Source organism: Benincasa hispida, chromosome 3 (assembly GCF_009727055.1).
Source record: "Benincasa hispida cultivar B227 chromosome 3, ASM972705v1, whole genome shotgun sequence".
Classification (NCBI taxonomy): Eukaryota; Viridiplantae; Streptophyta; class Magnoliopsida; order Cucurbitales; family Cucurbitaceae; genus Benincasa; species Benincasa hispida.
The window spans coordinates 67,929,513-67,995,052 of record NC_052351.1 but is presented as its reverse complement, the minus strand read 5'-3'; the positions used below and the strand labels follow the sequence as shown (position 1 = coordinate 67,995,052).

General features: G+C 34.3%; 3 protein-coding genes across 3 annotated transcripts; 2 read left to right on the top strand and 1 right to left on the bottom strand.

Annotated features, from left to right (window-relative positions):
• The first annotated feature begins 5,798 nt into the window (after positions 1–5,798).
• LOC120074464 (fatty acyl-CoA reductase 2, chloroplastic-like) lies at positions 5,799–14,202 on the top strand. The gene is made up of 9 exons (XM_039027593.1): positions 5,799–6,138; positions 7,297–7,400; positions 8,703–8,902; positions 9,260–9,360; positions 9,473–9,629; positions 9,744–9,905; positions 11,213–11,294; positions 12,407–12,795; positions 13,916–14,202. The coding sequence occupies exons 1-9, from the start codon at positions 5,799–5,801 to the stop codon at positions 14,079–14,081; spliced, it is 1,701 nt and encodes a 566-aa protein (XP_038883521.1). The 3' UTR covers positions 14,082–14,202.
• Positions 14,203–31,422: 17,220 nt separating this feature from the next.
• Positions 31,423–33,983, top strand: LOC120074355 (protein WHAT'S THIS FACTOR 9, mitochondrial). The gene is made up of 2 exons (XM_039027449.1): positions 31,423–31,609; positions 31,691–33,983. Exon 2 carries the CDS (start codon positions 31,760–31,762, stop codon positions 33,029–33,031), a length of 1,272 nt encoding a protein of 423 aa, XP_038883377.1. The 5' UTR covers positions 31,423–31,609; positions 31,691–31,759; the 3' UTR covers positions 33,032–33,983.
• Positions 33,984–37,167: 3,184 nt separating this feature from the next.
• LOC120073170 lies at positions 37,168–40,693 on the bottom strand. Its single transcript, XM_039025833.1, has one exon. It carries the CDS (start codon positions 40,596–40,598, stop codon positions 38,604–38,606), a length of 1,995 nt encoding a protein of 664 aa, XP_038881761.1. The 5' UTR covers positions 40,599–40,693; the 3' UTR covers positions 37,168–38,603.
• Between the last annotated feature and the right edge of the window lie 24,847 nt (positions 40,694–65,540).

The window sequence follows — 65,540 nt, the reverse complement described above, 5'->3', positions numbered from 1 at the left end:
TTTGTTCTTATTATTTCTAAAATTTGAAGAATTAAATTATCAACATTTTGTCATCTTATTTGTTGCATAACATTGAATTTTTCTTATAATTTATAAAAAAAAAAAAGTGTATTAATTAGTTTAATTGGGTTAGATTTGAAAAAAGTTTATAATTAACCCTATCCATCGCCCTCTAGGGTTTCCATATAGATCCAACAATTGGGTATCGCTCTTCTTGAAATATTTATTTCTTGAATAAACTTAATTGTTTTTTGAGCTATGGGTAACTTTAGGTTTTATCCATTTTACCGATAGTCAATCTTTACAAAATCTCTTTCTTTAAGGTACTAATATATGTTATTGAAAAAATAGAATGAGATTTTTTTTTGCCTTTCTATTGATTATGATTTATGGGATATTGTTGAGGAAGGTTTTAAAATTCAAACAAAAGATGTTGTTGATGTTAGCACTATAAACCTAAGGAAGAATGGTCAATAAATGAAAGAGAAGTATGCTCTTTAAATGCCAAAGTCTATTAATTGCTTATTTTGTGTTTTGAATGAAGTTGAGTATAATAAGTGTCTATTTGGCAAACCGCTAAAGAGATATGGGATAAATTAGAAATTACTCATGAAGGAACTAGTCAAGTAAAAGAAACAAAGATTGTCAATGTTAAGTTCATCAATATGAAATGTTTAAATTGATGAAAATGAAGCTATTTCCGATATGTTTATTAGATTTACTAACATTGTCAATGCTTTAGAAGGACTTGGGAAAGTACTCAAATCTTAAGAGATAAAGAAGCTATTGGTGGTTTTTGCCTAAACAATGGGAGCCTAAATCACCGCCATTCAAGAGGCAAAGGATCTCAAATCTCTCTCCATGATGAACTCATGGGCTCGTTGTTGACGCATGAGATAAGATCAAGAAAAAACATGGAGGATGAGAAGAAAAAGAAAGAAAAAAGTATAGCTTTAAAGACCATCTCTTTTAGGAATTGACTCCCAAGATGAAGATGACCTTGATGAAGATGATATTGCCTATCTTTCACGTAAGTATAAGAACTTCATCAAGAGAAAGAAGCAATTCAAGAAGCATCTCTCCAACCAAAAAGAGTCAAAAGGTGAAAAGAGCAAAAGGATGAGGTAATATGCTATGAATGCAAGAGCCCGGGTCATATTAGAACCGATTGTCCTTTTCTCAAATCATCCAAGAAATCTAAGAAGAAAGCAATGAAAGCTACTGTAGGATGATAGCGATGAAAGCGAAAGTGGGAGTGATAATGAAGAAGTGACCATTTTTTGCTTCATGACTCACAGTGACAAAAGGATGAACAATGAATGAGAGGTAACTCTAGAACCTCTTTCTTATAATGAATTGTTTTGATCTTTTGAAAATATGCAAAATGATTTAGAAAAACTTAGTTCTAAGTATGTTGTGCTTAAAGAAATTACAATGTTTATCTAGTAAAAATAAGTCTTTACTTGAAGAAATTGCTTGCTTAAAAAAGAATGAGCATGATGCTATGCATTTTGATGAAATGAATATCTCTGTAACAAGCATGCTTTTGATTGTGATGAAGAAATGCCTTGCTTGACAAAGTTTAATTTCTTGAGCATGATAGTTTGTAAAAAAGATAATTATTGATTTAATTACTCAAAGAAAGAAATTTAAGTGCTTTGCAGAACTTGGTAAGGCTAAGATCTATTTTAAAAAGTTGACAATAGTTGCTCAAAGATTAGACAGATAATGAAGTAACAGCCTGCTTTTGGTGATAAAAGAGAGTTTAGGGCTATATTGATGAATGTTTTCTACTCCTTCAAGTCTAACTAATATTGTTAAAGCATCTCAATAATATGGCCTAAGCTTAATATGCTAAGGTTGTGTCTAAGCATGTTAAATCATAACTTTGTGCCTATATGTCATTATTGTGGTGTTGAAGGCCATATTAGACTAAGTGTTTTTAAAATTGAAATATGCTCATATTAATTCTCCAAGAAGAAATTTTTCTCAAAGGGCAAAGTTTCACATGCTCAAGGAATAATTTCTCCAAGAAAAGTAGAATGCATAAATTTGTTGTAAGAGATAAATCTTGCATAATGTTGTTTGTTTCTCATGTGGCAAGTTGGACATACAACTTATTCTTGTTACTTATCTAAATCCAATGCCTTAAATGTCTATGCAAAAATGAAATGGATTCCCAAGTTTGTCAATGCTAACCATCCAGGACCAACAAGTGTAGGTACCAAAGAATCAACTTGAACATTTGTGTTTGTAGGTTTGTTGAAAGCCTCATAAGAAAACAGTGGTACTTGGATAGGGTTGCTCGAGGCACATGACGGGAGACCCATCCAAGTTTGTCTCTCTCTCCAAAAAAGGATGGAGATCTTGTAACTTTGGTGACAATAAGAAAGGTAAAATAATTGGTAAGGTAGTATAGGTAATAATCTTCTATTTTAATTGAAATGTACTTTTGTTGATGGTTTGAAAGCATGATATTAAGTATTAGTCAATCGTGTGATAAAGGCATTAGAGTTGTGTTTGATAAAAAGAATTGCATCATTGAAAATGCTAGTGATAGAAAGTTATATTTGTTGGAAATAGAGATGAAAATGTTTATACTATTGATTTGAATGATTGTCCTATTAATGATAAATGTTTATCAGCTTTGCATAATGATTCTTGGTTATGGCATAGAAGACTAGGACATGCTAGCATGCACTTAATTTTCAATATTTCAAAGAATTCTTTGGTTAGAGGTCTTTCCCAAATTTAAATTTGAAAAAGATAGTTTGTGATGCTTGTCAAAAGGATAAGCAAACTAAGTCCTCTTTCAAATCTAAAAATGTTAATCCTACAACTAGACCGTTTCAACTATTATACATGGACTTATTTGGCCCTTTAGAATTGCTAGTTTGGAGGAATATTATGCCCTTTGTGATAGTTGATGATTTTTTCAAGATTTACTTGGGTTTTTGATGCTAAAACATAAGGATGAATGCTTAGAAAAGCTTTTCTCAAATTAATTAATCAATATTTTGATGATAACAAACTCAATTTTTAATTACTAAAAATCTTAGTGTTTTAATATGTCCATAGCGTAGAGCTCGGAATAACGATTCCAACACCTCTTGAATCACTCAAATCGGAGCTAAAACGAAGACGATATGACCGAAACAAATCTATAAAGAAAATACTGTGGTAGATGACGTGGCATAACCAGACCATTTGCATGTAGACATGTGGAAGCATATTGGTTGAATGATGGATCATAAGATGCATAGCTAGCCTAATAAACGAACATTGAGCATAATTTGTTCATCACATGAGTCAGCCTCCCTGCCTTCTTTAAACTTCCATGGTCGATCTTATAGATTGGTCTTCATGGTTTATTGATGTATTGATCTATCTTGTGTGTTGATCTTTAGTCATTAGGATGGAGTCTATGGGCGAGGGCTGACCTATATACTTAACTAAATAATTCACTTCTCTCAAAACGATGCATTGATTCATTCTTAGGGAGAAAAGGGGAATTTTTTTGTGCTATATATAGAAAATAAAATAAAGAAAATGGGAATTTTAGAGACTAGGTGAGAAAGATAGTAATGCAAATGTTATCCACTCTCTTATTTTATTTTTAAATAATATTTTATGATTTTAAACTAAAAGTAAATTTTACAGAAATTGTAAAAACTATTGAGAATTCTAACATTCTAAATATCTTTGATAATTAAAGTAATAATAATTAAAAGCATAATTATTATATAAAAAATATATATCATTTTATACATATTATTACTTTTAAAATGCTATTTTCTGATTTTAAATTAAATAGGTAAATTATGTAATTATTAAGATTTGATAAAGTGATAAAATAGTCTAAAAATGATCTCGCTTAGCTACTCTTTAAGAGGGTAAGACTATTAAATTATAAATTAAGGTAATTGGTAAAATTATTAAAAATATTTTCAAATATAGTAAAATGTCATTGTCTATAATGATAGGCAGTGATAGACATTTATTACTGACACTAATATATGTTGACAGACCGCAATAGATATTTATCACGGTCTATCGCTAAAAAATAGAGACATTTTGTTATATTTGTAAATTAGTTTGTTCGTTTTCTTTATTTGAAAATAGCCTTATAAATTATTGTTGTCATTATTATTCTAATTATTTGAGTTTTGGAGGTATATATATTTGTCTAAATCACATGTATTATGTTTTAGCTAGGTTTTTTTAGTACATAAATATTAGCCAGTTGAGTCACGGTTATATTAGCCGTAATTTTAATTTTAGAACTATACAACATTTTTTATTATTATTATATCAACCTAAATACTTGAGTTTCATTTAATTATATATAAACTATAAACTCAATCTAAGTTAAAACAAATTTTTAACCCAGCACAATTTGTAGGTTTAAATTGGATTGATTAGATGATCTCTTTGGCAGGCAATATAGATTTTGTTTTATACTGTGAGATTAGTGAATATGTGTTTGCTAAGATCTCTTATTTGGTAACGTTTGATTTTAAAAAAATAAGTCTAAAAACATTCTTTCCGCTCTTAAGTTTCTTGATTTGATATCTATTTGTTACCAATATTTTAAAAAATTAGGTCCGATTTTGAGAACTAAAAAAGTAGTTTTTAAATACTTGTTTTATTTTGTTTCGTGAAATTTGACTAATAATTCAACTTTTGTATTTAAAAAAAAAAAATGCAAATCATTGCAAGAAATTGATGGAAAATAGACTTAATTTTCAAAAACCAAAAATAAAAAACAAAACGATTACCAAATTGAACCTAAGCAATTTAGATTCTAACTTCTAAAATTCTTTTCAAATTTTGTAATGTAGATAGCACAAATTCTAAAATCAATACTTTTTAAGTTAAAAAAATATTAAAGTAAATTAATAAATATAGCATTTCATATTATAAACTCAATTATTTTTTTGTTAAAATGAAAATATATATAGTATGAGGCATTATAACCTTTATAATATAATATGCAAAATAATAATCACAAAATTTTCAACATAAAATTTATGTTCATAAATTAATTAATTATAGGATATACTCCACGTGATATATCTAGTAGTAACTTACAAGTTACCACTACATTTATAGTTTATAAACATATTATCAAATACATTTTGAACCGTTGTTTATACTAAAATTTTATTTTCAAATTGTCTATATACCAAACTCACTTTAAATTTTTGGATGTAAAATCGATTCCTATATGATTTTGAGAAAGTTAGAATTTGGTCTTCATATATAGTTTAATAAAACTCTCGTAAATAATCCCTCGGTCTATATATGGCGTTTTATCGGATGATATAGACTAAATTCTAATTTTTTAAAATAATGATAAGACAAAAACTGAGCTAACCAAGCTCCAAAAGGAAGAGTTTCACACTCTTTAGGTTGGTGCATTTGGGTATAAAGTACATGACATGAAAAGGAAACTGTGTTGAGCAATAACCAAAAGAAAATTGACCACAATTTCAGCTGTTTTGTTAGCATGAATGTGTAGGCCAAAAGAGAGCCATTTTGAAATGAAACAAACAAAATGCTGAAATATATCACACCTATAAAGAAACAAGCTTAAGCACACACTCTTTTCAAAATCTTACCTAAACTCCATCTTCCTTAGCTTTCTCCTTTAAAACCTCCCACACACTTTTTCACCTCTCTTTTAACAAAATCAAACCCATTTCTCATCCAAAGCCCTTTGTTTGTTCACTAGCATTTTCCTTTTCTCTCTCTCTCTTTTTTTTTTTTCCTTCTTTTTCCTTTTTTTGTCCCGAGTTATGGAAACTTTGAATCTCAAACCTTTCTCCATCATGCCAACTCGTACGTACTCTCAACGGTTTTTGTGGACATCGAAAAGTACGCGTGTGGCTGCATGCAATGGTGCATTGAAACCCTCAATCTCGAACGAGCGGGTGTCGTCATCGTCGGTGGTGGTACGGGCAGCGGAGAGCGGGGTTTTGGCCCCGCCCAACGGTAAAAGCGACGAGATTGATGTGAAGAGTTTGGTTCCTTATGGGGGATTGGTAGATATGGATGAGGATGGAGGAATTGGCATTGTCAAATTCCTTAGAGGAAAAGTGTTTTTCATTACTGGTGCCACTGGATTTCTAGCAAAAGGTACCCTTTTTTCCTCCTTCCTTGAGCATCTTTTATAGTTGTTACCATTTCTTTTTCCTTTTCTTTTTATTTTTTTAAGCTAAGGATTGGGTTTAGCAAATGTTGCTATGAGCTGTTTTGGTTTTTGCTTTAGTAATTCTAACATAAAATCTCATTAAATAAAATATTAGAAGTTGAGATAGTTATTATTTTCCTGGACAAATTACAATAAATATATTTGTAATAGTTGCGCCCTTAAACTTTTAAGTGTAAAATTGAACCATCAAACTTCTAAAAGTGTTAAAATTTGACCATCAAACTTACAATAATGGTAAGAATTTGATCCACAAATGATAAAAAATTTAAACTTATATAATTTATATAGTTATGTTAGTTTAGGATCTAATTTTAATATTTGTATAAGTTTGAGGACTCAATTTTAAAAATTGAAAGTTTAAGGGATATAATTATAACTATTATCATACTTTCAGGGTGAGTTCTACAATTTACTTTATTTTCTTCGACTTCTATATTTTTGTGGCTAAATATAAGATTTTTCATAAATGAGTTCATGTATTCTTTTTTTAAAATTTGATCTTGAATGTTTAAGCCTGTTTGATAACATTCTTTTTTTTAAATTAAGCCTATGGACACTATTTTCACATCCAAATTTCTTTCTTTATTATTTACTTTTAACTAATGGTTCAAAAAATCAAGCCAAATTTTGAGAACTAAACAAAAAAAAAAAAAAAATAGATTTTATGTTTTTGTTTTTGGAATTTGACTAAGAATTCAACTACTGTACTTAAAAATGATGTAAATCATTGTAAGAAATGTGGATGAAATAAAACTTAATTTTCAAAAATAAAAACAAAAAAATTAAATAGTTACAAAACGGGTCTTGAATTTCATGTAACTTACTAATTAGTTCATGAATAAGTTTTTTAAAGTTTAATTTTGAAAAGATATCTACGTATTCGAATTGAGAGTTGAATTGAATGAAATTGAGTTCCAAGTGAATAAATTTTAAATATCCAAGAGAAAATATGAAATTAAACAAGCCTTCAAGTTTTGAAAAAAAAAAATGTAAAATAGATCAAAATTAAGGACATTAAAATCTGTGTAGAATTTTCCTTTAAAAAAAAAAGTGAATCCTGAGAATTCATTGAAATATTTCAGTTCTTATAGAGAAGATGTTGAGGACAGCACCAGATGTGGGTAAAATATTTGTTTTGATTAAGGCCAAAGATGAAGAAGCTGCAGCAGAGAGGTTGAAAAATGATGTATGTATTTCTTTATTTATATCTTTTCATTATACAAATAAATTAATCCATATATTTCTCATTTATTTTGTTATTAATAATAAATATTTTGGTTCTTTTTTTTATATATTTAGAAAGAGTCTTATATTTTAATACTTTTTCTCGTACATGTTATATTAAATAATGAATTGAATAAACGTGGATAATTACAAATTTGATCTTTTTATTTGAAAAAAATTAGAATTTAGTCCATCTTTATATAAATACTCTTGGAAAAATTAAAATTTTAAAGTGTGTTGTATAGTTTCTTGAATAATTTAGATAATCAAAAAGGTTTTTTTTTTTCCAAAAAAAAATGTCAATAATAGAAAACACTCCTAGACTCCATTTGTTTCACGGATTTCCTTTGGGAGTTTAGATATATAGGCATTTAATCTTTATTTGTTTCATAGAATTTCACTTTTCAAAATCTAAAATATTATTATTCAATAAACTTTAAGACTCATCTAACATGAGTTTTTTAATACCCTACAAAATGATGAGATTTGTACAGTGGGAGATGAACAATTTAAATATAGCCTAATTAATTAATTAATATCAATTATTTATTACTATTAAGTTTAGTTAATCATTAAATATAAATATATTATTTAGACTCAATATATTTGAACTAATACTTTTATAATTAATAATCTAAGATATTTTAACTATTTAGTATAAATTATTATTATTAATTACCAATATACTAATTAATTTACATTAATTTAAATAATTTAATTATGTTTAACAAATGTGTAATATAAAAGCATTCGTTTATTTTTATTTAAATTGATTAAATAATTAATTATTTTAATAATAAATTAAATCATGCTAAATTCTCTTGCATTTGATTAAATAATTATTTAATTTTTATTTTTATATACAAAATTAGTAAATTGAATGCAAATATTTAACTTTCACACAATAATTATCTTGCATATCTAAATATGTTTATTAATTGTTAAAATCTATACATTCAAATTTTAGATATTTTATGTTTATAGTTATGAAATAATATTTGCAACCCAAACAACCTTTAGAATTTTAGATTTATTTGGAAGTTGTTTTTGATAATCTATCTCAAAATAGTTTTTTTTTTTTAAAAAAAAAAAAAAAGAACTTTTACATTAATCCTAGTTTTCTTTTTTTTTAAAAAAAATGTTATTTATTTATTAATAAATTTTTAATCAAAAAATAATTTTGATTAACTTAAATCAACCAACAAATTATCCTTCGTGGTCTGATTAATAGTGGGAATTAATAAAAATTTTGAATTTTGATCAGATTATAAATGCAGAACTTTTCAAATGTCTAAGACAAAGTCATGGGAAATACTACATGTCGTTTATGATGAGCAAGTTGATTCCTGTGGCGGGGAATGTGTGTGAATCAGATGTGGGACTACATGTCGACTTTGCTCATTTGATTGCAAATGAAGTCGATGTTATTGTCAACTCTGCTGCCAATACAACTTTTGATGAAAGGTCTCCTTTAATAATTCTATGCTTTATAATACAATTTTCTCTTCTTTTTTTTAAAAAACAAATTAAAATAAATTTTATTATCATTTTAGTCCCTATACACTTTTTATTCAACTATGTAATTTCAAATATCTAAATAAAGTTTCTTGAATAATTTTTCATGATCAAAACTAATTTATTAAAAAATCTAAACAATTAAAAAAAAACAATCTGAAATTTAGATTAATTTAAAGCCATGTCTTTTAAACTAATCCAATTTTTTAAGGTACTTTTTATTTTATTATCTTTTTCCTTACTACAAATTGCATTTTTTACCATTAAAATTTGAGTATATGTTGAAATTAGCTTATGAACTTGTAGATATGATGTTGCCATTGACATTAACACAAAGGGACCATCCAACCTCATGGGATTTGCTAAAAAATGCTCAAAACTAAAGCTCTTCTTGCAAGTTTCAACAGGTAATTATTTACTTAAATATTAAAAAAATTTACTGACCATCATTCATAATGAAAAGTTGTAATATAATATTTGGAAGCTAATATTAAGAAGAATTGGATGTGTAAAATGTAGCATATGTGAATGGACAAAGGCAAGGGAGAATAATGGAAAGGCCATTTTGCAACGAGGCTTTGGATGTTGAGAGTGAAATCAAGTTGGCTTTTGATACCAAACAGGCTTTTCAAGATAATGCCATCACCCAAAACATGAAAGAATTGGGCCTTCAAAGGTAAGCCCAACCCCATTTTCTCATATATATTTCGTTAACAAAAAAAAAAAAATTCTACCCATAAATATTAATTTTTTTTTTTTTGGGGGATATTTTAATTTGATATTGAATCAGAGCCAAAAGATTTGGATGGCAAGACACATATGTATTTACGAAGGCAATGGGAGAAATGGTAATTGACCAAATGAGAGGAGAGGTACCTGTTGCTATAATCAGACCAAGTGTCATTGAAAGTACTTTCAAAGACCCATTCCCTGGTTGGATGGAAGGAAATAGGTTTAATTCTTTACTTATTTCTCCTTTCCTCTCTTTATTATTCCATTCATTTTTCATATGGATTGTGAAATTTGTGAAATATTTCTTAATAAATGGGACTTTTCAATCACTCTTCTAAAATTATGATCTTTGTTAATGATGAGATAATAATTTTGGAAACATCCAACCTGTGATTTTTCATTAATCACTTCAAAAATCTCCCTCGATGAAATTTTGATTTCGATAGATATTTCTGGAAAGATTATAAAAAGAAAATTCTCTACTAAATTCGTAGGTAAATATTTAATAATTTTTTAAACAAGTTAACCTATCTATTATTTATATTAATGATATTTTATTGCCTAATTTTTATATTTCGTGAATTTTTCTATGATATAGTGGAGATATTTATTCAACCCTCATATCGATATCAAACTCATGGAAACGTGAAAATATCAATGAAAATATAGACATGTTCAAATTTAATATTATGCTCCAAGTGATTTTTGTTAAGTAATTATGAATGACCCTCTTTTTAAAAATACTATTATTTCATATTAAACAACTCTCCTCATATTTCAATTTATTTTATCTTAAAATTTTAATTTGATATTTCCTTTTTTAAAAAACGTGTCCATTTTTAATTTTATTTCTATCTAATTTTTACCCTCTTGCTAATTTTCTCTATCCAAAGTTTTGATAACGTTGATCTTTCATTTTATTATTTTTTTTAAAAAAAAAATAAATAAATTTTCTCGCTTTTTTCTTCTCTCCAACAGTTTTTAGCTTATCTTTGATTTTTCTCTCTCTAATTTTTTTTTTTTTTAAAATTTTTTGAGTCTTAAGTTTTTTTTTTTTCCTCTTAAGTTAGTCTCCATAAATTTTTTTCTTTCAAAACCAAAAGAAAATCATACCTTTGTAACGTTATTTCTCTATCATTGAATTTTTGCCTTCCCTATTAAATTTCTCTCTAAATTTCTACTTTTATCTTCTTTAGATCTCTATTTTTCGTTCTTGAATTTTGATTTGTCTCTATATATTATTTGTCGCCATCCTCTAATTTCTTTCATCTCAAATGTATTGTTGTTTAGTCATTCGATGATTCTAAAATTATATTAAAAAACAAACATTAATTATTTAAAAATATTTTTCATTAGATTAAATCACTTATATAACTATGGAACTATATATTAAACACTTTTACAAAACTAATTATAATTAAATAATTTAGCACAAATCATTTATTCTAAAAGTCATTTATAAAGCATATATGGTTGTTGAATTAAACAATATAGTGTTTGAGTTTGTGAGATGCAATGGTCATGCAGGATGATGGATCCTATAGTTTTGTACTATGGAAAAGGGCAACTCACTGGTTTTTTTGTGGATCCTAATGGGGTCATTGATGTTGTAAGTTTTCATTTTCTTTCCTCTTTCTTCCATTTTTTTTATAAGCTTTCTAAACTTTCAATTAAGCTTCATTAAAGAAATTAATTTTCTTCTCAAAATATAAAGTAAAGAAAATAACTTTTGTACCAATTTTCTTCCTGTTTTTTTTTTTTAAAAAAAAAAATTATCTGGACTTATCTAATAATTACCAAAATGAGCATAACTCAACTAACTTATCCATATAGGGCATCCTAGATTTTCGTGAGGTGGACATCTGGATCACCGTGTTTATTTTTGCAATATTGTAAGATGTTTGGCATCTCAAGATTCTCGCACATCCTAGATCCCCTTTGTTTTTGTTTTGGATACCATCCTAGAACATATGTTTTTTAGATTCTCGAGTTGAAACATCTCTATTTTACTTTTTTGTCATTCCTTTTCTGTTTTTATATATTTCACTCTTCATTTGCATTATATAATTAAAATAAATATTGTCAACCATATATATCATCTATTTTTTGTCATATCATAGTTGTGTTTTTTTAAGCAAGATATTCAAATTTAAATTCAAATTAATATTTTTTTATTAAAAATATTAAATTAAGATATATTATTATGTTGAGAAAAATAACATGTAAAAATTAATATAAATTGTATTAATTTAAAAATAAATTCAAAATGATAAAAAATAAATATGTTATAAAAGTTCTAATTATATTAAATTAATAGTAAATTAATAAATATTCGAAAGACACTTTTGAAAGATTATGTAAATTTAAGACATTCATGAACAAAAATTTTACAAAAAGAGTTATCAAAACATTTTTAGATATCTACAAAAATATTCATAAAAATGACAAAGAAAAAAACAAATATCTTATTTGACAACAACAATTTTGTTTATGCGATTGCTTTCTCAAAGTAAAATTTATTATGTACAACATTTTTCAGTTAAAAAATTGTATAGACGATGATCAAACTATCGATCATTAAAATAATAATTGTTTTCTTATTCATTCCACTTAAATAATATATATATATATATATATGCATTAAGGGAAAAAATGGTAATTAATTTTGAATTGAGATTGAAGGATTTAAAAAGAAAAAGTATGGTTTCTATTGAATTTTAGGTGCCAGCAGACATGGTAGTAAATGCGACATTAGCGGCAATGGCAAGGCATGGAAGAGCTCCACGGCCAAGCATGAACATCTACCATGTTGCTTCCTCCGTTGTTAATCCATTAGTCTTTCATCATCTCGCCACCCTCCTCCACCAGCACTACGATTCTTCGCCTTGTCTCGACGTCGACGGTACCCCCATCCGTGTCCCCTCCATGAAGCTCTTCAACTCCGTTGACGACTTCTCCGACCACCTCTGGCGGGACGCTGCCCGACGTTGTGCCTTGACGACGCCCGACGGGAAACTCTCTAAGAAGCTTGAAGCTATTTGCAGAAAGACTGTTGAGCAACTTAAGTACTTGGCTCATATTTACCAGCCCTATACCTTCTTCAATGGAAGGTATGTGTCTTTCTTTTAAAACCTAAACCTACTTATAATTATTTGTTACATATTTTGATTAATTTAAAACATTTAAAACATTTTATTATGGGTTTCTACTGATCGTACTAAAATTCATTTTTAATATTAAAAAAACACACCTACACACTTAATTTACACAGCTTTCCTCACGAAAAATACTTCACTATATCATAAATCACTAACCCATATTTCACATTTGCTTTTTGTGCTTGTTTTATTTTGATGATTAAAGTTAGGAGTGTATACGGGTTTGGTTGGATTGAGTTGGGAGATTTTTTTGGACTAACCCAAAAATTCGGGCTAGTCGGGTTGGCTACCTGAATGATCCGAGTAAGGTCTCCAACCTACCCTTAAAACTGGAATTTTCGAGTTATTTATTTATTTTCCTTTTTTTATTAACTTAAAATACTTAAATTTGTGTATAACACATACTAATAATTAAAATTTAATCAAACTCAAATATAAAATATCAAAATCCAAGTTATCTATTACAAACTTCATACAAACATCATAAAAATATATATGAATTATAATATTTGTCGGATCACTTCAACACCTCTAATTAAACTTTTATTTTAAGGTGAATTTAGAGACAATAATTTATGAAACTTTTCTTAAATATACATATTAGCCCCTTGTAAAAAAGAAAAAAAATTAAATCTTAAATACATATTTGCCATAGTATGTATGTCTTTTAGGATTTTTTTTTTTTTTTAAGAATTTAAATAGGTAACTTTGTAGTTGAAATTTTGTAGATGTTTATTTAAAAAAGAAAAACTGGAAGTAATTGATTTAAAAATATTATTCAATATAATAGTCAGAATATACTTTCTTGATTAATTTAGATATTGAGTACCTGTAATCATAAAATCACTAATTAAATTACATATTGATTACAGATAATATATAAAATGAATTACTGACATTATATATTATTTACTTTCTCTATAATATTTTGTTCTAACGTATTATGATAACCAACTTAATTGTAGTCTTACTTGTATTGAATTTGTAGATTTAAAACTATTATATTTGTAATTAATTTAAAGTAAATTTAAAACCTTGGTTGTGACTAAAAATAGTAAATAAATTTGTGCAGGTTTGACAACAGCAATGCTCAAGGGTTGATGGAAATTATGAGCGAAGAAGAGAAAAGGGAGTTTGGGTTTGACGTGGAGAGCATTGATTGGACGGATTACATTACTAATGTCCATATTCCTGGATTAAGGAGGCATGTTATGAAGGGCAAAAGAGGAATTAATTAATGTCTACCTAAACTAAATATTCCCCCAAATTGGCTAAGAAAAATTAATAACCTGTAATAAGAATAATGTCTATTTGGGTTCTCTTTTTTTCTTTTTTCATTAACTAATTCCAAAAAGTTGTGGTCATAACAAGTTTGACCCTTTCTTGTAATTAATGAATGTTTTTATGGAAAATTTCTTGTTTTGATTGTTCAATAATTAACCTACTTAGATATTATTGATCTAAACCTATTTTAATTTATTCATATATCGTAATTTAATTCATTCATATATCGTAATTTCAAATAAAATGTCAGAAGTTTAAATCTCTATCTTCACACGTTCTCAACTAACATAGAAAAAAAGTATATTAAAATTATTCAACATACTATAAAGAAATCAAAAGGTCTCTATCTAATGTCTCACTCTACATTTCAAAATTAAAAATTTTCTTGTTACAATATATAATCTCGTGTTTTAGTCCAATTTCCTATCTTCTCTTGATTACTATTATTTTAATCTTACTCTTAACATTTGGCTCTCTCAAGTTTGATGACTCTTGGTCTAAAATGATCTTGTTCGCACGAGGTTTGTAGAGAAACTTGTTTCATGGAGTTGAACTTGTGTTTGTGTTAATTTGATACAATGACTTCTTCTTCTTCAGGCATTTCATTTTTTACTATTCGATGACGGAAATGTGGTGACATGAAGCTTTACATTCCTTTTATTTTAAGCTTTCATTTTCAGAATTAGTAAAGATGACATCACTCCTTTTTACCTTTAGCGACCTTCGTTGTGTTGAGAGAAACGAAGATCTTTCTTTTCATTCACGAAGGTACAACACTATGAGTTTCTTCGTCGTCTCTTGTTTCACAAAATGACTTCTCAGCTGATTGACTTTCGGTGTCCTTATGCTTAAGACAGTGCCAAACTGACGTGTGAGATACTGATTTCTTATTTTTTATAGCTACATTAGGACATTGCTGTGAATCTCTCCTTAACTTTTTATCTCATTAGACCATTTTTTCTAGAGCAACTCTCAACACCTTCACACTTGAGACGATCGAAAATTGACACACGTGATGCTCCCCCATTTTTCTTTGTAGTCGTATTTCGAAGACTGATGGTCATGTTCCCTCTAGCATTTGACAAATGACCTCACCTACTTTTGAAGGCATGGTCAACCTTCGAAAGGCCGAGCATCAACCAAGGCTAAGCGTTAGGCGTTGAATTTTTTTCTCCTCTATCGTCATGCTTAATTTTTCAAAGACTAAAAGCATGTGCGACAAACAGTCTAATGCGGTCGAAGGCTGAGGTTCTTCGATTATTACTCTTTTTTTTTTTTTTTTTGGCATCATCAACCTCTTCTGTAGTTATATTGTTGTTGTCGACCACCTTTCCCTTCAATCTTCTGGTTATACGAATTGACTTTGATGACTTGTACCCAAGTCCTTTTCTCAATGCAGGTATAACATGCCTATTTTGCAAAAGCTTCTTCTGGGTTGGAGAAAGCTCAGGCACGCTCATAGATCTTCAAGCTTTTAAACTCAGTATGACTTGCAAAATCATAACCTGCTTTCACCAGCAGCTTGTAAGCCTTAGGGTTGATAGGCTTGTAAAGAGCTATCTTATTAGTACTGATTCCCTCAATTATTCTTCAATTATTTGCTTAAAATGTCTATTTTGATAGTAAATTCCAATTCCGACTCAAACAAAGTTATTTTGAAAGATTTGTAGCTAATTCGAGCCAAACGACACCAAAGAATCACTTAACAAAAAAATCTAGGACAAATTACCACTATGCCCCTCAAGAGGAACAATTCAACACACTTCAACAGTGCTTGCAGCGTCACAGCGCTCCTCACAACACTGAGCCAGACGCTAGCCCGACGCTTGAAGATAGAATGCATCTATTTGCTGTAAAAACAGGGAGCGTCACAACACTTCACCCAGGGGCGCAATGCTTCGAAGATTGACGGAATCGTCTCCCGCGCCTTGAGCAACCAAGCGTCAGCGCAACGTCAAGATGCTAGCCCAATGCTTCTTGGCTATTTTACGATTTAGCATTGCAACACTAGCCTTGGTATTGTGACGCTACACCTGTAAATTTAAATTCATTTGTTTCATTTTCAACAAAGATGGGGAGAAAAATTCATGTTTTAGTTGATAGAGAGCTGAACAAAATTAGAGAGAAAATTACCCAACCTTGTGTTTGTATGAGAGATTTCTTGTAACTTTTACAATTCCCTAGTGAATTGATTGATGGAATTCATCATACTTTCAAGATATTCTTCAAGACTTCTTATCTCTATGGCTAGGTAATTCTTTTTCTTAGGAATTCTTAATTTTAGGTTTAATTCTTGAGTTCTTTTTTATATTTTCTTGAATTGTCTTCATCCTTGAATGTTCTTGGGCTAAATTTGAATAGAAATTAATGGAGAATAATTGACTCTTTGATTCCATTGAATTCTTGTATGTAATTCTTGCTTGGCACTATTGCATAATGGTGAGATAGGTTACAAAATTAAGTTTTCTTGTATTAATTAGGACTTTTCTCGTATGTAACTCTTGAAATTCTTGATTAGAACATTCATTCAATGGGCTTGTATAAGATCGGACCACGAAATAAGTCACTCTTACTTTCTAAAGTTGTTAATGTTTAAGACTGACTATTTCAAAGCGATGACCCAGGTAACTTAACCTTAATCCTAAGCTAACTATGGTTTGGGATTATCCTTAGATTTGCATAGGTGAGGGTTGGCTCAACAACGCTAGCTCAATAAACCTCCATTTCAGGGGTAAGATCGAGTAGATAGCTGAGGACATAGGGTGCAAGATGGAATTCACTCCTACCTACTAGGGATAGTAGAGAGGTTGTTCCCTTAAGTGTTGACTCCGGATTTTGAACAAGGGACCCCACTCTCTCATTGGCCCGAGAGGAACTCAATTTGTTGATCGGATCGCAAACTAATTGTTCATTAGAGGATTAGTAGGACTTAAGGAACAAGAGGTAATCTCGGGGATAAAACAACCATTTGACCCAGCCGTTATTACGAACAACCTGTGAAGGGTTAACTTATTAATCATAGATATATCGAGTGGATATAATTTATCTACAGTGAGGGAAGTGCAACTTTAGGCTTTAGTGAAGTGACCCAGTAGTTAACGAATGAGGGTTAATTTGGTGTAAAGAGTTCAACCAATTAATCTCGGATCGTTGGAGCCCATGATATGTAGGTCCACGAGGTCCCTCTATTAGCTCATAAATGGATTGGCCTTAGAGTAGCATGATAAATTAATTTGAAACGTTTAAATTAGAATTAGTAATTATCTGTGATATAATTACACGTTTAATTTTGGAATTAAACGAAATTGGTGAATCAATTAATATTTAAATATGATTTAAATATTAAATTCATGAATAGGGATTCATGATGGTAGAATTAGTGTTAAATTAATTAGAATTAATTAAATTGTTTAATTGATTATTTATTATTAATTTTATTAGAAAATTAATTATTGAATTAATTTTTTAAAATTAATAAAGATTTCAATTTTGAAAATAAAATTGATTTTGGAAATCAATTTAGAAAAACAAATTTGAAGAAAAGTTTGAAAATGGAAAATCCCAAAAATGGGATATCTCCACTTTCAAAACCAAGATGCTCACACATATTTCTACCATTGTTTTGATTCAATCTTTCAAGCATGAGGTGCAACTCATGCAGCCATCTTCTTTGCATGATAGTCTTGCAATAAATAGAGAAGATTTGGCTAAGAATCGAACATGCAACTAATGCAACATATGAGTTTTTGCTGAAAAACTTGAGGTTGAAGAAGGTCCTCTTCCATAGTGCAGTAGTGACTTCTTCTCCAAATTCCTTTTATTCAAGCTTATTTTGAGTCCCACAACTCAATCTAAGGCACCAAAAGAATAGTAAGGAAGGCCTTGAGGTGGTTCACAAGTTGATTTGGAGAAAATTTGCAACTGAATTTAAGATTCAAGTGGTTTTACGAAGGTATGTTATGAAACCCTCTTATTAGTTTATGAGCATGCTTAACTTAAAGCCAAAATTAATGAATTAGAATACTTATTGATCCGTTAACTTCCACTGTGTATTCTCTGACTCTAACATGTACAATTTCTTAGTAGAAGATGTTTTGTTACGAGTTGGAGAATTAATATTTCCCATTGATTTTTACATTTTAAAAATGGATGAACCATACTCTACTTCTTCCTCTAATATTTTACTTGGTAGACCCTTTATGAAAACTGCAAAAACTAGAATTGACGTAGATAAAGGGTCCTTATCAGTAGAATTTGATGGAGAGGTAAAATCCTTCAACATTTATGATGCCATGAAATTCCCTGAGGAATATTTGTCTCTTTGTTCCATAGATACATACAACGTGTTTGATGAATTATTGTTTTCTATTGATGAAAATTTGGATTTTGGCCCCTCCATTGATCTTGACGATGAAGACTCTTCGATTGACTCTTTCTTTACTTCAATTGATTTTGATTTGAATGATAATTCTTCTAATGATGATGTTGTAGAATCTCAGGTACAAGGGATCGAGCTTAAGGCTCTCCCTCTCACTTCACGTATGTTTTCTTAGGAGAAGAAAAAGCCTTTCCTGTAATCATATCTAAAGAACTCACATCTTCTCAGGAATGTTCACTAGTGGAAACATTGAAGGATCACAAGAAAGTAATTGGTTGGACTTTAGATGATATCAAACGGATAAGCCCTTCCCTTTGCATGCACAAAATTATTCTAGAGGATGGAGCTAAGGCAAATGTTCAACCTCAAAGAAGACTAAATTCAACCATGAAAGAAATTGTTCATAAGGAAATCCTCAAGCTACTTGAAGCGGAATAATATACTCAGTCCCAGATAGCCAATGGGTAAGTCCGATACACGTGGTACCGAAGAAAACCAGGATGACCATTGTGAAAGATGAAAAATGTGAGATGATCCCAATGAGAGTGCAAAATGGTTGGAGAATGTGTATCGACTTCAGAAAACTTAACGAGGTAATAAAAATACATCATTTTCCTATACCTTTTATTGACCAAATGGTTGAACGATTAGCCGGAAAACCATATTTTTTTTTTCTTAATGGTTTTTTTGGATTTTATCAAATACCAATAGCACAGGAAGATCAAGAAAAGACTATACAGAAGATTTTTCTTATACAGAAGAAGAATCGGCTAGTTCCGGGCGTAGTAGAAGTACCTCGTCGGTCAATCAACCGGAACAAGCTGGGCCTTCCAATGTCGTACCCGCCCCCCAACCCACCGCTGCCCCAGCAGCTCAACAACGGAATCACCTGGATCAACCAAATGGTGAAGGTGGGAATCCATTGGATGCTGAATGGGCTGTCTCTTATACACATCTAGATGTGTATAAGAGACAGACCTGGATCAACCAAATGGTGAAGGTGGGAATCCATTGGATGCTGAAAGGGAGGCTAGGGCACAAGAAGAGGACGCCTGCATCTATGCCGCGATTGAGGCTTTCACGAACGCCTGCGAGAATGAGGATACTTTTACTTGCACTTATGATACATATGCATTTAGAAGAATTCCATTTGGGCTATGTAACACCCCAGGTACGTTTCAACGATGCATGATGAGCATTTTCTCTAACTATGTAGAAAAGTGCATAGAGATTTTCATGGATGACTTTACTGTGTATGGTAATTCTTTCTAAATTTGTTTGCACAATTTCAGTTTTATTTTGAAAAGATGCATACAAACAAATTTGGTTTTGAATTATGAAAAATGTCACTTCATGGCTTCTCATGGAATAGTTTCAGGACACCTTGTATCTTCTAAGGGCATAGAAGTTGACAAAGCAAAAATAAATGTCATAGCTAACCTTCCATATCCTAAAAACATCAGGGAAATGTGCTATTTTCTTGGTAGTGCAGGGTTCTACAGGAGGTTTATTAAGGACTTTTCAAAAATTGCACTCCCTTTGTCAATCCTACTTAAAAAAGATGTCGTATCTGATTTTAATAAAGAGTGCAAGGAAGCCTTTAATACAATCAAGGAGAAGTAGACATCAACTCCAATCCTTCAACCACCCCGATGGGACTTGCCATTTGAGATCATGTGTGATGCTAGCAATCTAGCAGTAGGGGTAATATTAGAACAAAGAGTTGACAAGAAGTGCTATGTGATCTGTTTCGGATCTAGAACGCTCAATTTATCTCAAATCAATTATTTGACAACAGAAAAAGAATTTCTTTCTATAATTTTTGCTTTCAATAAATTTAGATCTTATATTCTCGGTTTTCCAATAATTTTTTACACTGACCACGCTGCTCTTAGGTACCTTATGACGAATGTTAGCTCTAAAAAAGAGTTATTATTCCTAGCTTAATTCTGGCTCGTTATCGGATTTTACATGTTTATTTCCTTATTTTGTAGGTGTCAAGCAATCATAAGGTAGAATTCGCGATTTAGAGCCGAACGAGTCTAATTTGAAGCAATTAGTAGTTGATTTAAGCATCTGGGTTTCAAAGGAGTTGAGATTGACAAATTGCCATTGAGTATGGTCAGCTATTGAGTACCATCGAGTCAAATTCTACCAAGTAAACAAGCATTGAGCATCGAGAAAACAAGCAGCGAGTATCAAGTAAGAAAGCAGCGAGTAATGAGTTTCTGGTAGAACACTCAGTGTCGCAACGCTCTTCACAAGCCTTAGTCCAACTCTCATTCGACACGGGAAGGCAGTAGCATCAAGTGTAGTGTAGCGTTGCAACGCTGCCCCAAGCATCATGATGCTCCGAAATTGAATTAGCGCCAGTGTTGCAACGCTTCACAACGCTCGAGCTTCAATGCTGTAAGACAGAACACTCAGTGTTGCAATGCCCCTTCCAAGCGTTGCAACACTGCAACGGTTGACGAAAAATTGTTGAACACACGACGCAAGCAAGCATGGTAGACCAGTGGGTTCCAAAGATAAAAATCCTTGAAAACGAAAAATAATTAATAGTGAAAAAGACTTGGTTGAGGATGTAAATACTGAAAGATCTCTTGACGAAGAGCATCCATGAGCGCGTTCGGATCTTTCCGATTTCACCGTGACCGAAATATAACATATACATTCTCACATACAATTATGCAAACAAACAGTAATTAACGGCATGCTTTGAACACTAAAGAATATGGGAAAGAGTTCTCATACCAGTTGAAGACCCTCTTCAAGCTTTAGAACTCAGATGCAGCAGAAGAACCTCCACCCGTACTCTATCGCCCATCAAATATGTCGTCTGCAGCAACACGATCAACCATGAATAAGTGAATGCAGTGGGGATGACACCACCAAAATGGAGCCCTTGGAATTCTCGGAGTGAGAACCCAAAGTGTGGTCTTTGGTGAGTTTGGTAGAGGTTGGAGAATGAACTAATCGTGTAGACGATAAGCAATTGGGAGAGAAAAAGAAGCTATCGTATAGCTAAATGCTTATCGTTTAGAAGAAGCTAAACGATCGTGTAGGTTTTACTAAGCGATCGTTTAGAAGAAGGTAGACGATCCTTTAGAAAACACGGCACACTATGCGATCGTTTAAGGACTAGCATGCAATCGTTTAGGCGCGAGGTGTGTGATCATTTAGGCGTTGAGCGACTATCGTATAGGCACTCGACTTATGCGATTATTTACATTTCCACACCGATGCCAATTTTTTCGAACCTTTGTAAAATGAAACTAATTTTCATTTTATTCTTCGATTACCATAACCGAAGGGGCTGCTTCCACTAACGCACGTCCGAGAGGAATTTTAGGTCAATTATTATATAATTAATCAATTAAATAATTAATAAATATATGCATATTATATTCTTACCTTATAGTTTGATATCACATATCTACTATAGTAATTTATCCTCTACTTGATATAAATAATATTTATATCTAATTTCCTCCAAAATAATGTATCTCATACATTTAGTTAATTATATCATATATAATCAACCAGTTCAATTATATCATATATAATCGAACTCTTTCTTGTCAATTTGAACATTTCAAACTGACCCAAACACTGATTCTCGACTTTATCCAAGCTACCTAGGGGATCTAATGAAGGATCTCATAACGCAGAGTTTCATGAGCGCATTCAGATCGCTCTGATCTCGCCATGACTAAAATATAACATTATACATTTAACACATACAGTTATGCAATCAAAACTTATTTAATGGCATGCTACGAACAAAGATAAATAACAAGGAGACAGAGTTCCATGCCAGTTGAAGACTATCTTCAATCTCCGGAACTCCAACGCAGCGGACCCTCTAAATGTTCTACCAACGCTCAACGAAAAACGTTGATTGCAGCAGCACGATCAATGCTAACTCATGACCGCAACGGGGACGACACCACCACTAATGAGCCCCGAGTATTCTCGGAGTAAAAACCCAAAGGGTAGGCTTTGGTGAATTTGGTAGAGGACGGAGGAAAAACGAGTCATGTAGGCAATAAGCAAGTGGGAGAGAAAACAACGCTATTGCATAGCAGAAATGCTTATCGCATAGAGGAGCTACATGATCGTGTAGGATTTGTTGAACGATCGTTTAGGAAAAGGTATACGATCGTTTAGCTAAATCGGCACACTATACGATCATTTAGAGAAGTTATCCGATCGTGTAAGTGGAAGTGTGCGATCGTTTAGCGCGAGGTGGACGATCGTTTAGGAGAAGAAGCAACTATCATATAGGCTCTCGAGCGATCGTTTTCTTTCACCAGCGCGCTTTCACGAAATCTTTTGGGCGATTGAATGATTATGGATTGCATGATCCAAAAATGAAAACTTTTTTCATTTTTAACTCCTCGGTTACCATAACCGATTCTGTCCACTAACCCACGTCCGAACGTGGAAAAATGATTAATTATCATATAATTAATCAGTTAATTAATAAATAAATATAACCATATTATATTTATATCCTATTTAATCGTATGTTGTATCACATATCTACTATAGTATTTTCTCCTCTACTTGATATAAATCATATTTATATCTAATTTCCTCCAAAATAATATATCTCATACATTTAGCCAATATATCATATATAATTAACCAGTCTAATATATATCATATATAATCGAACTTTCTCTTATCAATTTGAACATATTAAATTAACTCAAATACTGGTTCTCGACTTTATCCAAGCTGCCCAGGGGACCTAATGGACCTGCGGCTCGAAGCTCCAACGGTACGTGAATAGCTGACTAAACTCTTTAGCCACGAGATCCACATCCGTTAACTGTCAGGCATTCCACTAAATACTAACAGCTAAACTCTTCTTACCACAGATATACTTCGTGTCCATCGGATATAACCAATCATGAGTATGATGACCCTTCACAGATGCTCGTAAGTATAGCTGGCCAATTTACCATTTTGCCCCTGTTAGTTACATCCCCTCCTTACGGTACCACTGATTCCTCTAATAAACAATACAACATAGCCCAACTATGTGTGAACATCTCTCGGCCAAAAGAAGGTGTGTGCGCCACATCGTTTAAGCCCCGGAATCAGCCCTTAAAGGAGTTATCTATCTACTTACCCCTACCTCGGGGAAGGAGTGAATTCCATCTTGTGCAGCTGAGTTCCCAACTCCCAAATCAGACGAATCTCCAAAATGGTAGGTTTGAATCAGCAACCTGGCCACTCGCACCCATACAAATCAAAGGACCACCCTCAATGGCACGATTCCCAACTCACTCAGGATTGAGGTCATGTTACCTATGGTCATCCTAGTGAAGTGAAGTTTCTGTCATGAATAGTGTTATATAACTAGACATTAACACTTCGTGGTCAGGACTTATACAAACTCTTTGTATAGGACGCCCCCGCTCGCATGTCCCCAACACGAATGATCAGGATCAGACCATCTGTGATAAGTCACAACACTTATGACCATTTCACAAAGCGGGTCGCATCCGTAGCGTTACCAGGATAAGGTTTCCCTCCTATATCCATATACTACAGACCATTTTGGTTATCACTCAAGACATGATCCACTTGTATGTCACCACATACATGCTTGAGTCACATACAGATAACCAGGAATTTTATGTTTATTAGTTTGTGGTAAAGCAAATAAAACAATTAACTAAGCAAAATACAAGATGTGAAGTAAATATTATATATTAACAACACAAGTGTTCGTACATGCTATTTACAAACTACAGGACACGAGACTTTAGGGCATCAACCCCAACACCTAATGGACTTGTGGCTCGAAGCTCCAACGGTAAGTGAATAGCTGACTAAAATCTTTAGTCACGAGATCCATCATCCGTTAACTGTCAGGAATTCTACTAAAGATAAACAGCTGAACTCTTCTTACCACAAATATATTTATGTGTCCATCAGATGTAACCAATCATGAGTACGATGACCCTTCATAGATGCTCGTAAGTAAAGCTGGGCCAATTTACCGTTTTGCCCCTGTAATTACATCTCATTTCTTAAGTACCACTGATTCCTCTAATGAACAATACAACATAGTCCAACTATGTGTGAACACCTCTCGGGCTTAGAGAAAGTGTGTGGCACCACATCATTCAAGCCCTAGATTCAGCTCTTAAGGGAGCTATCTATCTACTTGCCCCTACCTTGGGGAAGGAGTGAATTCTATCTTGTGTGGCTGAGTTTTCAACTCCCAAATCAGATGAATCCCCAAAATGGTAAGTTTGAATCGACGACCTGGCCACTCGCACCCATACAAATTAAAGGACCGCCCTCAATGGCAGAAGTTCCCAACTCACTCAAGATTGAGGTCATGTTAACTATGGTCATCCTAGTGAAGTGAAGTCTCTGTCATGAACGGTGTTATATAACGAGACGTTAATACTTCGTGGTCAGGTCTTATACAAACTCTTTGTATAGGACACCCCCGCTCGCATGTCTCCAACACGAATGATCAGGATCAGACCATATGTGACAAGTCACAACACTTGTGATCATTCCACAAAACGGGCCGCATTCGTAGCGTTACCAGGATAAGATTTCCCTCCTATATTCATATACCACAGACCATTTTGATTATTACTCAAGACATGATCCACTTGTATGTCACCACATACATGCTTAAGTTACATACAGATAACCAGGGATTTTATGTTTATTGGTTTGTGGTAAAGAAAATAAAACATGCAATTGAGTAAAAAACAAGATGTGAAGTAAATATCATATATTATACAACACAAGCGTTCGTACAAACTGTTTACAAACTACAGGATACGAGACTTTAGGGCATCAACCCTAACAAATACCCATAAAGAAATCCTCAACATGACTAGTGAGGAAGGTGAAATACCTAAAGATAATAATGAAATTTCAATAAACTACGTCATGATAGGAAAAAGATAAAAACGAACTAATGTAACTATTGACAATATTTTTACATATAATGTTGCTCTTGATATTATATCTGAAAATAAGGATCATGAAGCAAAATCTGTTGAAGAATGTTGACATAAAAAAGATTGACTTTAGTAGAAAGAAGCAATCGAGGCAGAATTAAACTCACTTTCAAAACGTCAGGTTTTTAGACTAGTAGTCCGAACATCAGAAGATGTTAAACTTGTGGGATACAAATGGGTATTTGTGAAGAAAATAAATGAAAATAATGAGGTCACAAGATATAAAGAAAGACTAGTTGCACAAGATTTTTCACAAAGTCCTGGTATTGATTTTGAGGAGACGTATTCTCTGGTGGTGAATACAACTACATTAAGATATTTAATTGGCTTGACTGTGTATAAAAGTCTGAATATGCATCTTATAGATGTAGTCACAACATATTTATATGGATCTCTTGATAATGATATTTATATGAGAATTCCAGAAAGATTTAAGGTACCTGAAACATATACATCAAATTCTCGGGAATGGTATTCAATAAAGTTAAATAGATTACCATGGATTGAAACAATCAGGATGGATGTGGTACAATCGCCTGAGTAGATATTTATTGAAAGAAAGATATCAAAATAATCCAATATGTCTGTGTGTTTTTATAAAGAAATCACAATCAGGATTTGCTATTATAACTGTATATATATGACTTGAATATAATTGGAACTCCTGAAGAGTTTTCAAAGGCAATAGAATATCTTAAGAAATAATTTGAGATGAAAGATCTCGGGAAAACAAAATTTTGCCTTGATTTGCAAATTGAGCATTTAGCAGATAGAATATTTATTCATCAGGCAACTTATACAGGAAAATTTTTGAAAAGATTTTATATGGACAAAACACATTCATTAAATATTCCAATGGAAGTCCGTTCATTGTGAAGGAAATCAGATTCGAGATTTCCATGAGCAGCGGAAATAGATTATTCCAAATCACAATCATGAATGAACAATACATTTACAGTCGACTTCAAACAAGCGGTTATACAATTCATACAGAAATTACAGCATGAAAAACTCAAATGAACAAAGAGAGAAACTCTACGAACATTTGAAGATGCGTCTCCACGTTCCGTTGCACACGATCGCTCGAACACCAGCAACTTCAAACGCTCGATCTACATGACCGCAACACCGCACGAACTCTTTGCACTCGTCCTCAACGATCGCCGCAGTAGCGCGAACGGCCTCTAGAAAACCTCGTCGGTGTCAAGTTGATCTAACACCACCAACAAGACGACCTTGGTATTCTCGGTGTGAGAATCCAGAGGGTGGGCTCTGTTCGGACTTGGTATGAGGCAGACGGAGGAGGAAATACCGGTCGTGTACTTTGGGCAAGCGATCGTCTAGCAAAAGTATGCGATCGTTTAGTAAATACTGCACGTTTAGCTTGCCACTGTATGATTGTTTAGCTCGTCAGCCATCGATAAATCCACATTTACTTGACGACTATTGTGAGATCCCTTTTACGTCAAGAGAGAATCTCAAAACTTTTATGAAAAACCTTTTGTAAATCTTCTTTTCAAAATAAGAAAACCACTTTCCTTTTAAACTCACGGTTACCATGAATTCGATAACCACTCATTCACTTGGTTATTAAAGAAAAAGAATAATTATCCAATAATTAATATTATTATAAATATAAATGATAACAAACTTATCACACTATATTTATAACCTATAGTTTTAATATTTCATCTCATGAAACATATAAACCATAGTTCTTTTTCTATTCCATGGTACTTAATGTAAATCTCATTTACATCAATCCTCCACTAGATGTATCTCATACATCATACCGATTATATCATATATAATCAAAATACCCCTTGTCAATTTGAACATTTCAAATCAACACCAAGAATTGATCCTCAACTGAATCCATTGAGCAACCAAGGGGACCTTATGGACCTGTAGCTCGAAGCTCCAACGGTACGTGAATAACCGATAAACTCTTTAGTCACGAGATCCACCATCCGTTAACTGCCAAGCACTCCACTAAAGACCGACAACTGAACTCTCCTTACCACAGATATATTATGTGTCCATCTTAACCAATCGGTTGTGCGACAACCCTTCACAGATCACTCGTAAGTACAACTAGGTCAATAACCGTTATGCCCCTGTAGTTACATCTGTCTCCTTAAGTACCACTGATCCCTCTAATAAACATAAATCATAGTCCTACTATGACCGAGTCTTCTCTTCCAAAGAGAAGTTATGGCCACTATGTTCAAGCCCCAGAATCAGCCCTTAAGGGAGCAATCTCTCTACTTATCCCTGCTTCGAGAAAGGAGTGAATTCCATCTTGTGGAATGAGTTCCCAAAAAGGTTGACATGTTGAGTTGGCAATCTGGCCATTCTCACCCATACTAATCAAAGGACCGCCCCTAAAGGCAGGAGTTCTCAAAACACTCAGGATTGAGGTCGTGTCACCTATGGTCGTTTCGGTGAGATTTAAGTCTCTTGTATCAATGGCGTTATATACAGAGTCTAGTCATCTCGTGGTCCAGGTATTATACAAACTCTTTGTATAGGACACCCCCGCTCGCACGTCTCGACATGAATGGTCAAGATCTACCATCTGTAGTAGTTCACAACACTTGCAAACCTTTACAAAGCAGACCGTATCCATGGTGTCACCAGGATCAGGTATCCCACCTTAATCCTTATACTACAGACCTATTTAGGTTATCACTTAAGGCATGATCCAATTGTATATCACATATACATGCTTAAGTTCACATAAGATAACCAAGGAACTTTATTTATTGGATACGAGTAAATTCCAGAATTAAATAACATTTATGTTGCGAAATCAACAATTAAAGAACACAAAAAGGGAACGTAGAGTAGGGAAGATCGACACAAAGATATACGTGGTTCACTAATAGTGTGTTAGCTACATCCACGGGCAGAGGGAGAACAATATTATTTGAGAGAATGTTTTTCAAAATTACATAAAAAAAATCGCGCTTCTAGGTTAGAGAGTTGATATATCGCACTGCTTTAAACCCTAGGGTCAAAATCATAAATAACTACAAAAAAATAAATATGTTGAATACAAGGCATTTCAATAACTTATTTTATTCATTAAAAATGTGTATCTTTACAAAACAACGAGACTCTGGGAGAATTAGGACACCAATCCCAACACATTGGATATAAAGAAAGATATATTTCAACCTTAAGAAGATAATGAAGAACTTATTGGTCCTGAAGTACCATATCTTAGTGCAATTGGTGCATTTATGTATCTTGCTAATAATACAAGACTAGATATTGCATTTTCAGTAAATTTATTAGCTAAATATATCCTACAAAAAGACATTGGAACGAAATTAAGCATATACTTCGTTATCTCCGAGGAACAATCGATATGAGTTTGTTTTATTCAAATAAATCAAATTTTGATCTAGTTGGTTATGCAGATTCTAGATATTTATCTGATCCACACAAAGCTAGATCTCAAATAGGTAATCTGTTCACAAGTGGAGGAACTGCTATATCATGATGATCGGTGACACAAATTATAACGACTACTTCCTCAAATCATGCTGAGATTCTTGCAATTCACGAGGCTAGTCGAGAATGTGTATGGCTAAGGTTAATGACTCAACACATTCATGAAACGTGTGGCTTGTCTTCTAATAAAAATCTTCCAACAATATTATACGAAGACAACACAATGTGCATAGCCCAAATCAAAGGAGGTTATATTAAAGGAGATAGAACAAAACATATTTCACCAAAGCTTTTCTATACTCATGATCTTGAAGAGAATGACAACATCACTGTACAACAAATTTGTTCGAAGGATAACCTGGCAAACTTATTTACAAAGGCATTACCAACCGCAACTTTTGAAAAATTGGTGCACAATATTGGAATGCGGTGACTTAGAGATCTTAACTGATGTTTTCATGAGAGGGAATAAATATATTGTATTCTTTTATGAGTATGTATTATATGAAATATGTACTTTTTTTTCTTCACTAGGGTTTTTTCCCATTGGATTTTTCCTAGTAAGGTTTTAATGAGACATATTATATAATAGGCATCTAAAAGGGAGTATGATGAATATTATAATAAAAAATAGATGTGCATTGCTTAGTGTCCTAAAAGCCATGTGTCACCATTCATGGTCCATGTGCCTTGTATTAATTCACGTTTGGTGTCCATGTAAGTCCACATCCTACTTGCCACTTTGTCAATAAATAGTGGTCTTTGGTAGATCTTAAAATGATATACCCATTAGTGAGAAATCCACACTAAATGGTGATATACCCATTTTATAATTTTAGTTTTTATTTATTTATTATTATCATATTATACTTTTCCATATTCGTATTCCTGTTATGCTCCTCAATTTCATAACATGTACTACTTTTTTCTATAATTTTCTTCGTTGATTACTTACCTTTCAAAACCGTTTCTAATCAAGCCAATTTTTCCAAAACTATTTTTTAAAAAGATGATTTTGTTATTGACGGAAAAAAAAAAAAGAAAGGAAAGAAAGTATATATATTTATATATTGGATTTTCTTATTTGTATTTGGCTTTACTTCTTTTATACATATGACATTTTGGTCCCTAAATTTTCATTGGAGTAACAATTTAGTCTATGAAATTTGAAACAATTTAGTCCCTATTATAAAGAAAATCTCTTTAAAATTAAGTTTCAACTTTATTATGTAACAACTTAATCCTTATACATTATAAAAAAAAAATTAATTTTAGATCACTTTATTGATCTACATATATAATAAATTTTATTAAATTTAATAATATTTTTTATGATAAGGATTAAATTGTTATAAGTTATAAAATCTATGGACTAAATTATTATATATTGTGAGGACTAAATTGATATAAATTTAAAAATACATATAAATTGCTACCAACTAGATTTACTTGTATGAAAGTTTTAACCTCTCAATATATGTTAGGGTTTAAGAAAAAGAAAGAAAGAAAGAAAGAAATCAGAGTAGACCCCTAGTATAAAAAGACTTTTTTATGGTTGTTGGCGAGCAAACCGGTATCTCGCCCAAAAAGCAGAGCAGACCCCTACTTAAGTAAGTGTGAGAGGAAAAGGGGATCAAAATGTCCCATCAATTGAGGACTTTCCTTTCATTCCCCACCCCCCTTTCCATTCTTCCTTCCCCTTTCCTTCCCTTTTTTTCAATAAAGAAGCCCCGCTCCCTAAAGAAAGGGCCTATCTCTGATAAGGAAACGAAATGATCTCAATTTGACGACAAACCGGTTTGATGATTGTTCTCCACTAACCACAAGGATATAGGGACTCTATATTTCATCTTCGGTGCCATTGTTGGAGTGATGGGCACATGCTTCTCAGTACTGATTCATATAGAATTAGCACGACCTGACGATCAAATTCTTGGTGGGAACCATCAACTTTATATTGTTTTAATAATGACTCACACTTTTTTAATGATCTTTTTTATGGTTATGCCGGCGATGATAGGTGGATCTGGTAATTGGTCTGTTCCGATTCTGATAGGTGCACCTGACATGGCATTTCCACGATTAAATAATATTTCATTCTGATTGTTGGCACCAAGTCTCTTGCTCCTATTAAACTCTAGTAGAAGTGGGTAGCAGCACTGGGTAGACGGTCTATCCACCCTTAAGTAGAATTACCAGACATTCTAGAGGAGCAATTGATTCATCAATTTCTAGTCTTCATCTACCTGATATTTCATCCATTTTAGATTTTATCAATTTTATAACGACTATTTTCAACATACATGCGTGGACTTGGAATGACTACGCATAGATCATCCCTCTTTGTGTGGTCCGTTTTAGTGACAGCATTCCCACTTTTATTACCATTTTTGGTACTGGCAGGGGTTATTACCATGTTATTAACGATGGAAACTTTAATACAACCTTTTTCGATCCCGCTGAGGACCCCATATGTTAGGGTTTAAGAAGAAAGAAAGAAAGAAGGAAATAAATCAGCCTTCAGCAACCTCCCTCGCGCACAGTCTCTCTCCCTCGCCTCCCTCCTCACGCAAACCACGGCCACCAGGGCAGACGTTCGCCGGTCGCCGTCGCACGCCGCTCGTCTCTGCCCAGCTGTGCGGTATGTTCCGGCCGTCTCCCTCTCTCTTTCTCTCCCGTTTTTCGCTCTCTCTAAGTTTTGACTCTCTTCCTACGTATTCAGATTCAGCCGCTGCTGTTAGTACCTTCATCGCGCCGCCCACCATTCGTTCGCAAATTCGGAATCTTCAAAATGAAGAACTTGTTCATTTCGACCCTAATTCTTCAATCGCGATACCAGAGCCCCAAGCTTTTTCTGTACCATCAATGGCGAGGAATAGCGAAGGTTCGTCTCAAATGGGTCAAGAATCGGAGTCTCGATCACATCATCGACACGGAGACCGATTTGAAGGCCGCTTGCCTTCTCAAGGACGCCATTAAGCGCTCCCCTACTGGCTTCATCACCGTCAAATCCATCGCCGATTGGCAAAAGCTGCTCGGCCTGACCATTCCTGTTATTCGATTCATTCGGAGGTATCCAACTCTTTTTCACGAATTTCCCCATTCTCGTTACGCTAATTTGCGTTGCTTTCGTTTGACGGATACCGCACTGTTTTTAGATCAGAAAGAGAGTAGTATACATCAAGTACACGAGAATGACACTGTCGAAAGACTTTGTAGAGTGCTTATGATGATGAAAACTAGGGCTGTTCCTCTTCAATCCTTGCGTCCCTTAGAATGGGATCTTGGTCTGCCATGTGATTTTGAGAGGTCATTGGTTCCAAGATATCCAGATCATTTTCGATTGGTGAAGGCCTCCAATGGGGATTGGTGTCTGCGGCTTATGGAATGGCGCGAGGAATTTGCAGTTTCAGCCTTGCAAAGGAGCAATCAGAGCTCTGAATTGGGAGATGCGTATAGGCAATTCAAAAGGGGGCATACCACATTGGCTTTTCCTATGAATTTTCCGAGGGGATATGGGGCACAAAAGAAGGTAAAAGCTTGGATGGAAGAGTTTCAGAAGTTACCTTACATTTCTCCATATGAGAGTTGTAGGCAAATCGATCCAAATAGTGATCTGATGGAGAAAAGAGTTGTTGGGGTTCTACATGAGCTTTTGAGTTTGACTCTTCACAAAAAAACTAAAAGAAACTATTTGAGAAGCTTGAGAGAGGAAATGAATCTCCCCCATAAGTTCACTCGAATCTTCACTCGGTATCCTGGAATCTTCTATCTCTCCTTGAAGTGTAAGACCACAACTGTGTCTCTCAAGGAAGGGTATCAGCGAGGAAAGTTGGTGAACCCACATCCTTTGACATGTCTAAGGGAGAGATTTTATCATGTCATGAAGACTGGACTGTTATACCGTGGGAAAGGTGCTGCATTGTTGGAAAAGGAGGGCATTTTGCTTAATAATACAGCCGAGGTGGTGGAGGATGGTTTGGATATTGAATCAGATGAGGCAGGTGACGATGAATGTTCTGAGGATGAAAACTCACAAGCTGAGGAATCTGATTCAGATTAATGGACAATGGACATTGGACTCAGATAAATGGATCCTTCCTTTGCTAGTTGCCAAAAAAGAGGAACAAAAATCAACGCCTCCTATGTATATATATGAGAAATGGGAGCTTACTCTTTTCCTTATATTTGTTTATGCATGTTGTTGTTCTTGCTTGAAAAAAATTGTGTTGACATGCAATCGTCTTCTTGTAGTTTTCTTTTCTTTTTTGACACAAGTTATTCCTTCATTTTTCGTTCAGCACTTGTTGGAGGACCCTAAAAGATTGGGAAGTTAGGGAGCAATTGATTTGATTGCAATTTAGGCAGATTGAGTTGAGTGATATCTTTTGTTTTTCTTGCAGTTTCATTGGTAGGTGACTCCATCTAAGGAATCGACATTGTCCCATGTAATAAAATGCCATGTAGTTTATGTAATAAATACATAAGCTATTGAGGAAAGAAATGCTTTCTGGTGAAGAGAGATTTGGAAAGATGGTATTATGCACTATTCCTGACTTGCGAAAAGAAATGCAGAAGGTTTTCTATGTAAGAAAAACATTTTTCATACTTTCATGATGTTCATACTCAAAACTCAAAACTTGATCCAGCAGAAAGCTCTGAAGAGAAGGACATGGCTGGTAAAGAAATTATTTATCTGCAACTCTGTATAGATTGGAGTAAGTTTAGTTTTATAATTTCTGGCCCTTCTTTGTCTCTGTTATACTTTCTGCATTAAAGGCTAAAAAAGAGTTATTCTGGCACTTGTTTTCAAGATGGTTAGTCATTGCAATGCATTTCGTTTGCTTTTTTCTGTTTGAAACCATATCTGGATTTATATTTGTTAGCTTGTAAGATTATGAACAATGTAGAGACAAGCTACCCTAAAGTATACATGTGACCTTTGATGTGCTGGTGTTGTATCAAACTAGTTGGATTCTTACTATAGTTGATTCAAATAAAGACTGATTCTGTTATATACTTCCTTTCGATTTCATTCTGTCTTAGCCTTTGCCTTTGTTGCTTGCATTTAGTGTATTCATTTATACGTCAACTTCATTTTTCTTTTGGATAATAAACTGTGCGCTATAAAATAAAAGGAAACTATGTAGCCTAGGGGTTGGGTGGGGTGGATAATCATCCAAAAAGAATAATCGTTGGTGGATAGAATATACTATGTACCCCTATGTAGCCTAGGGGTGGGGTGGATGATAGGATATACCATCCAAAAAGAATCCATCGAGGATCTCCTCTTAGAAAAATCCTACTTATTGTAGGAACAAGTGGTTCACTCTAGAAGGGAGGCATCTAGATCCACACCAACTTCTCAGACAACAGGATCTTGTTTCTTCATCCTTAATGTAAGGGAAGGGCCCCTCATACTAAGGGGGAAAGTGTCCAATGGAGGAACTTTCTTTGTAACCTCTTGACAGTATTTTGGCTTTCTATGGAAGAGAGATTAAGTAAGGACAGGATCTCTTTTATAGGGGAGGCTATATAGTTCTGGAAATTTACGAGAAAAGGGAACAGTGTTGGCTCTAGCGTCTCCCCTAAATCGGATTTGTCTTCTATTCGAAGCTTGGAGTTGGGGCAATGAGTGGAGTTGTGAGATTTGAGAACTTGTGAAATCCAGTCTAGGAACTCATAGTGTAAGGAGTTAATAAGACATATAATTGAATATATATAATTAAAGAAAAAAAATATATATGTAAAAGTGAGCTTTCCCTCATTTGTATTTGTACGTTAGATATGAGAAATTAAGTTGAAACTTTTTCAAAAAGATCATATACTTTATATATTGAATGCAATCTCCTCCCAAAATGAGGTAATTTAATATTCAATAATCACAATGGTCATTGATAATGAAATATTAGAGTGTTGTAAATTGTGCAAACATACAAGTATAACTAGCAGTTGAGACATTTTACATCTCTTCTCAATCTTTTTTTTCTCTCTTTCCATTAATGGGGGAATCCATTCTCTTCTCAATTCAATCTTTCCATTAAGATTTTTTACTTTTTCTTTTTTTTCCTTATTTCAAAGTTTGTTCAATTTTAGTCTTTGTATTTTCTATAATCTTAAATTTAGTTTTTCAAAGTTATTTTTTGCCAAAATTGAATAGATAATATAATAATTTTCATGCAAGAAAGTAAAATCTTTTTAAAATTTATAGTAAAAATGTTATAGATAATGAAAAGTTTTTTTTTTTTTTTTTTTTTAAAAAAAAATCTAGTATTGGAGATTAAATTTTAAAATTTATTGAAAGTATATGGCTTAAAATTGGATAATTGTAATTACGATAACTAAAATTAAACAAACTTCAAGTATAGGACTAAAAGGATATTTTAACATTAATTTTTTTTTTGGAAAAAAAGTACATACACCGAAATGTATGTGCAAATTTTTGTCAATTATATGAATGTGTAGATCATTTTAAAATATACTTTCAATTATTTAAAATTAATTTTGATGATATGAAAATTGTATTTAAGATGTGATTTTGAACATGCTAAAATTGATTGTAATATATCACTATGGAAAAGTAAATAAGTTTGAACGGCAAATAAAATGGAGAAGAAAATGGGAGGTAAAGAAATATTGGAACTATAGATTAGAAACTTTTAATTATGGTTTAAGATATTAAATATCACAATAAAACTCGGCCTAAAGAAAAAAAATTAGTTAGGATTACGATTTCCTTAAATCACATTTATAATGCACTGAAAATTCCTTATATGAAAAATATTTTGAGTGAAAGAAAGTTATATTAAACGTAGAATTTAAGGTTCGTTTAGATCGATTTGAAAAAAATATATTTTCAAAAAGTTCATTTTTATTTAAATATTTTTGAAAAAAATAGATGAAAATACACTTCAAAATTATTTTGAGTGATTGTTAAATATTTTAATTTTTCTCAAAATAATATATTTTTTAAAATTAGGTACTTGAAAATGTATTCAAAACGGTAAACACATCTTTAATTGATCCTCGAAGAACTCTTAATCACTTTATTTATTTGGGACATTTTTTAATATGGCTATCAAAACAACACATTGTTTTTTTTTTTTTTTTAAATTATTAATATTGTTTTTTTCAAGCTTATTGGAAATGTGGTTGTTTTGAAAGTTAATTATAATTCAGATATTATTCATCCTGATGTGACTTTAATCAAATCTGATGTCTTCAGGACACGAGAATTATTACATTTATTAAAAGGGTATATAAAATGGGGCAATTTCCTTTCATTTTGCTGTGTGTTTCTTTCAAGTTTTCATTTTTTTTATAAATAAAATGACAGTTTGAGAGCTTGAACTCAAGCCCTCTAATTGTTAAGAGATAATTTTAAAATTATTAAAATCACATTTTTTTTCAGGTTTAGAATCACTTCAAAAGAGTCAAAACACATCTTTAAACACTCAAAATTAATTTAATATTTGATTTTATACTTTTAAATGCAATTTTGATACATCAAAATAAGCTTAGAAGGATTAAAACATGTTTTGAAATAATTTTGAAAATGAAAAAAGGGATCTTAACCATTTTAAATCGACTCCAAATGAGTAGTCGTAAACTAATTATCATTGTTTATCCGAAGCACCTATTAGATATAAACATAAAAATCTAGAGACTATCTCTAAATCCCTAAAAAAATTAGCATGTTTTAGAACCAGTTGAACTGAACAAGACTAGGGAAGAAGAAAGGAAAATTCATGAATTAACAAAACTAGACTTTAACGTTGAATATACGATTTTATTTTGTTTGATTTTAGCTCATAATTCTAAATTTGTCCGATACAAGATTAATTATTATTGGTAGAATTTGAGGTATTTATTAAACTTTGATTCTTACCAAAAGCAAAACGCTGTTAATGTAATCTATGAAGTAGCCCACATTTAAATTAAAATTAATATAGTCTAACATATATTTTACGTTTATATATATTTTCATCTTATAAACGCTCTAAAGGATGTCGTTTCTTACCGAGGAAGCTAAGCTAAGGTGCGGGGATGTTGCTTTCATGCACACCTCCTGCTACCATAACTACAAGGCATATTCTCTTGCAAAAAAGATGTTGAAAAATGGATGTCATTTCTTCTCTACACACCTTATCTTCAAGAATTGTCTTTTTTTGTTCTCTTTTGAAATATGAAAAAACAACCTTTTTACTTGAAATATGCACATTAAATTTTAATACCTAAGGTGATAACATTACAAAATTAAGGGAACAAAATCTCCAAGATATTTACTATTTATTACAATTTTTACTATACTTGTCATTTTCAAACGTGCCATTATGTTGAAATACTTCAAGAGTTAGAAGCCATTCACACTTAGTTAACTCCCTTCCTAGCCTTTTAAGCCTTGAGTATCCTTAGGCCAACGCACACTTCCTTCCTTCGTGACATAGTTGGTCTCATGGTGTCTACTTGGACGCATGGTAGGAGTTGATGTTCAATCTTGTAGCCACTGTTGCTTCAATGCCAACCCTTTCTACTTCCCTTTATTTTCCAAGACTTATAGCATCATTTACAACCCGAATTAGACAAAACTTTCTTCATGAAATTTGTTAAGAATTGTCTCAAGAAGCTCACTGTCAAATTGGAGCCTCTAGTTCCTCTTCTAGAGCTCAACATGCTCCAAATACCCCAATATGTTCTAGAGGCTTCGAATTCTGACCTTCATCTGGTTCCCTTCACTTTTGGGCATCTTTTTTACCAAAACTTATCATGGCAGCAACCTAGGTTTATATTCTAGGTTCAAAGAGCTTCAACATAGTTGAAAATCTTCCAAAATGCTTGCTTGCTTCTTTCAAGCCCAAGTCTGCTTGCTTCGTCATCACCTAAATCCCAAGTCCAATTCCCAGCCTATATAACTCGAAATATATTCATTAAAATTCAAAACTTCCTTCTATGAACTTCTTACATATTCTTTTACCTATCTTACCTCTCTTAACTCTTCTTAAATCGCCTAGAATTCACCAAATATCACGAACTACCCGATTGAACTTAGAATCTGTACTGCCTTTGTATCTTCTTTGAATTTCAGCATCATTTCGTGGGAGTTTCTTTTCAGCAGCCTCAGCTCTTCATCCTCTCTCATCTTATCAGCCCATATATATAGAAAACTCTGCATGAATTCTCAGCCTTCATACTTTGCCACATAGCCTCCCTAGCTGGACTTTTCCTCAATTTTGGCCAAGTCTCGTGAAGCCACCTCATGCTTCAGCCATGTTAGGTGTCTTTCACTGCCCAAAACTTTACTTCCAATGTACAAGGGTTTGCTTTAACACATGGATGTTCCTTTGCTCCATACTCCTCTGCTCCCAACGCATCACTAGGTTTCAAAGCTTCTCATCCATGACTATGTCTCCAAGCCAAATTTACCTCTATGGCAAGCCAACCAACACATGGATGTGCAAGTAGTCTGAAATTTGGGTAGTGATAGTAATAGTTCACATTGAATTCAAAAGTGTGGAGCAAAGGCTTATTGTTCTGTATTTTTCGCATTTATTTTCCTGTCTTTTTCTCGATGAAAAACTAAATACTAAATAGGCAAAAAAGAAAAACAAAAGTACTATATTGTGTAACTTGATTGATCAATCAAGAACAACAAGCTTCTGGTACTCGCTGCCGGACACAGCCTGCTCCATGATGGCTTCCGGTTGAATGACGCCGTCGTTATTCAAAAACAAGTTCATCAAGTTCTTTGAGTATCCACTGACCAAAGCCACCCCCTTCTCCCTGGCCGGCACTGGCGTTGCCCTCGAATTTCTCAAGTTCCAAAATACAATCTGTGAAACAGCTGATCCATACCCTTTTTCTGTAAACTTCCTAACTATAACTTGGTAATCAGTTTCCCACGAGTTGGATGATGCTTGATCGAACTCCATGTCACTGAACACGAACAATCTCTTTACCATCTGTTCTTCATTCAACTTTGCATCTACAGCCACTTTCAAGATTTGATCAAAAACCTTCTGAAAATCAGTATTATACCCCCATTCCATCTCCTTAATGAAATCCGTCTTTGATTTCAGACTATCCCCTTGGATCAAATGAAGTTTAGGGTCCGCACTGAATGTGATCACTTTCCCTTTCCATGGATCTTCGCTCAATTCAGAAACCAAAAGACCCAAAGCAACACAAACATCCATGGGAATCCCCGCCATACTCCCAGATACATCACAAACAGCAATACAGTTTCTCAATTTCCCTTTCTTCAACAAGTCATCCACCATTCTCTTCCATTGAAGCTCTGCCACTTCTCCGCCATCTTCCTCACCGTCGTACAAAGAATTTATGATCTCGTGAGGAAGCAATGCACCGGCGGCGATCTTGGTCTTACCATCCTTTACATCTTTCAAGTATTGGCCAAACCGCTCCCCATCGTGTTGCATGAACTTTTCCTTGTAGATTTTCATTGCAACAGAAGCTACTCTGTTGTAAGGGATCGAATCCCACCGATTGGCTCCCATGTAAACCTCCGGCAGTTCCAACACCTTCCGGAGCGGCACCAAAACTTGCTTCCTCAATCTGTCACGAACTCTGTACGCGTAATGCGCCTCTTCGATCCCTTCGTATTCTGGGTCAGATTCGCGAGGGAAAACCTTCCTCGCTATGCTCTCGCAGAGTAATGTCGATCGATCGAAGGACGAATCGACGGAAGGGCACCATTTCGCAGCGAGACTGATTTTCCTCAATTCTCCGGAATTCAGAAATTGAAGATCAGATTTCAAACAATCGGCAAAAAAGTCAGAGATTCGTTCGTACAAGAGTTGGAAATTTGGATCGGACTGAAAACGTTCCACAACCTTCTTCGCCATCGAAACCTTCTTTATCTTCCTGTCTGCGCTCGCCTTCTCTTTCTCTATCCTTGATGTCTCTATGGCCTTCGAAATATTGGCCTCTCTGTCGGTTGAAGATTGAATTTCTTTCTTCCTCGTCTTTGGCTTCACTTGCTTGAAGCTTCCATGCCTGATAGATAGCCCAAATCTCCCTCTCCGAGTCGTCGACGATCTCTTTGGTTTACGACTACGTTTTCTCTCAAGCCACTCGTTCTTCTGATTCTCCCTCACATCGGAACCCTCAAGAAGCCGGTAAAGTATCTCAGGAAGATCCTTGAAATAACCGAAATCAGCAATAGAAGGAATGTTACCTGCTAGGGTTTTGGGGTGAAATTTGTGGAGCCAGAGCGCAGCCGTGTAATATCCCTCTTTATCGGACTTTCCGGTACCACGAACTCCTCGCAAATTACAGATCAGCTTCAGCGTCATCAATGGATCGTGATTCCAAGCCAAACTCAATCTCTCGATCAAAGAATCAGCGGGCGTATCAGGAACCACATGGAAGAAGAAATCAAGGCAAGGATTACCGGTGGAGAGGAACGTCACCGACATATTCTCCGTGAAGCCCATGGGCGGCAGGTTGTCATGGGGGTTATCGATCTTGTTGAACTTTGCGACCAGTGAATCGACGAAGGGGTCTCCGGAGGCGGTTGATTCCGCTGGTTGAGGCTGAGATGATTGGAGTTCGACGGGGGCAGGGGCGGCGGCGTAGAGCTCCGGAGGACCGAGAAGGCTTGGAGGAGCCATCGGAGTCGGAATCGTATCTGGAAATGGTGAAATGAGAATCGATGAATAAAGATCTAAGGAAGGAAGGGGTTTAGCGAAGGGTTTTCGGTTGCATTTGCATTTGCATTTCGTTTATATACGAATTTTCATGCTTGGGGCCCAAGAAGGAATCACATAAGGTCAACTTTCCATGTACCAGATTTGAATACCAATTTTGGAATTAATTAATTTTCATTATTACCTGGAAATTAAAACAATTTATTAATGCTTTTTAATATCTGTCTAGATTTCGACTTTAGTTTTTCCTTTACGTTTATTTTGTTCTCATTTCATCCTAAGTTTTAAAATTTACACTATTTATATTTATTTTACATTATTACTTTAAATTAATTAAATTCAAATTAGTTTTTACTATTTTTTTTAACCTTATTAAAATTTATTAAATTTTTTGCACCATGTTTATTTTAAATCAATTAATTAAAAGTTAGCCAAATACCAAAATGGGCACCAATGTAAAATATTGATAGACACCAAATGAAAAAAAATTAAAATCAAAAGTAAAAGTGTTACAACTTTTTAATACTAGTATTTTAGCACATGCTTTTCATATATTCCATAAATATCTTTAAATTTAAAAAATTTTAATCATTGGCTTTTAGAGATAATTTTGGACAGATTTACCATTTTTATTATTTTATTTGCCTTTTTAGGTCATTAATGAGAGAGAATACACATTTTACAAAACATCATTAATGTTGAAGAGACGATGCATTTATTATATAGTATTGATTATTTGAGATTTTCTTCCTATTTTCAATTGAAGAGAGAAAATACATTTAATATAAGTTTAATTTTCATTTAAGGCATTTCATATATCAAGCGACTCGTTTTACTACCACATTCATGTTATTTTTAAATATATCTTTGAAAATTGTATTAGATTGTTGCAAATGTTCTAATCAATATATGAAATATACTGGTATATATATTTGATATTGTTGGGATTATGCCCTAAAGCCTCGTAGTTAATATGTTATTTGAAATAATGATTAATTATTTTATATATGCAATGATTCATTAAAGAAAGATTTGAGGTTATTTTATATAACTTAAATATGTATGTGGTTGACATAGAAGTGGATCACAATTAAGTAATAACCTAAATGGTTTGTAGTATATAGATAAGATTGAGTGTCTTATGCTGATGACACTATGGATAAGCCCACTTTGTAATTGTTACAAAAGTTGTAAAGTGTTATAAACCATTTAATCATAATTGTTCATGTGGAGATATGTGAATGAGGGTATCCTATACAAAGTGTTCGTATAAGACCAGACCGCGAAATGATTAATATCATTTTATAACACTATTGACTAAAGAGATTAACATTTCATAGGATGACCATAGGTAACTCGACCTCAATCTTAAGTGAGTTATGAACTCTTATCTATGAGGGCAGTCCTTTAATTTATATGGGTGAGAGTGGTCCGACTCGTCGAATCAATAAGCTTACTATTTTGAGGATTTTTCCAAGTAGGGAGTTAAGAATATAACTACACAAGATGGAACTTACTCCTTCCCGTCTTTAGGATAAGTAGATGAATTGCTCCCTTACGTGCTGACTCAAGGTCTTGAACAATGGGGCCCCTTCCTCGCACTGGTTGGTGAGGGTTTTGTTTATGGTAGGACAATAAACAAGTTGTTCATTAGAGGTTTAGTGAGACTTAAGGAGTTAGATGTAACTACAGGGAAAAAATGGTAATTTGATCCAGCCATAATTACGAGCGGTTCGTGAAGGGTCGATTTACTGTTAATTGATTATATCCATGGATAAAGAAATATATTTACAATGTGAAGAGTTAAACTGTGGGTCTTTAGTGGACTGACCTACAGTTCATGAATGTTGATTAATTTGATTAAAGAGTTTGATTAATTAATCAAGTATCATTATAGCTTCTAATATGTAGGTTCATTAAGTTCTCTTGCTTGCTCACAAAGGATAAAAACAAGGAAAAAATGGTTTTGTAATAATTTGAATTGTTCAAATTATTTAAATGATATATATGTGATTTATACTAATGTGCTTGATATAAAGTATAATGTATATTGATACACTATTGTTTATAGTTAATTATAAACATGTCTTATAATCAATACTATATATGAGAGAGAGATTAATTTGAATAAAATTCAAATTAATATAATGTATATGGATACATTATAATATATAAAGTTAACAATGAGATTAATCCTGAGCTAACTATGAACTTCTGATTATTCGGGATTATCCTTAGATTTGCATATGTGAGGTTTGACTCAACAGCGCCGACTCAATAAGCCTCCCATTTCAAGAGTAAGGCAAGGTAGATAGTTGGGGACTTAGGGTGCAAGATAGAATTCACGCCTACCCGATTTAAGGATAGGAGGAAGGTTGTTCTCAAGTACTGAATCCAGGTCTTGAATAAGGGGCCACACCCTCTTGTTGGCCCAAGAGGGATCCGATTTTGTGATTGGATCACAAACCAATTGTTCATTAGAGGATCAGTGCAACTTAAGAAGCAAGATGTAATTTTGGGGGTAGAACAACATTTGACCCAGCCATTATTACGAACAATCTGTGAAAGATCGACGTATCGATTATGGTTAAATTAAGTGGACACAAATATATTTACAGTGAGGATAGTGCAACTATCGAGCCATAGTGGTATGACTCGATAGTTAACAATTATTGATTAATTCGGTCTAAAGAGTTTTAGCCAATTAATATCAAATCGTCGGAGCTCATGATCTGTAGGTCCATAAGATCCCTCTACTAGCTCGTAAAACATGAATACCTTGGATTAGTATATTGAGTGAATTTGAAATGATTTCAATTTGAAGTGTTCAAATTGCAAATTAGAGTTTGAATTTGAATTGTACAATTTCAATTTTGGGTTTGTATAACTATATTCGATATAATTAATGTTTAATTTATTGAAATTAAACAAAATTGGAGAGTTTATAATATTTAAATATTGATTTAAATATTAACTGCATGAATATGATTCATGTTTAAAATTAGGTGTTTGATTAATTTAATATTAGTTATTAAATTATTGACTAAAATAATTTAAAAAAAATTAATTAATTGAAATCAAATTAATTTCAATTTTAATTTTCCAACTTTAGAAATCGAATTTTATATTAGATTAAATTTTGACTTTAAGCAACGAAATTGGAAATTAAAATAGGAGATAATGGAAACATCCAAGGTTTTGGATGATTTGATGGATTCAGCTCCATCCAAACACCTAGCTGAAGGAACTCTTATACAAGAGTACCTACGAGCGGAAGTAGATCTTTCTAATTCATTGTGATAGAATTACCACATATACATTCAAACATACTAATATGTATTCATAACGCTAAGGAGATCAAGAGATCATACCAGATGAAGGTTTCTTCTTCACAGCGAGTCTAAAACCCAACCGTCTACCTCGAACAATCACCACTTAGATAGAAGGAAATGGAGATGACACCACCACTCAGAGTCCTTAGTATTCTTGGAGTGAGAATCCAAAGTGTGGGCTTTGTTCGGATTTGGTAGAGGGAAGGAGGAAGAGAGAACGTAATCAACGATCAAGCAAGTGGGAGATGAGGTCGTCTATCGCATAGACAAGATGCTTAATCGTTCAGGTGAAGTATATGATCGGGTAGGAAAAAGTAAGCGATCGTCTAAACGATCGTGTAGGAAAAGGGTAAGCGATCATGTAGGAAAAACTAAGCGATCGTCTATACGATTTTGTAGTAAATACCGGAAGCTAAACGATTACTTAGGAAAAGGTAAACGACTGTTTTGTAAACAGCTCACAAAGGTGTAATCGTTAAGCGATCGTTTAGCAATATCGTATATGTAAGCGATCGTTCAAGCACTATCGTATAGGCATTGATTTTCTAAATGATGATACACTCATTAACACAATGTCCGCGCATCTCATTCTTAACACACCGTCAGCTATTTATGCATCTCAAAGTGATCTTTCAATACACTCATCCATTATTAGAACAGAAGAAATGACATCTCATTTCCTTTATAACCATCCAATGAATGTGATCTCATCATATTCATAACATATAAATTAATATCATATATTAATTATAATATTTTCCTCTACTAGATATAAATCATATTTATATCCAATTTCCTCAAAGTTAATGTATCTCATACATAAAGTTAATTATATCATATTTAATTAACTCGTTCAATTATATCATATATAATCGAACTCCCTCGTGTCAATTTGAACATTTCAAACTGACCCAAAAACTGACTCTCAACTTATATCCAAGCTACCAAGGGGACCTTATGGACCTATGGCTTGAAGCTTCAATGGTACGTGAATAGTTGACTAAATTTTTTAGTCACGATATCCGCCATCCGTTAACTACCAGACATTCCACTAAAGACCGACAGTTGAACTCTTCTTGCCATAGATATATTTCTATGTCCATTGGATATAACCAATCATCAGTACGATGACCTTTCACAAATGCTCGTAAATTACAACAGGCCAATTTACTGTTTTGCCCCTGTAATTACATCTTTCTCTTTAAGTACCACTGATCCCTCTAATGAACAATACAACATAGTCCTACTATGTGTGAACACCTCTATGGTCATGAAAATGTGGTTGGCGCCACATCGTTTAAGCCTTAGGATCAGCCTTTAAGAGAGAAATCTATCTACTTATCCCTACTTTGGGGAAGGAGTGAACTCCATCTTATGAAGTTGAGTTCCCAGCTCCTAAATCAGATGAATCTCCAAAATGGTAGGTTTGAGTCGGCGCTTTGGCCATTCACACCCATGCAAATCAAAGGACTTCCCTCAATGGCAGAGGTTCCCAACTCACTCAGGATTGAGGTCATGTTACCTATGGTCATCCTAGTGAAGTGAAGTCTCAGTCATGAACGGAGTTATATGACAAGACATTAACACTTCGAGGTCAGGTCTTATACAAACTCTTTGTATAGGACGCCTCCGCTCGCATGTCCACTACGCGAATAATCAGGATCAGACCATCTGTGACAACTCATGACATTTGTAATAATTCCAAAAAGTGGGTCGCGTCCGTAGTGTTACCAGGATAAAGTTTCCCTCCTATATCCATATACTACAGATTATTTTGGTTGTCACTTAAGACATGATCCACTTGTATGTCACTACATACATGCTTAAGTTACATAAAGACAACCAGGAATATTAAGTTTATTGGTTGTGGTAAAATAAAAAACATCTAAATGTGCAAAGTCAAAAAGTGAAGTAAATATCATGTATATTATACATCACAAGTGTTCGTACAAAGTTGTTTACAAACTATAGGACACGAGACTTTAGAGCACAAACCCCAACACTAGCCCACTACCAAGCACAAATTGAGCTGGCCAAGACTGAGATTCCTTAGTGCTTGCATGCATGAGATGCATAAAAGCTTCAATTTTATGAGATGAAGTTTAGAGAGTTGCTGGAAATCTGAGAAATTCTGAAAATCTCTCTCTTCTCTCAAACCCTCTCTAATTCCATTCACACAATTCAGCTCAATTGAGAGTTTCACCACTCAAATTCAAGGCTGAGAATAGTAGAGAAGATCTTTTGGTTGTTCATTAAGGTGTTGAAGCTAAGAATTCGTGGAGAGCAGCTTGGATTTGGAGAATTCTTTAAAGGTATCAATTCTGAAACCCTCTTTGTTTAAAAACCTGTTTTACATGCTTTTAGAACTCAAATTAAGTATAATTAGAGTGCTTATTGAATCTGATTGCTTCCGTTGCATGCTTCTACATTCCATCAATTGGTATTAGAGCATGATTTAAGCACTCAATTAACATTAATTTGAGTATGGTGGGTGAATTTCTTTATATGCATTTTTTGGCACTGATATGGTGTTTTAATCAGCTTTGGCATTAGATTTTTTTTATTCCCAAGTTAAATTTATAATTGGCTCTTATTTGATGAACTTATATATGTGCTCTAGAGTCTGTAATTTATTTGGATTCAATAAAGTTGAAATTAGGTTGTAATTGACGTGAGAAGCAAACGTGATCGAGGTGCAGATTTCTGGACTGAATCTTCTGTTCATCAACGTCGTGACACTATTCATCAAACATTGCAATGCTTCGAGCCTAATGATGAACAACATTGCAACACTGGGATGCAATGTCACGACGTTGTTCCTCCCAACCAAGAAAGTGCACGTCCGTGAGCCGGTTTATGCGGGAGGTGATCGGTTCGACCAGTCTGGTTTCTTCTTGTCTGGTTCAGCCTGGCTTTGTCTGTTTCAACATCTTTTGAAGCTTTGGAGGTCCGGTTTGGGTTGGTTCATGCGATCCAGATCAGAATTAAAGTTGTTTTTGTACCTTTTTTTTTGTAATTATTTAGTTATTATTGCTTGCTTAGGATGCTAAAGTTGAACCATATCAGTATTGTTTAAATATTTATACATGTGATGTATGTTATATTTAAATGAAAACATGTTTGTGCATATTGTATACCATGTAGATTTAAAATCTCACCATAAGAAGCATGTTACATGTATTAGATATAAGTTATAAAGAGTTATAATATATAGTATGCATGTTTAGGGTTTCTTTTGTTTAATATAAGTGTTATATTAAATTATAAATGCCTTTGTTAAATATTATGGATGCAAAGCATGTCTATTTTTATAGGTTGTTATAAAATTAAATTAGACATTAAAATCCATAATGAAGATAAGTTGCATGCTCACATAGGTTAAACACTTGTTTTAATAGTTAAAATAGGTCGTTATCTTATAAAACACGGTTACAAACTCAACCGGTATAATCTTGTCTAAGGCTTGAGGTTTTTAAGTTGACGGTCTATGGAACACCTCCTACCTGGGGATTATGGCCGAATAATTGAGCTTTTTTAACCGGTTTTATAAGCGTACTGAGCGATATGAGGTAATAGAATAGTTTATCACCTAGACATCGTAGGTTAAAATCCATTTATAAGCGTTATACTTGGATAAACCATTTAAACTTAGGGTTGTTTAATTAGCCAAAATAAACCTGAATATAAATATACCCAAACAATTAGTAGAACACTTCAGTGGGAGTTTAATAACATATATGATATGTTATTAGAACGCTTTAGTGGGAATTTAATAACGTATGCGATATGTTGTTAGAACGCTTCAATGAGAGATTGATAACATATATGATATGTTATTTTTAGCTATCGCGTCCCTAAGAATTCACATCGAGATTCATGCTTCGCTTCGTGTCACCCTGGGAGTGACCTCCATTCAGAAAGTATTCGCATGAATTAAGATCTAGGTGAATAGGGGAAGTTGTTCATAGTAAAATCAAATATACAATGTTTTGATTTTAATTCTCGCGTCCCTTAAAAATTCACACTGTGAGGTTCATGCGACACTTCGTGTCACCTTGGGAATGACCTCATTCGGAAAGTGTTTACATGAGTCAATATCAAGGTGAATAAGTGAAAGTTGTTCATTGTAAAATCAAATATGTGATATATTGATTTCAACTCTCACATCCCTAGAAAGTTCACACCATGAGATTCATATAACGCTTCATGTCACCCTAGGAGTGACCTCCATTCGGAAAATATTTGTATGGGTCAAGATCAAGGTGAAAGGGGAAGTAGTTCATAGTGGGTGAAGGATATGCGTTAACATATCCTGCGGTCTCTTCCGTTGGTTTGAACGGTGAGATTCTTATGTTGCGCCTGCTGGTTAGCTTTAGGTGGCGCTTGCTAGTTGTTTAATGATAACTATCCCTTCAAAGGGTTGTAACATAGGATTCGGAACAACTCAAACTCTAGAAATGGATAGGATTTCTTAGGTCCATTCCCAACCTTGACTTTTCAATTCGGTAGCAACGTTAGGGCCGACCTTTGAAGTCTGAAAATGGAGGGTTATACTTACAGAATTACTAAGTGTTAGTAATTTCTGACCAAAAACGATAACTAAATGACTATAGGAATAAGAGTTATTCTAGAGATAGTATTTAGCCAAGAATCTCTTGCTTTAGTGAAAGAGTATTTCACTGCCCTCGGTAGTACTTATTCTGACTCACTATAGTATCGTTGCAAACAAATAATGATTATGGGTGCATTATTATTTTTTTGCTAAAACTTGATTTGGATTTGGTTGCTTTTTACTAAATAAAATTTGTTTAAATTTTCAGCATGTCGAATTCTTCTAAAATACTCACTTCCACTTTAGTTAACAGTACTAACAAATCAACATGAAAATTACTAGTAAATGATGATTCAAAACAAGTTTTAACAGAGGAATGTCCTCTATCTCCCAACTCATCTAAAGTTTTGAGCTATATAAATGAGAATATGAAAATCGAACGACAAAGTAAATACGATTTACATGTCATCGAAACATGCTTAATGAAAAACGATAAAAAAAAAAGACATGGATAATAGATTCAAATGCCACTAATCATATCTGTATTTTCTCTCAGGAAACAAGTTCCCGGAGACAATTTACAGAAGACGAAGCAACATTTAAGGTAGGGATTAGGGAGATTGTTTCAGCTAAAGCAATGGGAGATATGAAGTTATTTATAGGAGATAGGCACATTTTACTTGAAAATGTTTATTACATTCCTTCTATGAAATGGAATTTAATATCTGTCTCATGTTTACTGGAACAAAATTACAAAGTTTCTTTTGAAAATAATGAAGTGTTCACTACTTCAAAAGATATCAAAATTTGTTCTGCAAAACTAGAAAATAACTTGTACATGTTAAAACTGACTGAGGTAAAAGCCATTCTGAACATAAAGATGTTAAAATAGTCGAGACTCAAAAAAAGAAAGGAAAAGGGTTTATAGTATAAGGATTAAGGAGGGATACCTGATCCTTGTGACACTACGGATACGACCCGCTTTGTAGAGGTTTTCAAGTGTTGTGAACTACTACAGATGGTAGATCCTGACCATTCATGTGGAGACATGCGAGCGTGGGTGTCCTATACAAAGAGTTCGTATAAGACCAGACCACGAGATGATTCGTNGTAGATCCTGACCATTCATGTGGAGACATGCGAGCGTGGGTGTCCTATACAAAGAGTTCGTATAAGACCAGACCACGAGATGATTCGTCTCTGTATATAACATCGTTGATACAGGAGATTTACATCTTACCTAAACGACTATAGGTGACATGACCTCAATCCTGAGTGTTTTGGGAACTCATGTCTTTGAGGGCGGTTCTTTGATTAGTATGGGTAAGAGTGGCCAGATTACCAACTCAACATGCCTACCTTTTTGGGGATTTGTCTGATTTAGGATTTGGGAACTCAGTTACACAAGATGGAATTCACTCCTTCCCCAAAGCAGGGGTAAGTAGATAGATTGTTCCCTTAAGTGCTGATTCCGCGGCTTGAACATAGTGGCCACAGCTTCTCTTTCGAAGAGAGGACCTAGTCATAGTAGGACTATGACTAATGTTCATTAGAGAGATCAGTGGTACTTAAGGAGTTAGATGTAACTACAGGGGCATGACGGTTATTGGCCCAGCTGTACTTACGAGTGATCTGTGAAGGGTTATTGCACTGTTGATTTGTTGATATGGACACATAATATATATGTGATAAGGAGAGTTCAGGTGTCTATCTTTAGTGGAGTGCCTGGCAGTTAACAGATGGCGGATCCCGTGACTAAAGAGTTTAGTCAGTTATTCACGTACCATTGGAGTTTCAAGCTACAAGTCTATAAGGTCCTCTTGATAGCTCAATGGATTCAAATTGAGGATCAGTTCTTGGTGTTGATTTGAAATGTGCAAATAGACAAGAGGAAATTTGATTATATATGATATGATCGGTGTGATGATTAAAATACATCAAGTGGAGGATTAATGTAAATGAGATTTACGTTAAGTACCATGAAATAGAAAAAAAGTTATGGTTTATATGTTTCATGAGATGAAATATTAAAACTATAGGTTATAAATATACTATAGTATGTTGGTTATCATATATATTTATAATAATATTAATTATTGAATAATTATCTCTTTTTCTCTAATAACCAATTGAGTGGGACATTATTGGTGGTTTCATAGTAACCGTGAGATAAAAGGAAAAATGTTTTCCTAAATTTAGTATGATTTGTGAGAGTTTCGATTCTCGGAATTACTAACGATTGGTTGTCAAGTGAATGAGATTCACTAAACGATAGCTAAAGAGAGACTATATGATCGTGGAGTGACACTACACGATAGTTCACTCAGTTGGTCGATAGCTAAACGATCGAGGAGCTTTTGCTAAACGATCACATGGCATTTGTTAAACAATTGGGCATTCGTCTATACGATAGACTGTCATCTCCCACTTGCTCAATCATTTACACGCTTGTTCTTCTTCCGATCTCGTCCTCTAACCAAGTCCACACAAAGCCCACACTTCTGGATTCTCACATTAAGAATACCAAGATAGCCATTGTGGTGGTATCGTACTCAACTCGACATATATCGAGGTTTTTGGATGTCGTTCGCTGTGTTTGGGATCTTAGAGATTACTGTGTTCGTGGTCGCTGTGATCATGTTGTGTTGCGGTCAAAGTGTTCAAGTGGTCGTGATTGCTGTCTTGCTGTTTGAACGAGCATTCGTGATCAAGGGAGATTGAAAATGAGTCTTCAAAGGTATGTGTAATTTATCCCTTGATCTTATAGTAAAGCATGCTATAATTTTGTTTTGTGCATAGCCTGGATGTTGCCGTTTCTTGATTGTAATTGTGTATGTTCAAATATGATTGAATTTTGGAACGATCATTTTGCTGCTCATGGAAATCCTCATGTCTGATTTCCTTCAATTAGTATCAAAGCCAGGTTGTTCTGATATTCCAAATTTCACTTCTGTTTTGAACTTCTTTTACAGTCGTGGTGGGTTTTCTGCATTGCATTTAATTGTTAAATACATTTATGGATGGCGATGAATGTTTACGGGTTAATTGCCTTTGTTTAAACTTTCTTTAAATTACGAAGTGTTAATTTGTAAGGGCCCCTGTGTTTTTGGGCATAATTAACATGCATTCGAGTCTATAATTCAAAGTGTTTGAGTTAGTTGAGTCGTTCGTGATGAAGTTTCGAAGCATAGAGATGTGGTTCTTAGGGAAGAAGAAGACCAAGAGTTGGTCGTATCATGTAGCCTCAGGTAAACGATTGTTGGGATTTAAGTAAACTATCGTGTAGATTTTTCTATGCGATCGTGTAATATTTACTAAATGATCGTTTAGCTAATGCTAAAGATGGGGTAAATTGTTTACTCTATCACATGGCGTTGGTTGCCCGATCACGGAGATGCTGGAGGTAGACGATCGAGTGGGAGCATATGATGCTCATCATTTAGTTTAAGGCGCGCGTTAAACGATCGTGTAGTTGGCATGCTCATTTCATAGTTACTTACTACACGATCATGCGGTATACAATATGAAGGCGCTCGCTCAGTGATCGTTTAGACGATAATGCTTTACCACATCGTTGTCGTTTAGATGATCGTATAAGGCTTGCATTGCAGAGCGCGTTACACGATCGCGTACCTCATGCTTCATCGCATAGTAAAAGATACACGATCGTTTAGNTATAAGGCTTGCATTGCAGAGCGCGTTACACGATCGCGTACCTCATGCTTCATCGCATAGTAAAAGATACACGATCGTTTAGCTCTGGAAGCATAGGTAAACGATTGAGTAAAACGTTTACTCTTTCGTATAGACGATCGTGGGGAAGTTTGGTACACGATCAGTGGAGACGCGGACTTCGACCGAACGGTTCAAAACCCGGCTCGCCTATTTGAACCAGAGACTTTTTATTTTTGTAATAGTTAGCTTTTGTTTTTGAGGATTTGAGGCAATTTTTCTTGGTTCATCAACTTTTTGTTTATTATACATGAGATGTATGATGTTTATATGGCAAAGTGTTTGACATATAGTTTTGAAACCCACCTTAGGTTGTACAATTATTCATGCATCATGTGTTATAAGTGTTATAATATGGCATGATGAATTTACAAGAGAGCATGTGTATGCATCATGAAAATATAAGAGTTATACCTGTGCATGCAGTGAGCATATTCATACATCATCTTTATATTATAAGCGTTATAGTATAAGGGTGAATGAAAGCATGTTTGTTTGGTTCGTTGTTATTTTGTATGAGTGTTATATAAAAAGTAGCAATGAATGAACAATGCATGGAGCATGACATTAGGCTGTTTATAAATGTTATGAATGCCTTGTATGTGTTAGCTTTGCATTGTGTTTTGTTTCTGTTTTAAGTGTTATAATAGAAATTAGAACTAAAATCGATATGAAAGAGTTGCATGCGGACTTAAGGTGAACTCATGTTTTTTAAAAGGGTTTTAAAATTGGATTGAGATAGACCTAAGTTCAAAGGTTCTAATAGGATTAGCAACCTAGTTTAATCTTTTTAAATCGGTTTAATAGAATTAAATTGATTACCATAAAAGATTAAAATTGTGTTAAATCTATCTAGAAGGGACCTTTTGTTTAAGGCGGGTTCTGTCTAGGTTGGGGTACTTAAGCTGATAGAAATGGAACACCCCTACCTGGGAACCTACTTGGAAAGGTGAATTAGATAGATTTTCTGCAAGCATGTGACAGTTGGTCAAAGACTCCGTTAAAGAGTTTAATGGATGAGGATAAAAATTTGTTTCAACTATCCAAGGTAAATGTTACTCTTGGGCAAACCTAAACAGTCACTTAGTTAAAATCTTTAGCTGTGTTTTTTCTAAGTAAACTAAACCCTAGGTTATAAAATACTCAGTGGGAGGAAGAGATGTATCTGATATGTCAATGATTCTACTCACGTTTCTCCCTTCATGTTCATGTCGTGAGATTCATGTTTAGTCTCGTGGTGCCTTGGGAGCATCCCTCTTCGGATGGTGTTTGCATGAGTCAATATCAAGTGGACGAAGAGAGTGTTTATAGTAAGTGGTTGAAAGGTGTGTGTCAACACGTCCTACGATCTCTATCATTGGTTCGGACCGTTAGATCATTTTGTACTCCCTCGTGGTGCCTTGGGAGCGTCCCACTTCGGATGGGTTTTATGCAATTGGTCAAGATCAAGGTGAACTCCAGAAATGGATAGGATCGCTTTAGTTTTTTCCCCAATCGGATTTTTTCCCTTCGAATTGGCTGCTTGGGGCGGAACTCTAGGGCCTAAAATGGCAGGTCACACTTAGGGGAAATTGTTAAGCAAGTTAACGATTTCTTGACCAAATCAATGATGGCTAGTCGTTATAGGAGCAAGAGTTGTTCTGGTATTAATGACTGGTTGAGAATTTCTCAATTCATGGGAGGGATAATTGACCTCCCTTTCAGCGGATTTTGTCTTAAACCTTTGAATGTCATTGCAAAACTAGATATCACACGGGGTTCATGTTAGTTTTGCTAAACCGTACTGGATGTTGTATGTTTTTCAACAGGTATTTGCTTAAAACCTAACGTAGGTCAATGTGTTTTTTATTTCAGCAACTTGTTTGTATTTCCATTTAATGCCTCTAATTTGACCAATTACATACAGTGGAAAGAGTCTTGTAAAACGTATTTCGTGGTAAACGACCTCGAATTTATCATGGTTAAGGAATATCCTCAAGTCTCGACCCTTGATGCACCGTGAAGTGTTCGTAATAAATATAAGGTGTGGATGAAGACTAATTCATTGGCCCGACTTCACATTTTGGCCAAAAGGGTTGAGAACATGGTCATTGCAGGTGAGATCATGGACTCGTTGCAAGATTTATTTGAACATCAGTTCTTACTTTTCGACCACAAAGGGGTGGATGAAAAAACCAGTAGTGTCAGGTCCCAAGTTAAACTCTAGGAAGAGGACGCAAGTGTTGCTGACTCTGTTGAAGTTCATAGAAGAGAAGTGTTCTCTAAAATGGAACTTGGAGCTTATTTAAGTTTTGATACTGATCCCACTCTTCTCTAAAAGAGGAGGATGTCTAAAGACAGTAAATCTGATTTATTGGTTTTGGAGACCTGTTTGGTAGAGAATGATGATTCTGCCTAGATCCTTGATTCAGGTGCTACCAACCATGTCAGTTCCTCTTACCAAGGATTCAGTTCCTGGCAAACGTTGCCACAGGGAGAGATGACTTTTCGAGTTGGTACTGTAAGGTTGTTTCAGCTGTTGTTGTAGGTAGGTTGAAGTTATTTTTAGATAAGAAATGTTATTTACTACTGGATAATGTTTTCGTAGTTCCTCATATTAAAAGGAACTTAATCTTGATTTCTTGTCTCATTAAACAAGGTTATATCGTCTTCTTTTCTGAGAATAAAGTATTTATTTTCAAGAATGGAATGGAGATTGGTTTTGGTTCAATGGAAAGTAACTTATATATACTAAGACTGTTAGTCATAAAAGCCTTGTTTAATACTAAAATGTTTAGTACAGCGACAACAGCTAAAAGACAAGGTTTCTCCTAAGGAAAACGCCCATCTTTGGCATCTAAAGTTAGGTCACATCAACCTCAATAGGATTGAGCAGTTGGTGAAAAGTGGACTTCTAAAGAGTTTAGAAGAAAACTTCTTGCCAGTGCGTGAATCATGCCTCAAAGGCAAGATGCCAAACAACCTTTTACTGGAAAAGGTTACAAAGCCAAGGAAGCCTTAGAACTTGTACATTCTGACCTTTGTGGTCTGATGAGTGTTAGAGCTCGAGGTGGACATAAATATTTCATCTCTTTCATATATGATTATTCAAAGTACGGGTATCTCTACCTAATGTAATATAAGTCTGAAGCCCTTGACAAGTTCAAGGAGTATAAGGCTGAAGTTAAAAACTTGTTAGGTAAGAAAATAAAAACACTACGATCTGATCGTGGTGGAGAGTATATGAACCTCCAATTCCAAAACTATATGATAAAACATGGGATTACATCCCAATTCTCGGCCCCAGGTACACCTCAGTAGAATAGTGTATCATAAAGAAGAAACAGAACCTTGTTGGACATGGTTCGGTCTATGATGAATTATGCTCATCAACCAGACTCGTTTTAGGGTTTTGTAGTGGAGACTGCATGCTACATTCTGAACAATGTTCCTTCGAAAAGTGTTTCTGAAACACCTTTTGAGTTGTGGAAAGGCCGTAAAGGTAGTTTACACCACTTTAGGATTTGAGAGTGTCTGGCCCATACGCTTGTTACTAACCTGAAGAAGTTGGAACCGCGTTCGAAAGTTTGCCTCTTTGTAGGCTACCCCAGGGAAACGAGGAGTGTATACTTTTATGATCCGAGTGAGAACAAAGTATTTGTTTTTACAAATGCTATATTCTTGGAAGAAGACCACATAAGGGATCATAAACCACGAAGTAAGCTTATTTTACATGAGATTTCTAGTGAGATTGATTACTGAGGGTTCAACAAGAGTTGTTGAACAGACTAACAGATCAACAAGAGTTGTTGAGGTCGGTACATCTAGTCAACCAACTCAAGAGTTGAGACTGCCTCGACGTAGTGGGAGGGTTATGAACCCACCGAATCGCTATAGGGGTTTGACTGAAGCCCAGAATGTCATTTCTAATGACAAGATTGAGGATCCATTGTCTTTTAAGAAAGCAATGAAGGATGTTAACAAGGATGAATGGATTAAAGCCATTAACTAGAAGATGAATTCTATGTACTTTAATAACGTCTGGGAGCTTGTGGATCCGTTTGATAGGGTAAGATCTATAGAGTGTAAGTGGATCTACAAACGAAAGAGATATGTAGATGGAAAGGTGCAAACCTTTAAGGCTAGACTCGTGGCAAAGTGTTATACCCAGGTCGAGGGAGTTGACTACGAGGAAACTTTCTCACTTGTTGACATGCTTAAGTCTATCAGGATACTCCTGTCCATAGCCACATTTTATGATTATGAGATATGGAAAATGGACGTCAAGACTGCCTTTTTAAATGGAATCTTGAGGAGACCATCTACATGGCTCAACCAGAGGGATTTGCAAGCTTAATAGGTCCATTTATGGGCTGAAACAAACATCTAGATCATGGAACATTAGATTTGACAGTGCAGTCAAGTCGTTTGGCTTTGACAGAACATTGATGAGCCTTGTGTTTACAAGAAGATCATCAACAGCTCAGTAGCTTTCCTGGTACTGTATGTGGATGATATTCTACTCATTGGGAATGATGCAGGGTTTCTGACTGACATAAAAAAGTGGCTAGCTATCCAGTTCCAAATGAAAGATTTGGGTGAGGCACGATATGTTCTAGAGATTCAGATCACTCGGGATCGTAAAAACAAGAGGTTAGCCTTGTCTCAGGCATCGTACATTGATCAAATGTTGATCAGGTACAGGATACAGGATTCCAAGAGAGGTTTATTACCCTTCAGGTATGGAATCGTTTTGTCTAAGGATCAATGTCCTAAGACACCTCTAGAGGTTGAGGAGATGAGACAAATTCCCTATGCTTCAACTGTTGGAAGCTTAATGTATGCAATGTTGTGTACAATACCCAACATTTTCTATGCAATAAGGATTGTCAGCCGTTATCAGCCCAATCCAGGATTTGATCACTGGACGGCGGTTAAGACGATCCTCAAGTATCTTTGGAGAACGAGGGACTACATGCTCGTGTATGGAGATAAGGATTTGATATTTACAGGATACACAAACTCTGACTTTCAGACTGATAGAGATTCTCGTAAATCGACTTTGGGTTCAGTATTCACTCTGAATGGAGGGGCTGTAGTGTGGCGAAGCATCAAGCAAGGATGCATCGCGGACTCCACTATGGAAGCCGAATACGTAGCCACTTGTGAAGCAGTTCAAGAAGCTGTTTGGCTGAGAAAATTCCTTACAGATTTGGAAGTTGTTCCAAATATGGATTTGCCTATCACTCTTTATCGTGATAACAGCGGGGCTGTGGAAAATTCGAAGGAATCTCGGAATCATCATCGGGGCAAGCATATAAAGCGAAAATACCACTTGATCAGGGAGATTGTGCATCACAGTGATGTGATAGTCATAAAGATCGTGTCGGAGCACAACGTTGCCGATCCATTTACAAAGGCTCTCACGGCTAAAGTGTTCGAGGGTTACCTGGAGAGTCTGGGTTTGCGGGACATGCGACATCTTGTCTAGGGCAAGTGGAAGATGATACTGGGGTATGTCCTAGTTTATTATATATTATACATGTTTTTATCTTGTATTGTACATTAGTCTCCCGAGGCATTAGAACAAGTGGGAGATTGTTGGGATTGGTGTCCTAATACTCTCAGAGTCTTGTAGTTTGTAATATATACACATTGTTATGAATGAAATAAGAGTTATTTTATCTAGCATTTACACATATCCAATAAACAAATCTCCATGGTTATTGTATGTAAACTTAAGTATGTATATGAGATATACAAGTGGATCATGCCTTAAGTGATAACCTAAATAAGTCTATAGTATAAGGATTAAGAAGGGATACCTGATCCTGGTGACACTACGGATACAACTCGCTTTGTAGAGGTTTGCAAGTGTTGTGAACTACTACAGATGGTAGATCCTGACCATTCATGAGAAGACATGCGAGCGTGGGTGTCCTATACAAAGAGTTTGTATAAGACTAGACCACGAGATGATTCGTCTCTGTATAAAACATCGTTGATATTGGAGACTTACATCTCACCTAAACGACTATAGGTGACATGACCTCAATCCTGAGTGTTTTGGGAACTCCTACCTTTGAAGGCGGTCTTTTGATTATTATAGGTGAGAGTGGCCAGATTGCCAACTCAACATGCCTATCTTTTTGGGGATTTTTCTGATTTAGGAGTTGGGAACTTAGTTACACAAAATGGAATTCACTCATTCCCCAAAGCATGGGTAAGTAGATAGATTGTTCCCTTAAGGGCTTATTCCGAGGCTTGAACATAGTGGCCATAACTTCTCTTTGGAAGAGAGGACTCAGTCATAGTAGGATTATGACTTATTTTCATTAGAGGGATCAGTGGTACTTAAGAAGTTAGATGTAACTACAGAGTCATAACGGTTATTGGCCAAGGGTTATTGCACTGTTGATTGGTTGATATGGACACATAATATATCTGTGGTACGGAGAGTTCAGCTGTCGGTCTTAAGTGGAGTGTCTAGCAGTTAACGGATGGTGGATGCCGTGACTAAAGAGTTTAGTCAGTTATTCACGTACCATTAGAGTTTCAAGCTACAGGTCCATAAGGTCCCATTGGTAGCTCAATGGATTCAAGTTGAGGATTAGTTCTTGGTGTTGATTTGAAAAGTGCAAATGGACAAGAGGAAATTCGATTGTATATGATATGATCGGTGTGATGTATGAGATACATCAAGTGGAGGATTAATGTAAATGAGATTTACATTAAGTACCATGAAATAGAAAAAGAGTTATGGTTTATATGTTTCATGAGATGATATATTAAAACTATAGGTTATAAATATACTATGGTATGTTGGTTATCATATATATTTATATAATATTAATTATTGGATAATTATCTCTTTTTCTCTAATAACCAATTGAATGGGACATTATTGGTGGTTTCATGGTAACCGTGAAATAAAAGGAAAAATATTTTCCTAAATATAGTATGATTTGTGAGAGTTTCGATTCTTGGAATTACTCATGGTTGGTTGTCAAGTGAATGAGATTCACTAAACGATAGCTAAAGAGAGACTATACGATCGTGGAGTGACACTACACGATAGTTCATTCAGTTGGCCGATAGCTAAACGATCGCGGAGCTGTTGCTAAACGATCGCATAGCATTTGTTAAACGATTAGGCATTCGTCTATACAATAGACTTTGTCATCTCCCACTTGCTCAATCATTTACACGATTGTTCTTCCTCCGGTCTCATCCTTTAACCAAGTCCACACAAAGCCCACACTTCTGGATTCTCACATTGAGAATACCAAGGTAGCCATTGTGGTGGTGTCGTACTCAACTTGACATAGATCGAGGTTTCTGGACGTCGTTCGCTGTGTTCGGGATCTTGGAGATTGTTGTGTTCGTGGTCGCTGTGATTGTGCTGTGTTACGGTCGAAGTGTTCGAGCGTTCATAATTATTGTCTTGCTGTTTGAACGAGAATTCGTGATCAAGGGAGATTGAATATGAGTCTTCAAAGGTATGTATAATTTATCCCTTGATCTTATAGTAAAGCATGCTGTAATTTCGTTTTGTGCATAGCCTGTATGTTGTCGTTTTATATTGTAATTGTGTATTTTCAAATACGATCTAATTTTGGAACGATCATTCCGCTGCTCGTGGAAATCCTCATATCTAATTTCCTTTACCAAGAAATGAATGTTACCTTTCAGACACTAAATTCATTTGTCTAAGGAACAAAGTCCTAAGACACTCTTAGAGGTTGAGGTTATGAAATGAATTCCATATGCATCAACAGTAGGTAGTTTAATATATGCAATGTTGTGTACTCGTCCTAATATATGCTATGTAGTTAGAATAGTTAGCAGATTTCAGTCCAATCCAGGATATGATCATTGGACTTCCGTTAAGAACATCCTCAAGTATCTTCAGAGAACGAAAAACTATATGCTCGTGTATAGAGCTAAGGATCTAATCCTTACTAGATACACTGATTCTGACTTCCAGATCGATATTGGTTCTAGGAAATCAACTTCGAGATAAGTATTCACTCTAAATTGAGGAGCAGTAGTGTGGAGAAGTATCAAGCAAAGTTGTATTGTTGATTTCACAATGGAAGCGAAGTATGGAGCTGCAAGTGAAGTAGAAAAATAAGCATTAAGACTCATAAAGTTCCTGACTGATTTAGAAGTAGTTCCAAATATGTACATGCCGATCACCCTATATTGTAATAACAGTGGAGCGGTTGCAAACACAAAAGAACCTAGAAGCCATAAACATTGAAACATATCGAGCGAAAATACCATCTCATCAGGGAGATTATACACAAAGGAGACGTGATTGTCACGCAGATAGCCTCACAAGAAAACTTTGCTGATCCTTTTACAAAGGCCCTCTCAGCTAAAGTGTTCGAGTGTTGCCTAGTAGGACTAGGACTACGAGATACTTAGAACTAGAGGCAAATGGGAGAAATAATGGGTATCTGATGCCTTAGTTTATTGTATTTATTCTATTTGTCCTCTCTTTGAACTCAACATTGTATATATTTGTATATATTTATCCACTAGAGTTTTAGTCTAAGTGGGAGTTTATTGAGTTGAATGTTCTAAAACTTGCAGTTTGTAAATTTATTCTCTCTTTGAACTCAACATTGTATATATTTGTATATATTTATCCGCTGAAGTTTTAGTCCAAGTGGGAGTTTGTTGGATTGAATGTCCTAAAACTCGCAGTTTGTAAAGTTAAACATATTCTATTATCAATAAAGATATTATTCGATATTTATTCAATAAAATTGTTATTGAATTTTGTAAATTGCATTTATAAAGACTAGATCTAATAAATTAAGATCCATGGCTATTATATGAATAATTGAACTTTATGTGGAAACATAAAGATAGATCAAGTTCGAGTAAATTGCCAAAACGGTCTATAGTATATGAATAAGGTTGAGTGCCTTATTCTGGTAACACTATCGGATGTGGCCTACTCTATAGTCATTAAAATATGTTGTAAGGTGCTACAAACGAAGTGATCCTGATTCGTTCATGTATTGACATGAGGAGTGGGGGTGTCCGATGCAATGAGTTTGCGTAAGATCGGACCAAGAAATAAGTCACTCTTACTTTATAACGTTGTTTACTAATTAAGACTAACTATTTCACTTAGATGACCTAGGTGATTCGATCTTAATCCTGAACTAACTATGAATTCCTATTTATTCAGAATTATCCTTAGATTTGCATAGGTGAGGGTTGGCTCAACAGTGCCGACTCAAGAAGTCTCCTATTTCAGGGGTAAGACCAGATAGATAGCTGAGGACATAGGGTGCAAGATGGAATTCACGCCTAACTGATTTTGGGATAGGAGGAAGGTTGTTCTCAAGTGGTGAATCCAGGTCTTGAACAAGAGGCCTTACCCTCTCGTTAACCCAAGAGGGATCCGGTTTTGTGATTAGATAACAAACCAATTGTTCATTAGAGGATCAGTGCAACTTAAGGAGCAAGATCTAATTTCAGGGGTAAAACAACATTTGGCCCAGCCGTTATTACGAACAACCTATGAAAGATCGACGTACCGATTATGGTTAAATTAAGTGGACATAAATATATTTATAGTGAGGATAGTGCAACTATCGAGCCATAGTGGTATGACTCGATAGTTAACGATTATTGATTAATTCGGTCTAAAGAGTTTTAGCAAATTAATCTCAAATTGTCGGAGCACATGATCTATAGGTCCATAAGGTCCCTTTACTAGCTCGTAAAACATGAACACCTTGGATTACTATATTGAGTGAATTTGAAATGATTTCAATTTGAAGTATTCAAATTGAATTTCAATTTGAAATGTTCAAATTGAATTTAGGGTTTCAATTTGAAGTGTTTGAATTGCAAATTAGGGTTTGAATTTGAATTATACAATTTCAAATTTGGGTTTGTATAATTATGTTCGATATAATTAACGTTTAATTTATTGAAATTAAACAAAATTGGAGTGTTTATAATATTTAAATATTGATTTAAATATTAACTGCATGAATAGGATTCATGTTTAAAACTAGGTGTTTGATTAATTTAATATTTGTTATTAAATTATTGATTAAATTAATTAATTTTTAATTAATTGAAATCAAATTAATTTCAATTTCAATTTTCAACTTTAGAAATTGAATTTTATATTAGATTAAATTTTTACTTTAATCAACGAAATTGAAAATTAAAATAGGAGATAATGGAAACATCCAAGGTTTTGGATGATTTGGTGGATTCATCTCCATCCAAACACCTAGCCCACTACCAAGCACAAATTGAGCTGGCCATGGCTTAGATTCCTTAGTGGTTGCATGCATGAGACATATAAGAGCTTCAATTTTATGAGGTGAATCTGAGAGAGTTGCTGGAAATCTGAGAAATTCTTAAGAACTCTCTCTTCTCTCAAACCCTCTCTAATTCCATTCACATAATTCACCTCAATTGAGAGTTCCACCACTCAAATTCAAGGTTGAGAATAGTAGAGAAGATCTCTTGGTGGGTCACTAAAGTGTTGAAGTTGAGAATTCGTGGAGAGCAGCTTGGATTTGGAGAATTATTCAAAGGTATCAATTCTAAAACTCTCTTTGTTGAAAAACCCGTTTTACATGCTTTTAGAACTCAAATTAAGTGTAATTAAAGTGCTTATTGATTCTGATTGCTTCTGTTGCATGCTTCTATATTCCATCATCTGTGTTCATTGGATATAACCAGTCAACAGTATGATGACCCTTCACAAATTGCTCGCAAGTACAATTGGGCCAAAATTATCATTTTGCCCCTGTTGTTACATCTAACTCCTTAAATACCACAGATCTCTCTAATGAATAATAAATCATAGTCCAACTTGATGGAAAAGTAGGTATGCGCAGCGGAATTGAGGATCAATTTTACTCTAATTGCATAAATTAAACATACAACCCTAAATTAGTTAATTAGGGTTTTTTAGAAACATTATCTTTGAAGCTCCCGAAACTCATCTATCTCCGCTCAAACACGAATCGGGCAACTACTAGAACTGACTTACTATCCTTTGGACTCAGAACCGAGTTGTGGGACCCGATGGATGAAGAACCTTAGAGAGAGAAAAGAGAAGGAAATAGTATAGTGAAATTTGGGTTGGGTTTGGATTTTTTCAGCCTAATTTTTAAAAACTAATTTTTGTGCAAAATGTCCAAAAAAAAAAAATCTTTAATCTAAAATGACAAGCCCATATTTTATAGAAAAGGGTCATGCAAAATTACATGAAATAACTTTATAAAAACCCAACACCTAGAATCCACTATCTAAGTGGGCTTAATGTCTCCACTATAAGCCAACACCTAGCCCACTATTTTGTTAGTGGAATTATCCAACAAAAGTTTTGAATTTTTCCACTAACTTTAGTCAAAAGGCAAAATAGTCATTTGGTCAAAGTCAAACTTTGATCGAAAAGTCAACATTTTGACCTTTTATGATTTTTCCCATGTTGACTAATTTTGACCTCCCGTATATAAATCCACATTCATTTCTCGAAATTCAAATCACATTTGAATATAAGGTCGGTCAAAGTTTGACTTTTCAAAGTCAAAAGTCAACTCTTTGACTTTTTACATCTTTGACCATTTCCATTATTTCCGAGCTTCCGAATATGAACATATTCATATTCTTGATATTTAAATCACATTTAAATATTAAAGTTTTATCTCTAAACTAGAAAACCAACCACTATATCACATATACTTGTCGGTTTCTCTCTCTTCACCTAATTCGAACAATTTGAATTATTCTATCATACCGTTCTAAGTTTATTCTATATGAGCTAGTAGGGGAACCTAATGAACCTATAGATCATGAACTCCAACAATCCGAGATTAGCTGGCTAAACTCTTTAGATGGAGCTAATCAACATTCGTTAACTTATGGGTCATTCCACTATAGTCCCGTAGTTGCACTCCCCTCACTATAGATATATTTGTGTCCATATGATATAACCATGATTAGTAAGCTAATCCTTCATAGGTTGTTCGTAATCTCGGCTGGGTCATAAAAACCGTTTTACCCCCGAGACTACATCTTATTCCTTAAGTTCTACTGATCCTCTAATGAACAATTGGTTTAAGGTCCAACCTATTAACCGAACCTCTCTAGAGCCAATGAGAAGGTGGGGCCCCTTGTTCAAGACCTGGATTCAGTACTAAAGGGAACAACCTATCAACTATCCCTATAACTGGTAAGAGTGAATTCCGTCTTGCACCCTATGTTCCCAACTATCCACATGATCTTACCCTTAAAATGGGAGGCTTATTGAGCCAGCGATAATGAGCTGCCCTCATCTATGCAAATCTAAGGATAATTCCGAGTGAACTGGAGTTCATAGTTAGCTCAGGATTAAGTTTAAGTTACCTAGGTTGTCAATGAATGAAATAGTCAGTTTTATACATTAAACGGCATTTAGAATGTAAAAAGTGACTATTTTATGGTTCAATCTTATGTAAACTCTTTACATAGGATGCCCCCATTTTCATGTCTCCACATGAACGATTTAGGATTACATCGTTTGTACTAACTACAAAATGGGCCGCATCCATTTTCAATAACAGCTTTATTAAACAAGAATATGATATTACAAACTACGAGTTTTAGGACATAAAATCCAACACAACTATGACCAAATCTCTCTTAGGCCAAGAGAGGGTGTGGCACCACATTGTTCAAGCCTCTATTTACCTCGACATTGAGGAAGGGGTGAATTTCGTCTTGTGTAGCTGTGTTCCCAGCTTCCCAATCAAATGAATCTCTAAAATGGTAGGTTGAGTCGAAAATCTGGCCACTCTCACCCATACAAATCAAAGAACCGCCTTCATAGGCAAGAGTTCACAACTCATTCAGGATTCGGGTCGTGTCACCTATGGTCATCCTGGTGAAATGTAAGTCTTTATTATCAACGATGTTATATGATGAAACTAACCATTTCTTGGTCCGGTCTTATACAAACCCCTTTGTATAGAACATACCCGCTCACATGTCTCTACATGAATGATCAGGATCAGATCATTTGTAGCACTTTACAACAATTGTAACATCTACAAAGCGGGCCATATTCGTAGTATCATCAGGATAAGGTATCCAGCTTTATCCATATATTACGGACCATTTAGGTTATCACTTAACAAGATCCACCTGCATGTCTCTACATACATCTTTAAGCAACAGAAGATAACTTTGGATGTTAGTTTATTGGTTATGTGGGTTAATGCTACTAAATATCAAATAAAATATCTCATATTTTATTAAATAAATAAATCATTTATACATAAC

Bases quoted from the DNA above. Each gene is read 5' to 3' on its own strand.
- LOC120073170 (XM_039025833.1), bottom strand. From the start codon at position 40,598: ATGGCTCCTCCAAGCCTTCTCGGTCCTCCGGAGCTCTACGCCGCCGCC.
- LOC120074355 (XM_039027449.1), top strand. From the start codon at position 31,760: ATGAAGAACTTGTTCATTTCGACCCTAATTCTTCAATCGCGATACCAG.
- LOC120074464 (XM_039027593.1), top strand. From the start codon at position 5,799: ATGGAAACTTTGAATCTCAAACCTTTCTCCATCATGCCAACTCGTACG. The intron at 7,401-8,702 runs GTATGTATTTCT...AATTTTGATCAG, and splicing joins CAGAGAGGTTGAAAAATGAT to ATTATAAATGCAGAACTTTT. The intron at 8,903-9,259 runs GTCTCCTTTAAT...ATGAACTTGTAG, and splicing joins AATACAACTTTTGATGAAAG to ATATGATGTTGCCATTGACA.